This window comes from Mytilus californianus, unplaced genomic scaffold, assembly GCF_021869535.1.
Source record: "Mytilus californianus isolate M0D057914Y unplaced genomic scaffold, xbMytCali1.0.p SCAF_3, whole genome shotgun sequence".
In the NCBI taxonomy this organism is placed as follows: domain Eukaryota; kingdom Metazoa; phylum Mollusca; class Bivalvia; order Mytilida; family Mytilidae; genus Mytilus; species Mytilus californianus.
In genome coordinates, this window is record NW_026262679.1 from 74769410 (window position 1) to 74829758 (window position 60349).

Genomic DNA, 60349 nt, shown 5'->3' on the forward strand with positions numbered 1-60349 from the left:
CTGACAAAAAGAGTTCTCTGTTTTTCCCATAGGGTTCTATGTTAAACTGTGTTGCACAAGTGACAGCCTACCTGTACCAAACACTAAAAATTAGCAGTGTCGTTATCTAATACTTAGTTTTACATTACCTGGCATGACGCTTGGGGCTAGATGAATTAGAAAGTTCACTTCTGTGTTATTTTAGTTCTTTCTTTGAAAATGTCTTCTCCAAGGCTAGGTCGAAATTCAAAAAAATTAAAGTTAGAGAACGGAAACGAAAAATTCAGCAAATTTTTCCTTTGTAAAGGGGCATAACTCTAGAACGGTTAAAGTGACACCACAAAAATTCAAACTTGATTTGTATTGTGTGGTAATAAGCATTATGAATTAGTTTCATAGCATTTGGTTGAGGCAAACTAAAGTTAGAGAACGGAAACGAAAAATTCAGCAATTTTTCCATTTGTAAAGGGGCATAACTCTAGAACGGTTAAAGTGACGCCACCAAAATTCAAACTTGATTTGTATTGTGTGGTAATAAGCATTATGAATTAGTTTCATAGCATTTGGTTGAGGCAAACTAAAGTTAGAGAACGGAAACGAAAAATTCAGCAATTTTTCCATTTGTAAAGGGGCATAACTCTAGAACGGTTAAAGTGACGCCACCAAAATTCAAACTTGATCTGTGTTTTGTGGTAATAAGCATTATGTATAAGTTTCATAACATTTGGTTAAGGCAAACTAAAGTTCGAGAACAGAAACCAACTTTGGGACGTACGTACGGACGGACGGACGTACAGACGGACAAGGGTAAAACTTAATGCCCCCTCCGCTACAGCGGGGGCATAAAAAATTTGACCAGTATGAAAATGATGTCAATTAAAGAACCTTTATGAGCATGCTTCAAAGACTCATAACTTCTACAAAAGTCAACTGATAAAACTTCTTGTGGATATGAACATTTACATAAAATGTTCTCATTATCTACAAAGTTTCCTGAAATTCTGTTGTATGGTTTCAGAGGAGTTGCGATGAAGAGAACAGGACTGATGGACAAACAGACTGACGGGTCAATAACATTATACTTATTTACTTTGTTGTGTGGGGTATAATAACTTGGTAAATCCAATGAATTTGTTTATGATTCTTACTGTAATTTCTAGAAATAAATTATGACAAATAGTGTACACTTGAAGAAATATGAACTATGATTTTTTAGCATTTGAAATGAAAAAGGTATTGCAAAATTATTATTGGATTTTTGTTATATGGATAAAAATATAAGTGATACCGGTACAGTAAGATGCAGTTTTGTTGTGGTATAAAAGTGAAAAGGGCTGTACATTTACACAAATTCAGAAATTAACAAATTAATGATAAATGTTGAACAATGAAAGATAATTTTAGAAATCGATAAGGCCTTGTGAATTTTGTCCTTTTCTTTGACACAAATAAACATGATGTATAAGTGAATAACCATTTACACTCAGGACTCGTCAGTAGGCAGTACAGATGTTTGAAAAAAATGTTACAAAACCACCTAGCATCATATTGCTAGTAGCACAAGTAGCATTGTTTGGTAAATTTGTGCTTTTTTCTTATTTGTCTTCTGGACAAAAAATGTTTGGTTCAAATGTAAATAAAATGCTTTAGTCTCCCCTTACTACTTACATTGAATGGATGCTACTTCAACAATTCCTTGTGCTGACAGTTTTAATCATCTTACCTTACAGTTCGTGTGCAGATGCGAGTTGTCTGTCAAATCTTTATTTCACAAAGAAGGCATTTGCATAACAATGAACTGAGCTCAAAGCAAAGAACTGTAATAATACACTTAGACAAAGAGCTCAATCCAGTGATATACTTTGTAATAGAGGCCCTTCAAAACCACATCAATGATCTAACAAACATGCCAAACTACATAGATCAGAAAACCTGAAAAAGACATGTAAATTTTTTATATTATATGTGCGTACCCGGGTTAAAACTTATACAAAAATGTGGTAAAAACATTTGGTCCTTAGCAAGTAGTTATTGATTCATGCACAAATTAATATATGCTGAGTGCCCCTCTTTTTGAAATAAGAACATACTTCCACCTAATCATAGTAAACAGGTGAACAAATTTTCAAAACTAAAAAAATGTTATCAGACTTATCACAGTCTATTTACCACCACAACTGAATCAATATATATACACATGTAGGACTTAGATTGATGTCCAGTCTCTAATCGACCTCCATTCTTCAACTTGACATCCAAATCTGACATCAAAATAAAAGAAGATTCCAAATCTAGGACCAATTTAATATACCCCTGTAATAGGCGTCTTTTTTTGTTGTTCTCAAATCAATGTCCCAATAATATTGGCTTCTCTAATTGACATCCTTTTTAGAGACTAGCAACAATGAAATCAGTTTTATAAAATGGTAGGTTGAATCTAATACTCAAAAACTTGTGAAAGATATAATATTTAAATCTTGTTAAAAAATAAATAAAAATAAGAATACATTTTTTTTTCTGTAAATGAAATAAAATCTTTCATATATTCTATTTCAATGCAAGTAAGATCTTCTTTTCATGTCTGACTACTATTCCTATCTTGAGTTAACTAAAAGATCAGATCTAAAGAGGGTAGTTCTTGGTTAAAGAGAGGTAACTATTTTTTTTTTTAATTGACTGCTTCATTTTGTAATTTTTATTGAAGTATAAAAGCATTTACCAACACAATTTTGTATGAAGTGTTTACTAAAAATGTGTGCACAATCAACACTTTTACAACCCATTAAAATTACAAAAAGAAAAATCTAATTCTTATAACTGCATTTTTTTGTTGCAAACATGAAATTACCAGTTATATCAAGCTTTTTTTATATTCCCTATGCATTGTTGTGAAGTTGTCATAGAAAGCTCATGCAGTCATGAATGTTGCATTTTATTTGGAAATAAATTAATAATCTTACAATTCCTTAAGATTGCTATCTGTCAAATTAAAAAAAAAAAATGGATTCTTATGAACATATGTGTTAGAAATAGTCTCTTTCAGCTATGAGTTATAATTATTCATGACAAAAACAACTAAAATAATCTGTGTTTCTTGAAAGCTGGGAAGTAATCTGTTAAAATTATTGACAAAACAATTCAGTTGATTCTTAAAGAGTTATCTCCCTTGACATTGGTCAAACCGGAAAAGTTGATTACAAACGTGGTGAATTTAGCACACTACAGGTTAGTTGGTGATTGTCATTTCCATCCACCTGCAAGGTAAATGGGTAAAGTGAGCAAATTTTCTAGATGGTCATCTGTGCCCAACCTACAAATTGGACATTCAATTCTTTTTATTTCATTATGAAAATTGGGCAAGCAATAACATGAAAAATGAGTTAATATTTTAAATTCAATATCATTACAAAAATATCAGGTTAAGCATGAGGCCAGTAGCAGTTTGCCAAAAGATATAGGCAGATGGAAATGACTGTAGCGTAAATATTGGCGGTTTCCTGTCATGAACTGAAATAAAATCCTACCTGTAGCCTTTGTTTCCTCTATTCCTTTACAGCTGACAGCCTTCATTCAGAACAATTGCTGAGAATTTGGGAGATAACTTCAATTTGGACTTTTTCTTTGGTGCCCGTTCTTTCTCCTGTGAAGTTGCATCCTGTACTTCAGCTGTTTCATCCTAATCACTGACTTCATGTTCCTCTTCATTTTCTGGCACTGCATTTCCTACTGTGGCAAGTCTTTTACCCTAGACAGATATATAAATGTACTAATTTATAAGGGACTGGTCATTTTCTTTCATTGGGGGGAATGGGAGGAAACAGTAGAATTTCTCGAATTTTTTTCCTGTCCCCATTTTAGGAAGGAAAATAAATCCAAGACCCCCTTCCAAACACATTAAAATTTCACCAACCCCACCCCCCCCCCCCCCAAAAAAAAATAAAACCATTTCTCAATACTTTTATTCTTTATAACACAAAAATACACATGTATACAATTTCTTTTTACATTATTATCGTTCAATAAAATATTGCATCAGTAGTGGATCTAGAGCTTAAAAGTGAGAGAAGTTGTTTTAGAGTTCAGAAAACTTTATTTGGATATATATAAAAATGAGGAGATGTGGCATAATTGCCAATGAGACAGCTATCCAATAGAGTTAAAATGAAGTGGTAGTAAGCAATTATAGGTCACAGTACCACCTTCAACAGAGTAAAAATGAAGTGGTACTAGCAAGAAATTATAGGCCACTGTGATGCCTTCAACAATGAGAAAAACTAAACTCATACTGTATAGTCAGCTATAAAAGGGCTGACATGAAAAATGTTAAACAATTCAAACGAGAAAACTAACGGCCTAATTTACAACAAAACAATTTACGAAAAACAAATACTAGTACATGTATGACAGACCTGAACCAACAACAACCACTGTACTACAGTATTGGGACAGGCACATAAAGAATGAGGCAGGGTTAAACATGTTTGTGAGCACTCAACCCTCCCTTAACATGGAACAGGGGTGTTACAGCACAACATAAGACCAAACTGTAATAGTCAGTTGCAATTTGCAACTAAAAAAATAGGTAAGAGACACAAAGCACTGAAAAAAAGAGTACTTGTAGTTACTGAAAGCTAGTTTCTGAGGCCAATTACAACTAATAAATAAATCATGTTTTCATATTTTTTGGCCAAAATTATGAGTTAGTGAACCAACTCCTCTCCTGCTATTTGGCCAAAATTTGTCAGTTCCATGAGACTTTTATTTTACTTGAAGGGATTCTCTTGCCCCATTAACATTATCTATTCCTACCACCCCACCCTTCCTTCCCCTTTCCTACTTACTTCAACCAATCCTTTCCCATACATGTATTTGAATACTAAAGTACATTATTCTCAAAAGTTAAAGGAGGATTATCAATTCAAAATATAAAATTATCAAAATACCCCAAATTTGAACTTAACATTCAAAATCTGTTAAAACGAAGAAAACAAAATGGTGAAAAGGAAGCCATTTATAAATTTAATTATAATTATTTTTTTAAATCAGCTGAAAAGCTGTACTCTAAATGTTTTGTAATGATGTTACTAATTGATATGACTATTCCAAAATTGACCTGTTAGTTAACAACACCTCCTTTGGTATGAATATTTTTATCTATACCCTTTCCCAATCTGATTTAGATACAGATCCTGTGTCCAAGCTTCACTTACAATGCAAGGAACTGAAATATGGTGTTGTTTCACTTTCTGTTTAGAAGACCTTTAGGAATTTTCAAGTTTTGTCTTAATGATATATTCTTTCAAAAATTTGGGGGCAAAATTTTCCCTGGTTGAGGTAATAAAAATCACAGCATAAACTTGTAAACAAAAAATGGACAAAGAATCTGTATTTCAATCAAATTGACTCTTTCCTGACCTCTCTGGTAAAGTAAGCTAAAGTTAGCTTGTGGTTACTTTTAACAACAACAACAAAAAACTGCTTCATCAGTATGATTTCAATCAAGCTTTTTAAGGCTTGTACATTAAAACACTTCTTGGATAGGGGTGTACACCATGGTTTGAGTGGATTTTGACATCTCCATCAATCCATGATGGAAGTAAGCAGATGTGAGAAATCAGTGTATAGTAAAAGAGTATCTCTAGTAATGGAAATGATATGGATCAAACGTATTGTGCCATTCAGCACAAGTCAAATATACAATAAGAGTTATCTCTCTTTAACCATTCTAAGTCCTCAGACAGCCACACTAGTAGTTTACAAAATACTAAAAAAGTAAATTTTGCATGGAATTCTAACTTTTATAAATGTTTGTGCCACAGAAGACATAACCTTTTTTTAAGATGGCTCATGGTATATTTAACTGAACAAGACTAAGCTATTAAGGTCAATCAGCTGTGTCCATGCAAATATGAAGGATTAAAACTTGAATCGTGAATATAAAACTTTAAGGTTTGTACATTCAAACACTTCTTGGATAGGGGTGTACACTACAGTTTGAGTGGACTTTGACATCTCCATCAATCAATGATGGAAGTAAGCAGAGTAGGCAAAATTTCAAGGCGGTAGAATAAAATAAACTTTTTCATTCACTTCTAATAATAATTGAACATACATTACACATTTAGAATATCTTTTAAAAAATCTGAGGTTGAATGTAAGCGGCAGGAGTTAGCTTCCCAAGAGTTGGTGAACAAGTGGAAAAAACAACTTCCATTTTAGCAGTAGTGTATGTTGAACGAGACAAACAAGAATGTGTTTTAAAAAGTGCAATTTTTAATTTTCCTTTCCAGTTAAATTAAGAGAATTTTAAAAGCACTGTTTTATTTTGCAAGCAAACAAAGGTCAATGCAGGCACACAAAAAAAAAAAACAACAGAAAAACAGACACATCAAAAAGCAAACAAAAGATGTGCTACAAACGAATAAATAATTCTTATTCTATTCACCGTATTGTCACTGAGTTTTTCTCCCAGTAAAAGAAAAACAAATAAAGCAAATAATAGCAAGGCATAATATAAAATAAAGATTTATATACATTTTGTTGCAAAAGCCAAGTAAGTCAATGTCTAAATAATTCAGGATTTCAAAAGCATAATAAAAACAAATTTTAATTTGAATTATAAATTAAATATCCAAAACCAGATACAAATCAAATAAAACTTATCATTTTTTTTATTTTGCAATGGCAAGTATTATTTTCATAAAAGGGGAACTGACATCAAAAGTTAAAAAGTTGCTGCTATTAAGTCTTCTTCTTTAGAGTTTAAATAAAATAAATTCCTCATGAGACTAGCTTTTGGCTATCAACAAAGGTGCTTTATCCATTAATTTGAATTTCCAAGTTTGGCATGGTTTCACAATGCTGATATATGGCCCAAGAACAGTTATTTCATAGTGTATTTCTTTTAGACAAAAAACGCAAATAAAAAAAATCTCACCTGCTCTATCCAAAAAATTGTTTACAGTGTAGTATACTACTTTTGGAACAAATTATGTCAAAATTATAGAATAGTCTATCGGCTCAAAATATGGACAATTTTGGGTTACGGGGGGTCTGTAATTCAGTTTGACAGCTTCAGCCATACTATTTTTTTACCTTTTCAAACTGGACCAAATCACTACTTTACCAAAAAATTCATCCCCCTACTTACTATCTTATGCATAAAATATGAAGAAATAAATTTGAAAGGTGTATGAAAAAAATTTGCAAGTTATACACTGTCCACACTAAGGACAACGAAAATGTGTCCCTGGACCATATGTGAATTTATTTTGCAGCTAATTGTAAAAGTATCAGATACAAAATTAATTAACATGCAGCAAACTAGCAGATAAAAAGGCAACAACTGCAGCACTTGTTAGCCTGTATATTCTTCCTTAAAATGTAAATACTAATTGTGGGATCTAAAAGCCATTCAGCACAAGTCAAATATAAAATTAGAGTTATCTCTCTTCAACCATTCTAATTTAGAGTTATCTCTCTTCAACCATTCTAAGTCCTCAGACAGCCACATTAGTAGTATATAAAATACTAAAAAAAGTAAATTTTGCATGGAATTCTAGCTTTTATAAAAGTTTGTGCCACAGAAGACATAACCTTTTTTTAAGATGGCTCATGGCATATTCAACTGAACAAGACTAAGCTATTATGGTCAATCAGCTGTGTCCATGCAAATATGAAGGATTAATACTTCGTGAATATAAAACTTTAAATATAATAAACTTTTCCTTTATTCTTCTACACAACCCAGTTTTTACTCAATTCTTCTTTGTCTATATGCTTGTAAGTGAATAAAAAAAAAAAAGTATCTAATTTATATTTAAAAAAACATTTTCAAAGGAAACAGGGAAAAATTACAATATGCAATAACATATATATATGTTTACCTTGAGAATAATTTTGCCCATTAGATCACTTGGAGATGGGATGGTTGCAGGAGGCTCTTCAGGGGCATATGGGAGATCTGTAAACAAACAGGAGATAGATATAGTGTCACAAACAAAAGATTTGTAAAATTTGTTACTTTGTGAATCTTCTAAGTATAATTTTCATTCCTGTGTAGTAAACATCAACTTTTGAACAAAATTCATTTTAAAAAGTCAAAAATTATCAAAAAGATTTGTACAAAGTAAATAAAGTTAGAAAACGGAAACAAAAAATTTGTACTTAATCTTAGGTTTCATAATGTTTGGTTGGGGCAAACTTAAGTTACAGAATGGAAACTAAAAATTTTGCAATCTTTCGATTTATAAAGGGGCATAACTGAATAATGGTTAAAGTGACACTACCCAAATTCAACTTGATCTGTGTTTTATCAGTGGAAGTCAAAATTAAACATTGCATTGTTTAAAGCATTGATTGTATTGATTCAACTATAATCCTGGACAAAGGAAGTTAACTCCAATTTTAAAAATTACTTTGATATTTAGAAGAAAATAAAAATTTTGCAATTTTTCCATTTATTAAAGGACATAACTCTAGAACGGTTAAAGTGACGCCACCAAAATTCAAACTTGATCTGTGTTTTGTGGTAATAAGCATTGTGTATAAGTTTCATAACATTTGGTTGAGGCAAACTTAAGTTAGAGAACGGAAACTAAAAATTTTTGCAATTTTTCCATTTATAAAGGGGCATAACTCTAGAACGGTTAAAGTGACGCCACCAAAATTCAAACTTGATATGTGTTTTGTGATAATAAGCATTGTGTATAAGTTTCATAACATTAGGTTGAGGCAAACTCAAGTTAGAGAACGGAAACCAATTTTGGGACGTACAGACAGATAAGGGTAAAACTTAATGCCCCCACCGCTACGGCGGGGGCATAAAAAGTTATCAATTAGCTTTGTAAAAAGTAAAAAAGTTTTCAATAAGAATCAGTCTGTGAAGAATTAAACTTTCATTTTTTAATATGAAAATCTGTTCACCAAAATGTACATTAAATTATTCAACCCAGCACCAAGCAATAACTAAAAAAATATGTTATAGGAATACAACAACTAAAATACAGAAATTCAATCAACATTAATTCAAGTTATAGTGAACTGTTTAATGTTAATGTATACAGTCACAGTGACCTACTTACCTCCAAAGATGGCATTTACTTTGTTAACCATAACAGCTTGTTGTTTGACAGAACAATGATTATCTGTTGATAGAATGACAGAATACCTGTGAATATATGGAAAAACACAGATTATTTAATAAGATTAATTAAACAAAAAGAACCCCATTATAAACAAACTTGTTATAGATACAAGGATTAAAATTTTGTATGCCAGAGGAACATTTCATCTACAAAAGACACATCAGTGGCTCTTGAATCAAAAAATTTTAAAAGGCAAATTAAGGATGTTCGCTTGTTTTTGACTTTTTGTCAGATATTCGAAATCCTCTAGTTTTATACATGTAGTGCCAATAGAAATTTTGCCCACTGACCCCTACTTTTCTTTTCATAATTTTATTGCATATAGTTTTAAAAGTCCTTTTTGAAAATTTTATAAAATCCATGTTATTTTTTCATAGCTTTTGAAAGGAAAAAGGTGTCAATGTTAAATATATGAAAAATCTAGAGAGAACCATTTCCCGCCAAATTTTCAATTGATTATATCTCAAAAACTAGAACACTGACCTATCATTTTTTTCTAATTTTTAGGTTCCCTTATTCATATTCTATCAATCTATAACAGTCGTTTAAAAACCTTGTTATTTTGAAATAGAGGAGTGAACATCCTTAATGAACGAAGTTGAAGAGCATTAAGGACCAAAATTCTAATATACAACATTGTACTCAGTTACTCTGAAAGGATAAGAGGTATCAGCAACAATGGTGGCACTTTTCGTGATGCTCATGTCATTTGTAAGTCCAATGCTACGGCCCATTTAGTCATAATTCAATCATTACTGAGGTAAATGAGAATAAGATTACATTTACAATATATGGAACAAATCTATAATCATCTTTGACAGATACTACATAAGATCCCATCAAATCCTGATGATGCCTGTAAAACATTCAAGGAATTTACCTCAAATTTCCCATTAAGAACCCTAGTTAAGGTGTCATAGTAACTTTAATAAATAAAATTTGAAAGTTTTCTGCTATAATTCTGCATCTTTTTATACACACATTAAGATTCTGAAATTTCACCAAAAAATTCAACATCCTATGTCAATTTTGTTAATTTCTCTGTAAACATTGAATTGTAATTGACTTGTGGGGAAAAAGTTTATGATAAAAAAAAAATTTTTATAAGCTATATTTCACAAGAAGAAAATATAAGTTGTAGATGTGTTACCATGGAAACAAAGATACCATATATCGGCTTTTTTTCGAGATTTGATGGCAAAATGGGCAGGTTAAATTTTCACTGTGTATAATTTTTGCTGAATGGGAAAATACACGCGAAAAAATAACTGTATCGTATTGTTAAAGTTGTAAACAACATAAACTTAATTAACTAACAATTTATCGATATCAAATAAATATGAGTACTACAGACGAAAATACACTTTCAAGGAACGTAAAATATTTACATTGGAGTATGATAAAAGTTGAAGGTTTTGATCATTACAGGTATACAAATATCCGTGTAAATGTGATTTATTTTATTTTTACATTACATGCAAAATGTTCGGGTTATGACACTAATCAATGGAACGTCGCTAATTAACATTTTTAACAAGTCAATGATTGCTGTGTTGTCAAAAGGTGTGATCTTAACTAAGTATGCATATTCTTGTGATCTGTCGAACAACACAAAAGACTCGATAATTAACAGTCTTTCAAACAACCATAAATCTTGGAATATGTAGGGAAATTTACGCTGGGTTAAATTTTCACGTTTCTTTTGGTGCCGCGAATAAAGCGAAAATTAAAAAACATGCGAAAAAAACCTGATATACGGTATTCAACTTACGGTGAGGCTTGGAATGCATATTCTCAGATTGCTGTGATGACATCATGGAAGAGAATTTTAGATGTTAATGTGTAACCATGGTAAATAACAGGATCATAGTCAGGACCATCCTAAAAGTCCACTGAAAAAAGAATAAAATCATATATTTCTGTTGCCATAGTAATCAATAAATGTGTAACCATGGTAAATAACTGATTGTTCATAAGGACCATTTAAACATTTGCTGAAGAAGAATAATATCATATATTTATGTTGCCATTTAAGGTAACCAATAAATATATACTGGTAACCATGGTAATTAACAGGCTCTTCATGAGGACCAAACAGTCCACTGAAGAAGAATAAAATCATACATTTATGTTGCCATAGTAATAATTAAATGTGTTATCATAATAAAATACCTCATTATCAGTCTATAAACACTTCACTAAAAAAAGTATCTATGTTGCAATGATATTAAATTACTACTTTAATGAGCTGACACTTCACTAAAAAAAGATAATGCATCTATGTTGCAATAGTATTAAATTACATCTTAAATGAGCTGACACTTCTCATGTGACTTTATCATGGTAAATTACAAGCTCATCATACCTAGAAGCACATGGTCAGAATATGTCTTTTTTGTTAGGTTTTTTTTTGTGTTGTTTGGTTGCTGTTTCATTGACCTCAAACCAATGTTCCTTTTATTCAGATTAACTACTTACATTCTACACGTTTACATCCATTTGACAGAGCTGTTATGTATGCCTCTATTTTACTGGGACCTTTCAACTGATCCTCTTGTAAATATCTGGTTAAAAAATCATTTCTTCAATGTAATTTCATATTTTGCTCATTCATAACATGGATAATAAAGGTTGAATACGAGTTTATCTTGATCTTTCATTAAGACATAAATAAAGATTCTAAATTGTATCAAACATCACTCAAAAATGGAACAGTTTACCATCGCCCTTACGGGATGTAAATTCTTTAAATGTTTTTAAAAAAATAACTCAAGATTCACTGCTTTTAAGGATTTCTGGTATATTTTTTTTTTTTTTTTTTTTTTTATATATATATATATGCATTTGTACTTTTAACTGACTGCATTAATTTTAGACTGTTTTGTATATTTTAGGGTACATGCAATTTTTTTTTAACTGCTCGTTTGATTCATACAAATGTATTAGTTAGTGCTTTGTATTGTGTTTTATGTCTTTTTGTTCTTTTTTGTATTTGTATTTTATTTTTTGTGAAGTGCTGAGAGTAGTTGTTGTTATTCTATAATGTGCTCTATAAATATTGTATTTTATAATTATTATTATTATCACCCCTCTTTTATGGTGGGGTTTTAGTTGCTCAGTCTTTAGTTTTCTATGTTGTGATTTTTGTTTTGTGTATTGTTGTTCATCTTTTTGTTGCTTTTTGTTTTTAGCCATGGCATTTTAGTTAATTTTTCGACTTATGAGTTTGAATGTCCCTTTCATATCTTCCCCTCTCTTCTAGGGTAAAAAAGAACATCATCAGGCTGTTAGTTTATTCGTTTGAATTGTTTTACATTTGTCATTTTGGGGCTTTTTATATCTGACTATGCGGTATGGGTTTTACTCATTGTTGAAGACCGTACGGTGACCAATAGTTGTTAATTTCTGTGTCATTTGGTCTCTTGTGGAGAGTTGTCTCTTTGGCAATAATACCACATCTTCTTATTTTTATATCATGAATCATAAATTGCATCATGAATGTACCCACAGATAAAGCAGCTCAATTTTCAACAAGATCACAATGGTCCTGCTATATATGTCTGTGAAAATTCATATGTAAGAGTTCGATAAAAAATTGCATATTAAAATAGTCTTTCTTTAAATTCCAAAGAGAAAATCAGAAATACCAAATTACAAAATAATGTGTATGTGAAAACTAGGGATATCAACTCGGTGAAGATTTACTAATCGATTACTCGTTGGATTTATCGAGTGATACTCGAGTACTCGCTCGGTAAAAACATTTACATGTACAAAATGGAAACACAAAATTATACCATTTATGTATTGTGGGTTGTTGTCTTATGATCGTAAAACCCTCAACATTATTACCTAAAGCTAGATGACAGTCCAAGGAATTTTATACCATAATTAATAGCTCATTTGCTACATGCACTAATTATGTTAGCTGGTAATAATCTTATCAAGTAATTAATTAATATCTATAAAAAAATTATTACTCAAGCAACAGTATTTGTAAACCGTAAAAAAACACATTTAATGATCAACAAAGGGGTTGTGGTTAGAACTTACTGATGCCATTTATCATTTTCCTAGGGTCGACACAGGGTGCAACGAATTTGTTCTTATTTAAAAAATTTATCTTGTCAACCTTTTCTTGGATGTAGCGATTTCTCAGATTTGTTAGGTAATTAACAGTCATGCTGATTAAAATGCATGCTCTGACGTACAGAGGTGGGGGAGTGACTAAGATAAGCTAAACGTGTAAGCCTTTGAAAAATACTCTTGTTCATATATCATACATGTACCTCTGTTTGAAGGAATTTTTAATGACAGTTAAACGCAAACATTTGAATAGTATTTTAATTTTCATTAACTTTGATTAATATATAATTTCCCTGGAGGCGCTCTCAATAAAATATTTTTTTGTTTAAAATTAAGAAAGCAACATCATTCTAACAGGAAACCGATTAGTCGAGTATCATTTTGGTACTCGATACTCGGTACTACCGAGCGATACTCGAGTACTCGAGTACTCGTTGACATCCCTAGTGAAAACACATGGCTAAAATATAAAGATGTATAAAGAATTCTGCTCCTTATGGTGTATATAATTTTACCTTTAATTACAAAACAAAATAGGAACATTTTTTATTGCATAAAACGTCAAAACAACAAATTTGGAATGATGTTTTAAATCTCATGCTATGAGATAAAGCTTGTCAATCACCCTTCAAAGGTGGGTTTGTTCTTCATGTACTCCATTTATCTCCATAAGTGTATAGAATATAGGATCAAATCCCATGAAACAAACAACATATTTTGTTATTTCAAAATTACTTTATGTTATCAACTATGTTTCTACTTGCGTATTATTCGATGAAGTTACAAAATAATGTGTAACAGGTCTGTTCATATCTTGTTAAACTCTGGTATGAGCTGGTTTTAATATTTGTTGATCTTTAGAGCAAAGGAAACATCTAAAACCTACAATAGAAAAACAATTTAAAATTCAATTATTTTCCCTTGATTATACATTGTATGTGTAATCGGCACTTAGACTATGAATGAAATAATTCATCATAATGATAGATCAAGTAAGAAGACCTCTGGATGTCTTTGTGTTTTTGATGGGAACATTATATATTAGTCTAAGTTTTATGTGTTGTTAGGTGGTTGTCTCTTTGGCGTCTCCTGAACATTTCAATATTAATTCATATTGTTTCACAGTTTTCTACTTGAAGATTTGAGCACTCATAACACCTTACAAATTTCATTTTAATAAAATCATTCCTATTATCACTTTAAATTTATCTATCTCCAATTTTACTTGTCTTAGATATTTGAAACAATATAAGTAAATATAAATTCAATCTAATAAATCAACTTAAAAAATTACACTGTTTGGACAGGATTTTATTTCAATTTTGCTCACTGTTGTAAAATAATATGATTGAAACTACTGAGGGCTTTTCCAAAATTAGTTGAATTGGGGTTGGGGTGGGGCGATTTTGTAGGGCACTGTTTTAAAAATTTGATGGGTGGTGATTATTTTAGACAGATAGCCTTGCATAGGCCATGCTTAAATTACAATAAAAATAACTTCTTGGAAGTTTTTTTGTCGGTTAATATTGTCCTAGACATGTTTCTGGATAGAACATAAAAGAAATTTCTTACCAATAAGACTCATATGATCTTCAAACTGTATATTTGTTTGAGGTTCATAAGCTGCTATCCTTGATCTTCACTTACATTCTCCTGAATAACAAAATAAAACATACAGTTCAAGATTATGATGAAAAATTATAAGGTTCGTGATTACTCTTTCAAAAAGTGTCACATGTACACTCTTTAACAGAAAAACTTGTGGAGTTACAGATTATGATACAAATATTATTCTTTTATGTATATATAAAATAACAAATAAAATAAACAGATTTTAATATTTCAATTATCAAAATCAAAATCAAATATTTTTAAAAAGTTATTTGGCTCCGTGATTTAAGAAAATACGGGAATTTCTCGCTGCATTGAAGACCTGTTGGTGACCTTCTGCTGTTGTCTGTTCTATGGTCGGGTTGTTGTCTCTTTGACACATTCCCCATTTCCATTCTCAATTTTATGTTTTGTGCCTTGCTTTATATAAATTATATAGATATTTTTTTGTTCCTGGAAGTCCTAGTATTGGTTTTATTTTCTTTTCATGGTTACCGCACTAGTTTTAAACTCAGCTCAAAATAATAAAACACTTTTTTGGGGGACTTGATGAAATCCTTGAATCTTTGTCCTCTATATTTATTTATCTTATATTTGTAGATGTTTTATTACCTTTTGTTAATCCTTCATAAGCCTTAGATCATCAGCTGTAAAATAACCTTTACCTCCATCATACCTGAAAGAAAGTAAACAAAATACATCATTCATATTTTGATTAAGAAAAAAACATTTGCAGACTTTTTGAACAAGTGCATTAAATTTTCCTAAAATAATTCATAATATTCCATATAACTGAAAATAATTCACATTGAAAAATCAAAAGTGTAAATATATAGGTACATATGAATTTTTAAAACAACTTAACATGTAAATAAAAAAACATAATATTTTCAGCTTTTAATTTTTTGCTATTTTGTTAATCACAGCATATTGAAGGGTAGATAATCCCAACTCAAGAACAGTAAAAGCGACGTTACTTAAATTCGTTCTTGATCTGAGTTTTGTGGTTATAAGTATTGTGTATTAGTTTCATAATATTAAGTTGAGACAAACTTTACCTCAACTTAAGTTAGAGAACGGAAACGAAAAATTCTTCAATTTTTCAATTTGCAAATTAAAGGGGCATAACTCTAGATTCTAGAACGGTAAAAGTGATGCCACCTAAATTCAAATTGATCTGTGTTTTGTGGTAATAAGTATTGTGTATAAGTTTCATAACATTTAGTTGAGGCAAACTAAAGTTAGAGAACAGAAACCAATTTCGGGACATACGGACGGACGTACAGACGGACAAGGGTAAAACTTTTAAATGCCTATGGCGGGGGCATAAAAAAATCTGCTAAAGTGCCAAACAAGATTTTGTGAGGTAGACAAAATTGACCTCAAAACAATGGTATTGAATTTTGATGTCCAAAAATAGGCAGATCGGACATATTTTGACCTCATTTACTGACTACTTTTGTTTGGGTTTGATTGTAACATTATAATGAGACTGAAAAATGATTTTTTTTAAAAGTTAAATAATGATTTTAACTGGCGTAACCATGCATAAAATGTGTTTAGGCATTTCTCTTCGAAAAATGACTTGTTCAATGGAATAAAGCGTATAATTTGTAAATATTCCCTTTTTTCCTCAGGAATATGCTATTAAAAATAATTTATCTACTCTATATGTGGAAAATTTTGTGAAAATATAAGAAGTGGCAATTCTTACCTTTCATACTTTTAGTTCATTGATAAAAAAAATAATATGGACTCGTCCAGTGTCCAGTTTGAAGGCCAGTTAAGTTACTGTACAAGGACAGGGAACCAGTCTAAGTTTTAAGTGTTCTTCATAATATGTAATGTTTTGTTAGTGTCATTTGTCCTTTCACTTATATTTTGTCCAGGGTATTGTCTGTTTTTAATTATATTATGATTTTCACTTGCCCAGTTGGCAATGTCTTTTTTCTTATGTGCTTTTGATCATTGACTTTTTTTAATGCTAATGTCACTTTAATCTATTGGACAATTTTATCATTTTATGATTTCTACTAGCAGGTGTTTACAATTATTATGGTCTAGCAAAGATTATATGGGAATAATTCATGTATGTGCATTTTTTATGTGGTAATGGCTATTTATTATTCTGAACTGTATATCCTCAAGTCTGGCGAGTTTGTTCATTGTGTTAACCTAATGTTGAATTCAAAAACGATATATGTACATTACTCTTACGTCTGTAAATTATCAGAAACAAGGGGCAGTAAAGCATGATGCTAAATATATGTTAAACACATTCTACAGCTCAAATTATGGTTTTATAATGGTATTTACAATAGGTTGTATTTTTGTCTATTGTTTGGTGTTCTTTTGTAGTTCTTTTTAAAGTCAATCTTGAAAAATTTCTGTGTTCTAGGTCTAACAGCTGATCCAGCGTTCCACCTAATGATCTCATGACTACAATTCTTTGAAAAAAAAAGTTCAGACTTATTTCCCAGGAATCTAATAAAATTAGTAAGAGTTATCTACCTTATACCGATAACCATTGTAATCCAGCAATAAATGAAAACTGGTGAAAACTGGTAACAGCAAGGATTGATTGCTGAGTTTATGAGCTTTGGTCCTCGCTTAGAAGTTGAGAAGGAAGCATGTACAAAGGCTAGTAGAGATACATGAAAAAAATTATGGCTGATGCCAGATGACTTTTTATGATAAAGATTGGGATAAAGATTGGGGTTCCAGATCAACAGAAATTATGAAAAATTGTTGTTGTGTTTAACCACATTCTTCATGTGTCTGTCCCAAGTCAGGGGTCTGTAGTTCAGTGGTTGTTGTTGGTTTATGTCTGTCATATTTGTTTTTCTTAAATTGTTTTGTTATAAATTAGGCCGTTAGTTTTCAATTGAATTGTTTCATATTTTTCATGTCAGAGCCTTTTATAGCTAGCTAACTATACAGTTTGGGTTTTTCTCATTGGTGAAGGCTGTATGATTGCCTATAATTGCTTACATCCACTTCATTTGAACTTTGGTGGATATTTGTCTCATTGGTAATTATACCACATCTCCTTATTTTCATATTGAAGCATAACTGACCATTCCCTTCCATAGAAGCGAAGTTACATTTTATGATAATTTTCCTTGTACAGTGAGTGTTGTAAAATTTCAAACTATCGGCAAACAGGAAGTGGTTGCAAAGCTTTGTATAAATTGTTTACACTTGTCAAAGCAATATTATCAAGCTCCAGACCAAATATAACATCATTCCCTTCCATAGAATCCAATAAAAATAATAATTCACTTCAAACTATTTGCAAAAAAGTGGCTACACGGTTGATGTAAAAATTGTAACTCAACATTATAAAGCTCCAGACCAAATATAAAACCATTTTTTCTCATCGAAGCCAAGAAAAATTTGACAAAAGTTTTTTACCATGATCTTTCAGAAAGAGGGACAGTGTGGAGTGGTTACTAGACCTACTTTCACAGTTGGCAAAACATGTAGATGTAATACCACCAAATCATAGTACGTCACATCCGGTTACATACGAAAAAGGGTCTTAAAAAAATATTCCCTTGAATTTGACAGTTGTAGGAAATTAATCCTACATTTCATTGCAATAAAAAATTTCTGAGTCATAAAAATAAATCTTGGGTGTTTCAAAGCACCATTCTTTTTGTATTTTGTGTTTCTATAGAATATTTTGGAAACTTGAAGTTACATGGTTACTAAAGCTTGTATACAGGGGAAAAGGGGTGAAAATTTGATTGGTTAACTTCCAGTGATGGTTATTTTCTTATATGCAATGAAATATTATGTGAAATTTTGTCTATAGTACTGGACAGGATAAAACTTTACTCATGCCAAGTATTTCTTTATTTGAAACAAAGATAAATTCTGCACAATTTTTTGAAAATTGCAAATTTAACAAAGACTAATAGGGTAAAAACAAAGGTGGTATTACACCTAAAAAGAGAAATGTGAGTATGTTTTGATATATTGCATATTGCATGAACAGAATTAAATGAGTTTCATGCTATGATAAAAACTTTTTTGTGTTTCCTTGCACTTTTGTTTTTTTTATGGTTTGATTGGAAATGCATTTACCTTAACTCTATATTTGAAATCTTTGTTATTACTATCCATGTGTTCTTGATTTTATTGGCTTCTCCAGCTACCTCAGAATTCATTTCTACATGTGCAGCTTGACAGCCCATTACACCACCCAATGCATCTTCATGGGTTCTTCATGTCACCTGCTGTTTTAACATCATTTCCAGAAGAAACAAACTGTCTAATTTTACTTCTAAGATGGGCAATTTTTGCATCACAATAAGATTTACCATCCTGAGCCTCACTGAAGTCACATCTCTTTATCATGATTCCTAAAACAAATACGTCCACTTTTAAAGTAACTGTTTTGCAAGTCTGTCATAAAATTATACAGTGGTAAATAAACTACTTACCCTTATAATGTTTCTCTTACATGTATGACACAGATATTCCAAGTCAAATTGGGCAATAAATTTTTCAAAACTCTGTTAATAAACCAGATAAAACAATACTGCATATCTCCATATCATATATAGTAAGAATGCACACTGTACAAAAATGGTCTGATCAATCTGTCCTTATGTTATTTGGTTCTCCAAAAGGTAAAAGCAAGTGTAAGAGATAAATTAGTTCTTGTAAAATGTGTCCAAGCGGACACAAATTGCCAATTTTAAAAGTCCATGGTTACAGAATTTACTAGTATTTTCAGTCCGATGTCAGTAATTAATGTCATCAGACAATTTTCCTAGGTATTCATGTCTATGTCCATAATATTCCTAGGCCAAAATGTCCCTGTCCATAATATTTCTAGGCCAAAATGTCCCTGTCCATAATATTTCTAGGCCAAAATGTCCCTGTCCATAATATTCCTAGGCAAAAATGTCCCTGTCCTTTATTTTACTAGGACAATTCTTTGCACTGAAAGAAATCATTTACTTGTAAACATTGTAATGTTTAATTATTATGTTTCAATTTTGTTTTAACAGTTATACATTAATCTTTTATTGAAAAATGGAATTTTTTTTAAATATTACACGTCTGGACTTTTTTCCTTGGAAAATTGTGTCATAGACTTTTATCATGTTTCTAACTAAAAAAAAATTGTTTCTTTATTTTACTCTTTTGAAGTTTTAAGGATTGTCATATTGATAACACAGACTTTAATAAATAGGAAATAATATTTTTCATTATTCAAATATTTCATATTTTTATAATTTAGTCATTTTCTGAAGAGTTTGATACAAATTTGAAAATACAAAGTATTATTGAAATCCCATTTAAAATGTAAGAGTTGCATGTTATGTAATTATATGTTATGCATTTTGATATAAGCAGTTATTTTCTGTACATTGCTTTATAAATTTATAATTACATTACATGTATATTTAATTATAATACGTTATTTTGATTGGCTAACAGCAATCTCTCGTCATTCTGAAATTAACCTTCATTTCAAAATGAAATGTAACATTCATGATAACACGAGCTTCCAAAATAAAGTGCACAGGTAAACAAAAGAAAAACTTGATAGAAATCGTGTTTTCATGATCCTAGCAAAAAAATGTAATTATAAATATTGAATGCTTCTTTTAGTAATTTTATAGGGTTGTAAAAGTGTTGACCGTGCGCACATTTTTAGAATGAAGCCCTTACGCTTCTGCGCTTCATACAAAATGTACTTCGGTCAACGCTTTTACACCCCAATAAATTTACAAATAGAGGCATTCAATTCTTAAATACTTTGCAAAACAATATATAATCAGTATGAACATTTATTTGAAAAATGATCTACATTTCCTACAAATTCTACAGAAATATTATCATTAAAAGCTATGCATATCTTACCAGTTCTTTCTGAAATTCCATCAAGGGATAACCAGTTGTTTCCACAATGATAACAACCTGCATTATCACTTCTGAATTAAGCTGATGAAATACAAGGGAGTTGCTTCTTGCCAATGTGTTTTCCAAAACAGACAAAACTGCAAACTTATCTTGTTTCACCTGGTCAAAGATGTGTGTATAAGTCCTATGCTGTAAAATAAAAAGAAAATTAAACAAATGTTCTCCATCTCTTTTTCAAAAGTAATACAATTTCAACAAGTTTGGACACACACAAATGTCTTGCCAGAAGAGTATCCATGTAAAAAAACCGTAAGCATATAAGATTTACCAAAGTGTAATATTTGATGAGGGTGTAAAGGGTCAAAAAGAATTTCTACCTATTGATAATGAGAAATTTACCTAATGACTAAAACGAGACCATGACATTAAAATCAAGTTAAGTTGACATATGTCAGGTTGACACATCCACATTACAAGCAATACTGCTGACTTCTCATACCTAGTCAATTTATATCTCAAATATTGTTGATATACCATACTATTGAGAATATGACAAAATAATAAAATAAAATGCTCCGCTGGGCGCAGCTTGATACGACCGCAGAGGTCAAACCCTGAACAGTTGGGGCAAGTATGGACACAACATTCAAGCTTGATACAGCACTGAATTTGGATTGTGATTAAATATTTGACACAGCATAGGTTTCTGACACAGAATGAATGTGGTCTAAGAACTTAAAAAATTTTTAATTTACCTATTCAAACCATATCATTATTATTTGCTTTTATATATAAATCAGAAATAACCAATTTAAAATGGAAAATTTTAAAGAAAAAAAAAGGAAAAAAAGGGAAAAAAAATCCCTCCCCCAAATTTTTTGAACCCCCTTATGATTCATCAACCCTAAACATAATCCCAGCCTTCCCTTTGTGGTATGGTACCTTGCAGTACAATTTCAGAGAGATCCATACACTTGAACACAAGTTATTGTCTGGAAACTAGAAAAATGCTTGTTTTTAGGCCCCTTTTTGGCCCCAAATTCCTAAACGTTTAGGGCAATTACCCCCAAACTCAAACCCAGCTTTCCCTGTGTGATATGGAACCTTGTAGTACAATTTCATATAGATCCATACATTAACACACAAGTTATTGTCCTGAAACTAGTAAAATGCTTGTTTTTTGCCCCTTTTTGGCCCCTAATTCCTAAAATTTTGAGGCAATTACCCCCAAACCCAATCCCAGCCTTCCCTTTGTGGTATGGTACCTTGCAGTACAATTTCAGAGAGATCCATACACTTGAACACAAGTCATTGTCTGGAAACTAGAAAAATGCTTGTTTTTTGCCCCTTTTTTGGCCCCTAATTCCTAAAATTTTGAAGCAATTATCCCCAAAATCAATCACAGCATTCCATTTGTGATATGGAACCTTGTGGTACAATGTCAGAGAGATCCATTCACTAACACACAAGTTATGTCTGGAAGTTACAAAAATGCTTATTTTTGGCCCCTAATTCCTTAACTGTTGGTACCATAACCCCCAAAATCAATCCCAACCTTCCTTTTGTGGTATTGAACCTTATGGTAAAATTCCATAGAGATCCATTCACCTCAACTAAAGTTAGAGTGCGAAAACCAATGTGTCTTCGGACGACGACGACGCCAACGTCATACCAAAATACGAAATTTTGCGGTCATATAAAAACCTAACCACACATTTTTTTCTAAATCTACATAGTTAATGAATAAAGAATATAGGTCATGGTCAGCTTTGAGGTGCCTTACTAATAGGATCATACAATAAGCTATATAGGCATCGAATTGTGTAGTCCTAGGTGAACAGTTCTTGAAATATACAGCTTTCCAGTTTCAAAAGTTACCCTGCCACAAGAAAAGCAGTTGCTATGTCTTGTAATCAAATAATTGATATACCAGCTTGTAGAATTTACATTCGCAAAGTGTTATGTATATACTTGTCGGTGTAAAAGGGATATAATTCCTTTAAACTTTTCTCTAATCTAAATGGTGTAATTCTATAAGCATGAATATATCATAAACATGATTACATCCTAGAAAATTGTGATTTTAAGACTTTTTGTTGTTATGAATTTTAATGAAATGAGTCTACGATTCCAAAAGACCACTAATTTTATAAAAGAAAAAACTGTTACATAAAGATTGCATTAGAATACATTATATTTACCTGATGAAATAAAGGTTTAAAAAAGAAGTTAAAGGCATGAGCCACCTTTCACTGTGAAAGTCTTTGATGGTGTTGCTTTACTTGTTTTGGATCTTGTGAACCTTAAAAAGAAAGAATATGCAAATATTAAAACAGAATTAAAGAAACTATTGTACATTTCAGTATCTTTATAACTAATAAAATCAATATAAAAAGAAGCTTTTCTGATTTTTAGCTGCTATATAATACCAGGAAACTCACTTATAGTGGAAGCCTTTCAAGCATTTCCGTGTTCTGTACCTTTATCCCTATTATTGTTTGGTATTTTGCAATTAAATTTTTTTGGATTTATTTTTTAATATAAAATCTTGAACTGAAAATTGCTACTATGGTCAAACTACTAAGATTCCATAAATCGTCTGATGATTATCTAGATGAACTAACATTTTAATGATTAATAATAATAATTTGTCATATAAATAAAAGTCCAAATTGTGATGTTCAACATTTTGAACTGGTACAAGAGACTCAATGGGGGAAATGAAATGTGCCAAGTGTATATTAATTTCAAAAAAATGTAAACTGTTTAGAGAAATTAACAAAGGGCGTCCTGGTTGCAAGAGTGCTACATTTAACTATGGGTTTCAGACTGGCGTGATTAACTCTAATATTGGTAATGACAGCATGCAAGTATTTTTGACTAATTCATGTATTCCTCCTATGGCAAAAACAACAATGCAGAGAATAACAAATAATGTTTGTGACAAGGTTGTAACACTTGCTAAGAATGAAACCAAACAAGTGGTTGAGAATTTTAGAAGGAAACATCAAAACTTAGGTTTAAATAAAAATAGTCCTGTAAAATTACAAATGGATGGTACCTATCAGAGTACTTATATAAAAAGTAGACATAAAATGGGTAAAAATGCATCACAAGCAATTGGTATTGCCTGTGAAAATGAAACAAACAACCACGATATCATAGGTTATCATTCAATAAACAAACTATGCTGGGTTGGTGCATGTATACTAGATAGTTATGTTGTTGAATGTTGGTCATGAGTACTGCACAGCAAACACTAAAAGGTATGATCCTTTGAGTGAGAAGGATCTTGGGTATGAAAAAGGTAAAAAAAATTGTCAAACTTGATTTACTTGTGGACTATTGTACTACTGATAGGGATGCAAAAAGTGTACAAGGTTTACAAGAAGCAATGCAAGAAATATTTGATCATTTATGGTCAGTAAATACACTTGCAGATACTATACACAGGGGTCAAAGTCAGTTCCCTGAAGTGCTCAAATTTAGTGTCGGTATGTTCCATGGAGCTACAAAGGCCCAAATAATTTATATTAAAAATGAAATAGCTTTTGCCAATGATTTAAAATTACGGTAACACGGAATAATGAAATCATTATTTGCAAAATATAATGGTGACCGAACAAAATTTCCAAATGTTTGCCTCATATTGTTAAGTCTGTGGTAAATTGTTAAAGCGGTAGTTGCGGTGATACATGTAGATGGAGCATAACACTATGTAATGGTGGTAAAAAAACTAGCTGGTGGTACAAATCTATTAACAACAACAGTCATGGCATACAAAATGGGTCTTTGAGACTTTGTTGTCTTATTTTAATAATTATTGTATTTTGTTCATTTATTTTTCTCTATGTTTAACTTTCATTTAGTTCTTTCAGCATGTTTACTTCATTTGATTGACTGTTCCAATTTTCTGACATAGTGAAATGAAACTATCAAGAGTTACTCCCCTTGCACTGTAAATAATGGTAAACACTGGTAAAACAACACATAAATGTTTGTCCTTGAGCTTATAAATTTGAATAAACATGCTTGCATGTTGGTTTCAGTATCTTGGGGTGTGAGGGTGGGGTTTTCTCCCATTTTCATTTTTTACTTGTGTTAAAATCTCATATTTTCTCAAATGATTGATGTGGAGGTAAAAAGTGCAAGGCCTACTTGTACGTTCACTTAAACTTCTTAAATTAAAATCATGACAAACCACAATTTTAAATTCAGCATGCAGTTAGTATAGGTTTTGCCATACACAATATGTGTGGTGCATTGTTGTAAAGCTACACATTTTTTTGCTGGTTGTTAATTTCTGGAGGATCTAAAACAATATGGTCTGCATTCACACACAATGCACTGTGACAAGGGTGTGAGGCATCTAAATTTTGTCTAAATCGGTAGATTTCAACTGCAAATTTTTTGCTAAACATGCTACATTCATTTTTGTTCCTTTGGTATTTGGGTAAGTAACATTGATCATCCCTAAAATATAATTGTTTCTCCTCTGAGTGGCTCCTATCCAATTGGTATTGTCTGAAAATGAAACAGACAATCAGGATATCATAGGTTTCCATTTAATAAACAAACTATGATGGGCTGGTGCATGGTTATGCGATAAAGGTTATGCTGTTGAATGTCCTGATCATGAGTACTGCACAGCAAACACTAATAGGTATGATCCTTTGAGTGAGAAGGATCTTTTTTGGTCTTTGAGACCAACTAAGACAGACAAAATATGAATAGAATCATTGTCAAAAATGAAACTTTCTCAGACCGCTCTAAATCAGATGCAATTTTTCAGCAATACAAACAAGGTTGAGTCCATCAATAGAACAATTTCTACATACCTACCTAAACATAAGAATTTTCACACAATGCCATAGGTTGGCATCTGCAGCAGTCTTGAAAGTCAATAATAAAAGGGATGTTGCATTGGCTAAGACTCTGAAAGCTTTAGGCTGTGCTCTAGATAAAAAGTCTTATGCTGTAGTGGCTCTGAAAAAAATACGTAAACATGAAATACATGATTGTGCATATCAAAAAAGTTTACGAGTCAAATTTAACATGTTACAGGCTTGCAAAAAGTAGGCTATAAATTTCTTGTTAAACAAGAGAGTGCGAAAAAGAGGATATAAATAACATCAGTTAGAACCTAAGCTATGTCAGAATGCAAGTCTTAAAGAATTCATTCCACAGTCATGCAGGTTGTAGTTTTTGGCCATGTTAACATTCGTATTAAAAGGTTACTCAATTTGCTTTTTTCAGCCTTTCAGGAAGCTATTGCATTTATTCATTTATTTACAGTTATTAATATATCTTATCATAAAAAAAAAACCATTTTTTCAGGAATGTATGTGCATGTTTTGAGTTAGTTGTATTTTTTTATATCAAAAAGTTTGTTTCATTTAAACAATTATGAAAATGGGATAATGGTCCAAGACACTAGCTGAAATAAACCTTGTATCAGACACAAATATCATTTCGTATCTCCCAATGCATGCATGCATCCATCCACAATACATGCATCCATTCAAAAAGACATGAAATGAAATAAAATAAAATTTTAAATAAAATAAAACCATGTAAAATGAATATTACAACATTTAGTTAAGCTTTGTAACTTAATGTCATATTTGCAATTATTTTCATTCTGTTATTCTTTATTTTGTTTTTGTTGTCTTATTTTGATAATTATTGTTTTTAGTATTTAACTTTCATTTAGTTCTTTAAGCATGTTTATTTCATTTGATTGAATGTTCCAATTTTCTGACATAGTGAAATGAAACTATCAAGAGTTACTCCCCTTGCACTGTAAATAATGGTAAACATTGGTAAAATAACACATAAATGTTTGTCCTTAAGCTTATAAACTTGAATAAACATGCTTGCATGTTTGTTTCAGTGTCTTGGGGGTGTGAGGGTGGCCTTTTCTACATACCTACCTAAAAATAAGAATTTTCACACAATGCCATAGGCCGTGCATCTGCAGCAGTCTTGAAAGTCAATAATCAAAGGGATGTTGCATTGGCTAAGACTCTGAAAGTTGTAGGCTGTGCTCTAGATAAAAAGTCTTATGCTGTAGTGGCTCTGAAAAAAATACTAAACATGAAATATATGATTGTGCATATCAAAAAAGTTACAAGTCAAATTTAACATGTTACAGGTTTGCAAAAAGTAGGCTATCAATTTCTTGTTAAATAAGACAGTGCGAAAAAGCGGACATAAATAACATCAGTTAGAACCTAAGCTATGTCAGAATGCAAGTCCCAAAGAATTCATTCTACAGTCAGGTTGCAGTTTTTGGCCATGTTAACATTTGTATTGAAAGGTTACTCAATTTGCTTTTTTTAGCCTTTCAGGAAGCTACTGCATTTATTCATTTGTTTATCTATTTATTTACAGTGATTAATATATCTTATCATTAAAAAAAAAACACTTTTTCAGGAATGTATGTGCATGTTTTGAGTTAGTTGTATTTTTTATATTAAAAAATTTGTTTCATTTAAACAATTTATTTATGAAAATGGGATAATGGTCCAAGACACTGAAATAAACCTTGTATCAGACACAAACATCATTTCGTATCTCCCAATGCATGTGTGCATCCATCCACAATACATGCATTCATTGGAAATGCATGCAATGAAATAAAATAAAAATTTTAAATAAAATTAAACCATGTAAAATGAATATTACAACATTTAGTTAAGCTTTGTAACTTAATGTCATATTTGCAATTATTTTCATTCTGTTATTCTTTATTTTGTTTTTGTTGTCTTATTTTAATAATTATTGTATTTTGTTCATTTATTTGTCTCTATGTCTCTACTTTCATTTAGTTCTTTAAGCATGTTTACTTCATTTGATTGAATGTTCCAATTTTCTGACATAGTGAAATGAAACTATCAAGAGTTACTCCCCTTGCACTGTAACTAATGGTAAACACTGGTAAAACAACACATAAATGTTTGTCCTTGAGCTTATAAACTTGAATAAACATAATTGCATGTTTGTTTCAGTGTCTTGTGGGTGTGAGGGTGGGCTTTTCTACATACCTACCTAAAAATAAGAATTTTCACACAATGCCATAGGCCGTGCATCTGCAGCAGTCTTGAAAGTCAAAAATAAAAGGGATGTTGCATTGGCTAAGACTCTGAAAGCTGTAGGCTGTGCTCTAGATAAAAAGTCTTATGCTGTAGTGGCTCTGAAAATATACGTAAACATGAAATATATGATTGTGCATAAAAGTTTCAAGTCAAATTTAACATGTTACAGGCTTGCAAAAAGAAGGCTATCAATTTCTTGTTAAACAAGAGAGTGCGAAAAAGTGGATATAAATTATATCAGTTAGAACCTAAGGTATGTCAGAATGCAAGTCCCAAAGAATTCATTCCACAGTCAGGTTGTAGTTTTTGGCCATGTTAATATTTGTATTGAAAGGTTACTCAATTTGCTTTTTTTAGCCTTTCAGGAACCTACTGCATTTATTCATTCATTTATCTATTTATTTACAGTGATTAATATATATTATCATTAAAAAAACACATTTTTCAGGAATGTATGTGCATGTTTTGAGTTAGTTGTATTTTTTATGTCAAAAAGTTTGTTTCATTTAAACAATTATGAAAATGGGATAATGGTCCAAGACACTGAAATAAACCTTGTATCAGACACAAATATCATTTTGTATCTCCCTATGCATGCATGCATCCATCCAGAATACATGCATTCATTCGAAAAGACATGAAATGAAATAAAATAAAATTTTAAATAAAATAAAACCATGTAAAATGAATGTTACAACATTTAGTTAAGCTTTGTAACTTAATGTCATATTTGCAATTATTTTCATTCTGTTATTCTTTATTTTGTTTCTGTTGTCTTATTTTGATAATTATTGTATTTTGTGTTTAACTTTCATTTAGTTCTTTAAGCATGTTTACTTCATTTGATTGAATGTTCCTATTTTCTGACATAGTGAAATGAAACTATCAAGAGTTACTCCCCTTGCACTGTAAATAATGGTAAACATTGGTAAAACAACACATAAATGTTTTTCCTTGAGCTTATAAACTTGAATAAACATGCTTGGGGTTGTGAGGGTGGGCTTTTCTCCCATTTTCATTTTTCACTTGTGTTAAAAACTCGTATTTTTTCAAATGATTGATGTGGAGGTAAAAAGTGCAAGGCCTACTTGTATGTTCACTTAAATTTCTTAAATTAAAATCATGACAAACCACAATTTTAAGTATGCAGTTAGTATAGGTTTTGGTATGCACAATATGTGTGGTGCATTGTTGTGAAGCTACACATATTTTTCGCTGGTTGTTAATTTCCCTGAGGTTCTAAAACAATAATTAAGGTCTGCATTCACACACAATGCATTGTGACAAAGGTGTGAGGCATCTAAATTTTTGTCTAAATCGGTAGATATCAACTGAAAAATTTTTGCTAAATGTGCTACATTCATTTTTCTTCTTTTGCCATTTGGGAAAGTAGTATTGATTATCCCTAAAATATAATTGTTTCTCCTCTGAGTGGCCCCTGTCCAAATATTGCATGCCCCATTTTTTGCCTCTTCACTGTTTAAAAGCACAAAATTTGTATATTTTTGATAAAAATGAAATGTATTGGAAGCCATTTTGTATTGTTTTTAAATTAAATAGCTCACTTGCTTGACCTGGAGCCAAACAATCCATTAATGGCTAAATGCCTCAATGGCAGTTGTAGCTTTACGTTTAGGCATACATTGTGATGATGGATGTAGTAAGGCTATATCTGTTCAATGGACTTATGCTACCATTCCAGAATAACGACAGGGCACTATTGACATCCTTTAAAAGAATTTCCCCTTTCTTTTCATCAATACTGCAGCTAAAAGTTTGAGATAACTATACAAAGAACAAAAATTAAATACAACATCAAAGTACCATTTGTGAGTAAGCTAACATATACAATCTGCTTATAGTAAATATTTCAAATTGACTTGACCTTAGACCAAGCGACCTCTAAATCAATAAGGATTTTCCTCTTATTAACTGTTCACACAAATACCATGTTGGGTTACAGTCCCATATGAAATGTTTGAATGAACATCCTGAAACCATTTTACTGTACAAATTTCTAACTATTTTTTGAATCTTGACCTTGACTGACCTTACATATTGATTTCAAAATCAATAGGGATTGCTTTATTATTTCATTTGATCATATAACCAAGTACGGTTGTAATCTCCTATATATTATTTCATCTTTTTTAATAATAATCTGGAACCCCCTTTTTTTGCACAAGTTTTGGTCTATTTTTAGTAACTATGACCACGACATTCGATGTATTTACCTCAAATCAATTGGAATCATCTTTATATATTTATATACATATATATTCAAATGACTTGCCACTGTTCATAATGGATATAATTGCATTGCATTTGAAAAGTGTCTTGTTAAAATTAATATGTATTTAATGGTAGTTCAGTGGTTGTCCTTGATTCATGTCTGTCATATTAGTTTTTTCTTCAATTGTTATGTTATAAATCTCTCTTCTCTCTTAATTGAATTGTTTCACATTTTTCATATTGGGGCCTTTTATAGCCGACTTTATGGTATGGATTTTTCTCATTATCGAAGGCTGTACAATTGCCTTTAATTGCTAACATCCATTTCATTTGAATTTTGGTAGATAGTTATCTCATTGGCAATCATACCATATCTCCTTATTATTATACTTACATCTTGACTGAATGTCAGTGAATCAGTTTCAACTGTAATGGGTTGTTCAATTTGTCTTCGCAGAGGAATCATTATCCTGTAAGAAAATGTTCTATAAAACAAATAATCCTTAATACATTGATGTTGGTGTTTGCTTGCTTAATGACAAGTAGCAAATAATTCATGCATATTCGGGATGAGAAAAATCTAAATAATTAGTCAATATATAAAATAGGTAAGTTTGGCTTAGGGGATCAACTAGGGAATGTACAATGATTTCTATTATTTATCCACAGTGAAATTGCAAGTGATTTATTTTTGTGTGCACTCACAGAACATGTGTTACCCTATCACATTCTGTATGTGCAAGTACTAAGCCAGAATCATGCTATCCATTAGTTGTAGATCTCTGTCTACCATAATGTTTTTGTTTATTGTTGCCTTTAAATTGCTTACATTCTTTCATTTCAAGGCTTTTTTATAGCTTTAATACTATCTGATAAGGGTTTGCTTATTATCAAAGAAGGTAGCCCAAGATATTCAAAACTTTACACTTTTGGGCTTTAATGGATATTTTTCTTATTGACATTGTATTGTACCACCAGATCTCCTTATTTTCATATATTAAAGATAAATTTGCTATTGATTAATAATTTTTTTCACCCATCAGGATAAAAAGTATTGTGTGTTTCTACTTTTCTAAAATTCATTAATTTCAATAAAATTGTCATTAATACATTTCCATAAATCTTTTTAAAGTTTACCTTAAGGTGGTACCAAACACTACAGGGAGATAACTCTGTAAAAATCAGCTAAATGTTTTAATCACGTTGTTTTGTTGAGGAAATATTACGCTTCTCAATGATCAAAATTAGTGTTTGTCAAACTGCTATATAACCAACGAAATTTTTCTGATAAAGTGGTTGGTTCAAATTCTTTGAAATTTTTATATTTTTGTCAAAGGGTCAAAGTAAACATTATGTCAAAATTTTATGAAAATTAAACGAGCCAAATTAATTTTAGTCAAGGTGTTGGGTACCACCTTAATTTGGCTTTTAAAGTAGTTGGAACATAGACATATTTTACGAACACTATTTATTATGCTTAAACAGCTAGATGCTTCTAAATTTTCTTTTTCTGTTGTGTCCAAATTTGAATGCAGAAATACATGAGAAATAATCTTAAAGGAAATACAATTAGGAATCACACAATAGTAAAATACAAAATGAATAACAATTTAAAACATATCTATTCATTTTGTTAAAAAAAAATGATTTTGGCATCATGGTATTCAGTGGTTGCTCTATGTCTTGTGTGTGCAAAAATATGTCTTTTTTCATATGTAATTTGTATGTCTTGTAGTTGCAACGGTATTTTTTACAATAAGTAGCTGTGCCAAAAGGGCATGAGACAACGGGGAAACTGTTGACAAAATGACTATATTCTTCTCTGTATGAATATTGCCTTTATTATAATATGAATGTTAAAAAAAGTATGGAACAGCATACGAGAAAATGGTCAATATAAAGAAAGTCTGCATTAACTAATTCAACCAAGAGTCATTACATTGTAAAGTTTGTAGTAATTTTATCAAAGCTCTCTATAACAATCAACTTGTAAAAAAATGCCTTGAATAGGAGGTTAAAGTCCCAATATTTTTAATATTCACAAATTTACAAATTTATATAATAACTTTACCTTCTGTATCCTCAATTGTGGAAGGAGCTACATTTTTGCTGCAACTTCTGCATTATCCTGGAATATAATATTTTAAAATAATGCAAACTGCAGACAAGATCAAAACTTTAAAGCAATCTCAAGGTTCTTTTGCAAAACTCTCTATTGTTTCTACTATGTGTGATTTTCACCTAACTAAATGGGTCATATTGGAGTACCAACAGTGTGCTATCATTAAATGATTACTGCAGTAACTTATATTTCATTAAAACATTTTGGCATTGCACAAGGTCATGTTTTTCTCTGTTTATGACATCTTTACACTAAATCCATTGGATGTTGGATGTGTACTGCTTGATATTTTCGTCTTAGATGCATGATTTTTTTTATTAGTTGTTATTGGCTTTGAACTAGCTGTCAGCTTGGTGTCTTTTGATGTGGGGATGTATAAGTACCTGTCCACGTCCACTCTGTGTTTTTGTTAGATGTATTTCTATTTGTATCCACCTGATGAGTTAAGCCTTTTTCAACTGATTTTTATAGTTTGTTCTTATGTTGTACTCTTACACCAATGTCCCAGGTTAGGGGAGGGTTGGCGCCTTCAAACTAGTTTAACCCCGCCACATTCTGTATGTGCCTGTCCCAAGTCAGGAGCCTGTAATTTAGTGGTTGTCGTTTGTTGCTGTGTAACATATTCGTTTTTATAAGGCCGTCAGTTTTCTCGTTTGAATTGTTTTACATTTGTCATTTCATGCCTTTTATAGCTGACTATGCGGTATGGGCTTTGCTCATTGTTAAAGGCCGTATGATGACCTATAGTTTTCTGTGTCATTTGGTCTCTTGTGGAGAGCTGTCTCATTGGCAATCATAGCACATCTTCTTATTTCTATATGTAGACTAAAAATAATCCAGACTTTCTCGTTTTTTGTATAGATTAGACCAGTTTTCCCGTTTGAATGGTTTTACACTAGTAATTTTGGGGGCCCTATATAGCTTGCTGATTCGGTATGAGCCAAGGCTCCGTGTTGAAGACCGTACTGTGACCTATAATGGTTTACTTTTATAAATTTTGACTTGGATGGAGAGTTGTCTCATTGGCACTCATACCACATCTTCTTATATCTATTATGTCTGTCATATTTTTTTTTTCATAATTTGTTTTGTTATAAATCATGTTGTTGAAGTTTTCTCATTTGAATTGTTTCACATTATTCCTCACTTTTTTCTCATTGTTGAAGGCTGTACAGTGACCTATGATTGCTTACTACCACTTCACTTTAACTCTGGAAGATACATTGTAGTTGTCTCATATGTAATCATACCACATCTCCTCATTTGTATATCAAATATAATATAAAGTGAATTAAAAGTAAGGATGCAAGAACACAAAAATAAATATCTATCACACAATTCAGAAAATATAAAAGAACTATTTTTTCAGAGAGATGTGAAATAAATATTAAGGATCAGAAACAATTTCTTTCAACCCCCTATTTAGTTTACATACTAATGGCTACCAAGGGGTCTCTAGGTCTCAATATATGATTCTAGGTACAGTGAACTTGGGATTTCATAAAAACTCATAACATGTACAGAACTTAATAAACCTAGGATCAAAATGTTTAAAGAAATTTCTAATATTGTCCCCTGTTTTAATTCAATGAGTAATGAAAACAAATTTGATTATTATATTTTCTTGTGAAGAATGTGATTTCTCTAATTCTTACCCTGTTTATCCTTTTATTACATTGGTTGCAATGAATTACATTGATTTCCCAGTGAAATAAAAACCGATAATTTCACATGTGAAATAAACGTGGTTATTTCACTCCTCTGACGTCATACAACAATAGGCATTGTCATAACGTCGGATCAAAACAAATTCTGAATGCGTAGAAAAAGATATAGTTCCTTATGTTTTCTACTTTAATTTCATAAAAAAGCCATTTGCCAATGTAATAAAAAGAATAACTAATCAAAGAATTCAAATATCGAAAAATATTCAACTCGTGACCGAACAACACTGATAATTAACTCATGCGCTACGCGCATTCGTGAATTAATGTGTTGTTCGGTCACTCATTGAATATTTTTCTCTATTTGAATTCTTCAATTAGTTATTCTATAATTCCTGACCTGTTGATTATTTTTATTTCATCAACATATAGTCTCAGTTCTTCACTGGTCAAAATTTGATTATGACGTCAAATTTACTTGCTTTCCTCTGAATTTCCCAATGTAACGTCATGAAAAAAGACAACCATGCCTGACGACGTCACATAGAAAGAACACATCTTTTTGTAGATCATTCGAAAAGAAGGATTAAGATTAACTGTATATCGTCTAAAAATCATTAAAAAAAACAGATTCCACCACCAAATCTCGTGTAATAGGATATTTATCCACTCTCGACAGTTAAATTTTAAATATTTAAAACGCTTGGCGAGCCTTGGGTTTTAAATTTGAAAATTTAACTGCCTCAAGTGGATAAATATTGTATCACACTTGATGCAGTGGTAGAATCTTTATATGTATTGTAGTTATCATGTTTGTTTATCTTGGCCTGATTTGTGTTATGTGGCCTTGTAGTTGTTTACAAAATAATGTTTTAACTGTGCGATTTGGAAATCACTGGAACAATCATAGATACTGGTGGAATGATTAGAACTTTCTATTTGACTTGCATAACAATCTGGATGTAATTTAAACTTCTATAGATTTCTAGGAGTTTCCCTTCTACAGTGTTCTAGAAGTTTTCGTGACAACTATATATATATATATACAGACACCAAAGTTAGAATTTCAGTTCAGACATTAATATACTTGTATTCTCAGATTGACACTTTTATTTACGAACAACATCATTCTATCCTTTCTAGGAATTTTATTCTATTTCTAAGTTATGGTCACTAATTCTCAACTTAGTGAAGCATTTTCTTACACAAAAGTTATTGGAAGCTAAATAAAATTTTCTCTATCCAAGTTAAGTTTTATGTTTTTATAAAAGTAACAGTTTACTATTTTCATCATAACTATTTATTCTATTTTCAAAAATATTTTAAATTTTTCTTTAAATTCATTTTAATTAAGGGCTTCAAAGACTTTATTTCATTCAAGTCCTACAATTATTAACTTTATCTAAAAGGTCTGGGTTGGGTGAAATATTCTTTGCATATGTATACCAAGAATAAGTACCATGGGAGTCCAGCAGTTTTGACAATATAAATGCTTCCTTAATTAAGTGAAGGATTTATATTTTTAGAATTTAGTCTTGAGGTAAGATAGAGACTGTGAAAAAATAAAATGTTCAAGGGGGAGTCTTCCTAGTTCTGCTCAGACTGCTATATTTACCGTGGTTTTTCTGGTGCCCAGCAAAAATTTACAAAAATCAATGTGAATCTTTTCAAATGGAGTTTTATCAATAAATGAAATTTGATCCAAGTTTTTATTATTTCTATCAGCTCTTATCTCATGTATCTTAGCTGTGTATCATGTTAAATAGGTATCCATAGAGGATATCTCAGAGTTATAAGTTAAAACTGGTTGAACTAATTTATCAAAAAGATTACTAGAAATTTCTATTGGGAGATTTCCCAATAAAGCTACCTTGGCTTTAACCGTAAACATGACTTTTCTTGATTTTTTCGCTAGGTCTTCTTTACTTGAAATTAGGTTACCATTGCTCTTTATAAGAGTTCCTAGGAATTTATATTCTAATACATTTTTTATCATATAATTTTATTTCCATTGTAGTTAAGAAATGAAACTACACTTTTGGCAGGATATGGCTGTAAAATCATGGTTTTAGTTTTATTTATATTCAGAGTAAGTTGCCAATTTTCACAGAAACTATTAAATTTATTTATACTGTTCTGTAAACCTTCTTTACTTTCTGATATCAAAAGTACATCATCTGCAAAAGGTAGTGATCCGAGGGTTAAGTCTACTTGTTTTGGTGGCATGGAGTCTTCAGAACAGAAGATATTATCCAGGTAATTTATAAAAATATTAAAAAGAGTGGGACTAATGGAGTCCCCCTGTTTTACTCCTCGAAAGGTTTCAAAGAAATTGGAACAAGTATTGTTCCATTTCAAGGAAGTTTCAGTTTTCAAATAGCTGGTTCTTTATAATATTAAATATATTTTTGCCCACTCCAATTTTTGCTAATCTATACAGTAAACCTCTTCTCCACAATGCATTTTGAAGGTCAATAAAACAAATATATAACTTACTATTATTCTTATATAAATACTTATTTATCAATGTCTTAATAAAGTAATATAAAGAGACTATCAGTTGTCCTGTGGTTTTCTCTGAAACCAAACTGTGTGTTTTTGAGTATTTATCTTTCATTAGTGTTTTAATCTTTCATTTAAAGTACTGCACTAAATATTTTTGATATGCAATTAATAAGAGAAATCCCTCTATAATTTAATGGATCTGACTTGCTATGTGGGATTTATTCCACTGAACAGGATAGTGTCCAGTTTTTAAAATAAGGTTAAATAATTTTGCTAAAGAGTTTAATGTGAGCATACTACTATGTGTAAATGTTTCATTTAAGATGCCATCTGGTCCACTTGCTTTACCTTTCTTTAATTTATTCAAAATATGTTTTATTTCTTTTATCATTATAGGTTTATCTGTTACTTCATTAAAAGATAGATTATTTTCAATGTTTTGTAGGACATTGATAATATTATTTTCGAAGTTATAATTTACTTTATTACATTTTCCTTGGTTTTTATGCATCCATTTTTTTCTTTTTAACATTTTTTTTAAAGGATTTCAGTTGATAAAAATACCTTTATTCTAAATTATAATTATTAGGCTCTTTTCTAATCTGGCTTGCTTTGGAAGCTTAATTTTTTTCTTATATGGTAGGACAAGTCAGGGCTTCTATTATTTTATAGTTAGAATCACCTGTCCACTTATAACCTTTTATCTCTTCCCATGTCGAGGAATGTTAAAAAAAATGATGTCTGATTAAACTTACAATTCAATATCAATTTAAGTTGTGCATGGTCAGACAAATAATCGAAATAATTAGTCATAAAATATAGAACTGAGGACATAATCAAGACTTTCACTGATTATAGCATAATCAACAGTACTTAACCCATTAACAGTCAAACATGTATGATAAGTAACAATGCTATTGTTTGGATTTTAAACTAATAAAACTCTTATTCTTATTGAGTCTATTCTTATTCTTAAAAACCCTCGCATACAAATATATTCAAGTCTTGTAAAAATCCTGACCCATACAGATATATTTCATATCAAAGTCATATTTTTCTCAGTTATCACAGTCTACAATACCTTAAATTAATTAAAACATATTGTGATGGGAAATAACTGACCTACAGACATATAATACCAAGGTGAAATTTCAACCCTATGTGATATATTTGACACAAACAATCGACCCATTCAACCAGAAAAAAACCCTCCCCTCCATGATGATTACTTCCTTAATAATTACAACTGACAGCGGACTCATGATAGCCTCATTTGATGGGTAGTTGTGGATTTAACCCATGGCAGCATCAAACAAAAGAAAATAGGAAGGTTTATGTTTCATATCCGATATAAAGCATGCAGCACTTAGGACTTATAAAGTCCAAAGACTGGTTTAGCTCATAGTCACCATTTTCAAAGCAAAATAAAAAGGACCGTAACCTTGAAAACTAAAAGTTTTAATCTCTTAATATAAAAAAAATAAATTTCAAGGGAAGTAAGTTCAAGTACCCTTTTCCCAAAATACTATTTTTTACTATAATTAGGGGAAAATTGCAACACACTTATCCAAATTCTTCAATAACTTACCTCTACCTACTGGAAGAAGGATACCAAAAGACTGCAAAACACCACGACTGTCATCAACCATGTCAACTGTCATTAATAGTAAATACTCTGAATGCTTTTCCATTTCCTGAGCCCTAGCCCCCCCCCCTAAAAATCCAATGGTAGCTCCCTTAACCCTCTTACTGCGGCAGGGACATATATGTCTTCCCCTGGCTTACTGCGTGAAGGACATATATGTCCTTTGTGTAAAAAAAAATCGATTATTTTTTCACTTTTTAATATTTCTAAAAAATACCCTTTCCTTCATTTATTGAATACATTTTATATATTTTATTCATTATGTGGTTGTTATTTTTGTTGTTGTTTTCTTTTTATCCATCTTTTTCATAAAACGTCATCATTATGTCATAGTATTATTTGACGTCATTTTATGTCGTAATTGAGTTGAAGGCAAAATAGCGCTATCAAATTTTAGAATGAACCTGTTAAATGCTTCGTATTAAGATAACATAGAATGAGAAAACAAAATCAACATGAACAAATAATCATTGAAAAGTACAAACAAAAATATTTGCTATTTGGTTTTAATTCTTGTATCCAACAATTATAAATATTTCAAACAAATTTCCTCAACTCTTTTAGATTGGGAGGGATACTGATATATACTAAGTGTTGAACTTAGTGCTTGCCTTGGTTTTCTTACTTGTTTGAAAACAAATGAATTAAACAACAAAAAGTCTACGTTGGTATATAGATAAATAAGTCTACAATTAATTTATTGATACGAATTGTTAAATTGGCATAAAAAAGCATTCAGTATTCTGAATATTTTTTTATGTTTTATTAGCTATTATAGGCTTTAGTTTATGTGCAAAAATGAATAGATACTATGCAGTTATTCGAAACCCGTTAGTAGCAGGAATCAGCAAAACAATGAGAAAAGCCATTATACCGTATAGTCAGCTAAAGAAGGCCCCGACATGAAAAATGTAAAACAATTCTAACATGAAAACTAACGGCATAATTTATAACAATACAATTTATGAAAAACATTTGACAGGCATGAACCAACGACAACCACTGAATTACAGGCTCCGACTCCTGACTTCGGACGTGAACAAAAGAGTGTACTATCTTTAAAAACGGCAAATTTTGAAATTCCTTCACATTTATTCAATGAAGTAACACCTTAAGATGTTTAAATTTTAGACCAATATAATTTTTTAACTCATATCATGCTGATATTGAATACGATGCTTCAAACAAAGATCTATATTTTCCTTATACTTCATGTGTTATATATATTGAGTGTAAAATGCCAAGTTGGGGAAAAAAATAAAAGAAGGATGTAATAAAAGATCTTTTCTAAATATGTGTAAATATTACATTGATATACACATATAAATTAACACATACGGTATTATTTTGGAATAAGTTTTCGTGAGTTATATTTCCCCGTATAGCTATATAAATTCGGAAGGGCCCTGTTATTATTTATTCTGTAAATATATATATATAATGATAGTTACAAATAGTATAAATATACCATCGACCAGTAGTAATCAAAGAAATTAAGCAGTTATTAACGAAAATATTAGAACCGAACCTAAAAACCAAGAAACAGAAAAAAACAAACATGTAAATACATAGCTAGTAGCGCAACCCATCCACATTTTTGGCGGTAACTAGAAATCATGCAGGTAAAAAGGTGTGCTCGATTTGGATTTATCATTCGTCAAGCGTCAATGTGATATGATAATAAATTTGACATATGAAATAATATGATATGAATACATGTATAACATAGAAAATAATAACCATAATAAACACAAGAAATATTTCATGTGATGACACTAGCGTCGGTGCAACCATTGTCTACAAAGAAAATGGAACAAGACGATTACAATGCAGTGGCGGATCCAGAAATTTTCATAAGTGGGGGCCCACTGACTGCCTAAGAAGGGGCCCGCTCCATCATGCTTCAGTGATTCCTTATATAATCAACCAAATTTTTCCCACAAAAGGGGGGTGCCCCCCCCCCCCCTTGTTCCGCCTCTGCAATGTTTCACTGGGGGAGGATATTTCCGGAGAAAGATACATTTTACAGTATATATAGCAAAACATTTCACAGCATTGATATATTTTTGGCATCTTTAAACATTTCTATTAAAGTAAAGGATGTAAATTGTGCATGCTTGTGCTTGTGTGCATGTGTAAACACCATTAATCTTAAATGGGTCTTTGTTAAGAAATCAAGGCTTAAAATTAATTGCATCATAGTTAAACCAATAAAATGTTGGCCTTTTTTAGGTGTGACGATATTTATTTTAGGACACATGCATCCTTTAAATCTGAAAACTAGTAGACAATGGAAACGGGGAATGTGTCAAAAAGATACAACCCGACCAAAAGGCAGAAAACACCACAAGGCAACCAATGGGTCTCCAACGCAGCTGGCCCCTAAACCAATGATGTAAAAAATCTTATTTTGACAGTTCATATTAATTTTAATATAAGCGTGCTATGAAAATACATGTACAGGTGCATGTACATAGAAAACACAATTAAAACAAAAGAAACGTGTATTGTATAGGTTATAAAGGAGCTATCATTTGATTTTTATTGGCCGCGGGGGGGGGGGGGGGGGGAAATTTGAAAAAAAGCAGGACAGGAGTTTTGAGTTAAAAAAAAAGGCAGGATGAGCAACTTGGTAAAAAAAAGAAGGCAGGATGACAATTTGTGTAAAAAAAAGTCAGGATAAACTAATACAAAAAAGGCAGGACCAAACAGAGTGAAAAAATAAAAAAGGCAGAACAGAGATTACAACTAAAAAAAATACAGGACAAGATTTTTCATCCTAGCACCCATCCCCACCACCACCACCACCACCACAAAAATCACAAATGGTAGCTCCCTAATTATATACTGCGTTTGGAGAGTCATTTACAAACTTTTATAAATTATTAAATATTATATCAATTTGAGCACATTAAATCTAATAACACAACACTGTTAAACTCAGATTATATTGTAAAACTTGCTCATCGTTTGACTTAAAAGCTTTACTATGCTTTGATATTCCAAAATATGAGCGATCACTTCTACAAAAATAAGAATAAGTGCACAATCACTTGCTATTTAAACGGGGTTATCCAGTTTACCAAAAACTTTAGCAACTGAAAGTTTCTGCAAATTTTGCGGAGATAAAGCAGAATATGGTGTGCACTTCCTTTTATAATGTCCCCTATATAAAAAACCTTTGAGAGAATTTAAGTTTTCAAAAATTGGTTAAAGATGAGGTTATGAAATCAGTAACATTTAAGGAATGACTGTAATGTTTTCTGTCTATGAAGAAATAACATCAAAAATGTGACACACCCAATAACCAGCGTAGCGGGTTATTTTAAAGTGTGCACCACATTTTTCATGTTATTTCGAATAGACAGAAAAAAAATTAGTCATAACTTACAATTTAATTCTAATTTCCATTTTAAGCCGGAGTAAATAACGTTGATGACATCACGGTCATCACGGTCCAAGACAAAATTATGTCTATGAGCTGATAGACAAACATTGGCAGCCACTCAGGAGACGCGTTACATCCAAATTTAAATTATATTTAATTAATCAAAATAAGTTGGATGCCAACCAAATTTGTAAAAATATGAGATAAGCCTTTGAATATAAAAAAGGAGATGTGGTATGATTGCCAATGAGACAACTATCCACCAAGGTTCAAATGAAGTGGATGTAAACAATTACAGGCAATCGAACGGCCTTCAACAATGAGAAAAACCCCAATTTGAAGTTAAAACTATGCTTAGTGTCAGTTAGGCTAGCATAAGTAATGGAAGTACCGTACAAGAAAATAGACTTGTAGTTATATTTACAGCATATAGTTAATTTTTTCTTATTATGCATTATGTTTTATTTACATTTTTTGTCACATGTATGTTGTACACTTGGATTACGCAATGTCATATTTTATATATATACATGTGCTTTATCCAATAAAATATTTGATTTGATTTAAGATAACCAACCGAAAATATGTAAAACTGACATGAAATTTTGTAAAGTATAGTGCTGTTTTGCAATTTGAAACTGAACGTTTTCTTCCAACCACTGCAAAGTGCTTGACGTTAGCTAATTGAAAAGCGCGAAACTTGCTAAGAACGTGACGTGAACACCATTATGACGTTATGTAATGTCAAATAAATAACGTTATTTTTTGAAAAAATAAACATCTTGATTTTATATCTTAGTAATTATTCAATTATTTAAGTTAACATGTTGTGATTCAAGACTGAATAACAATTTACTGTTTGTGGCATTTTTTACTGAAATTGTCCCGTTTCTGGACAATGTTTTGAAATTTCGATACGCACTAAGAGGGTTAAGCAAAAAATAAAATAGCCTTTCAAGACGTCATAATTATTTGGACTATTTTCACCCTAACTAAAATGACGATATGAGCCTGGAGCAACACCAACACTCTTTAGGTTAAGGCAACTCTTAATTTTAATAACATCATTTTCATGATGAAACAAATAATAAATACCACATTCATCGGTTCGAAAGTCTGATATTCCACATCTGAGTGTATCGTCTGCCATTTTCAAAGCAAAAGTGAAAGTAGAGAATAGTCCCGCAGAAAATATATGAACTACTAACTTGTAGCAATTTAATATTTAATCATATATTTTCACACTGAAAAATATTTGTATTTAATTTGAGGTTAATTTGACCTTAAATTTCATTTTTAAACGACATTTACCTTGAAATATTCTTGTATGTTTTGATGAGTAGGAGATATAGCTCCAAGTTTGGAAAAAAGTTTGAGATGTTCCCCAATGTAATAAGTGAGTTGTTTAAATTGATATGGGCAATAGATACATGTACCTGCACAACAAAAGGCGATTTAAACAGTGTAATTGAGTGAACCGTATCAAATGAAATTCAGGATTTTTTTTATATTGGCACTCCTGAAACGAAAAAAAAACGGAATTTCAAAATCAAAGTAAGTTATTTCTTCCTATTATTGGGTATACGGGGATGTGCCAAAAATATGGGTTATAATGCATTTTGCGAATTTTATATAAGAGAACCAAATATAAGACCCTCATATGATATCAGTCTACTAAAAAATAGCCAAACCTTAAGGATGTACACCTCTGAGGAGCCAAACATTTCTAGAATTAAACTTTTTTTTCTTAACCAGATTTTTGGGTTTATATGACTGTAGGAAAGTAACTGATGAAGAAAAAAATCATATGGTGGTGCACTTCTTTTTTCGCTATGGCCATCTGAAAGTACCCATTTTTTCTGATTTTCCCATTTTTCATCAATGTTTACCAATTTTTGAGCTATCATCATGAAAAAAATCACAATTTCACAATTAAACTTTTTTTTCATATTTTCACTAAAGGTAAAGTGGACCAATCTAAAAAAAATTATGGTAGGTGTTAATATAAGCAAGTTTTATAAAATTGTATTGCTTTTTCGTGTCAAATTGACCCTGCTGTCAATTTTGTAAATTTGGGACTGTTCTCTTTTTTTTTTAGAACAAAAAGTATATTATTTCAAATTCTTTGTTATAAATGATTGAAGAAATACATATCTAAAAATTTTGAAAAGAAAAAATTGATATGGGATGTACATATTTTTGGTAAAATCATTTCTTTAAACCCTCACCTATTTCAACATTTTGGCTGATGACACTTACCATATGGGTTATAAAGTTTAAAAATTTTATTACTCAAAAACTATTTATTGTAAGTACACAATTTTTTCACAGAGTTTAGTTTGATTATAATTTTTTTTATATTCATTGATATTTTCCACTTGTATCACATCTTTTGGAAATAATTCCCGAACGAGATTTCAACGAGACTAAAACCTCAGAAGAATACATCTTTTAACAACAGAAGTAAATTTAGTATCATAATATAAAGGTTTTTCGGCCCTCTATCACATATCTCAAGTCTTGCAAAATAGGAGGTGCCAAATTCAACATTTTTGGGTCAGAAATACATGTTTTTATCCAAAAATCAAGAAAAACTGGAAATCTGTCTGAAAATTTTATTTTGCAATGGTATCATTGATGCAGTTTGTGATATATATAGTTTTAGCTGTCTTCAAAATATTCTGTACATTTAAGTGTATTTTTATGTAAAAATGTCATTTTGGGGTTAAAAAGTGAATAAATCACAAAAAGTTTAAAATGAATTTGGAAATCAATCAATGTTACAGTTTAATCTGTGATTTTTATTGATTATCTTTTTAATGTTTTATTCACATACAGCAATTGTTAAATTATGCTAGACCAATATTTTTGGGGTCAAAGTCCAAGTTTTCATTACAAATATATACAAAAAACTGGAAATATACTTTTAAACATTATAGGTTGCATTTCTGTAAATACTGACAATGCAATTTCCCATAGGAACTCCTTTTACGGCTAAAACTGTACCACTTTTACTATGAAGTTTTGAAAAAAATCATATCCTAGAATGGAAAGTTCATATGCACTACTATTTTTTTCAAAGGTCAAAATATAGGGCTGTGCAGCATATTTTCAACGTTTATATGCCCCGAACTTCTGAGAGTTTAAACTAACACTAAATTTCTTAACTACCCCTACCTTAACTGTAGGATTACCACAGATTTCAATATAAACAATATGCATATATGTATATTTACTGGTAACATTCCCAAGTTATGTCTCTTTGAGATGAAACATAGAGATCATAACTGGGAACCAGTATGTAAACAAAATTAATTATCTGAATATTATATATCTCCCCAAAAGAGGCGTGGTTTGAGAAACAGCTGTATTTACAAAGTGCAACCTTAAGCTGCAAGACAATCAATACTATAATTTGTACAGTGTTTGTAAACCCTAAGAACTTAAATTGTATTGCCTTTCTCTATAATGTTTGGGCACTTTAATGCTTTGTAGACCAAAAAGGGATTTGAATGGTAAATTTATATCCAAACACATCCTACAGCGCTCTAAAATACAAATTTTTCAAAAAATCTAAAAAAAATTGTTCGTTTAATTTGTAAAAATTCAATCTGAAAAAAGCTTCCAATTATACCGTGCATTTTAGTTAAGAATATATATGTATATATATATATATATATTTAGGAGTTATGATCAGCAAATAAATAATTGTATATTAACCTATTAACCTATAGCTGTACAATGGAACCTATGGGAATGCAACCAGAGTATAAATCTCAATAACCAAAAATTATACCATAGATATCTGGTATAATTTTCACAATTATACCATGGTTTTGTTGTATATGGTCTTCGAGAAAAAGAAAGATAGCAAATACCTGGCTGCCTGAATTTTTTGACATTTGAACAACAGTCAGTGTGGGGCCACTAAGCTAAACTGCCCACTTTGCACCAGCCAATATAAATGAATGCCTAGGGTGGGAATCGAACCCACGTACACCAACTCTGTTGTCCTATATTTTTAAATGAAAAAAAAAATCGCTCCTAGAACAAATAAACAAACAAATAAAGTTTAAAAAAATATATAAATGTGTATATATTATACTGGAAAATATAAGTTGATTTTCTGTTATTGAGATTTATACTTGGATTGTATTCCATAGGCTCCACTGTACAGCTACATGTATAGGTTTGAATTTGCCGAGGTGGCTTTTTGGGGGGAGGGGACAGGGAGCAAGCCCCTTTTAAGGAGCTTCATATATGGTAAATGCAGATTTTTTCATTGTATTACTCCAAATGTTGGCTTGCTAGATCCCCCATTCTGTATCCTGGATCCGCACCCGATTTGTTATACATTGCTGACATCTAGACTTTCACGAGGTTGCTCAAGTAGTTACAATAATGTTGAAATAGCGTCTGGTTTCTCTAAATAAAGTATAACTTTTTGTGTAAATTATTGCTAGACAACGTGTTTTAATATTGCTAGTCAACATGTGTTTTAATCATAAACATTTTGAAATCCCTTTTAATTAATGTACGACTTGGGCTTTAGGTACACATTAGAATGTGGAATGATTCATCCAAACTCTCAAAAAGATGCTTGTGAAATTAATTTCCTCAGAATTATAAATGAATATTAAAAAATTAAAACATTCGACCATTTTGATAAAATAAAAAAAATTAACCCTTTGCAGTTCAATTTTTAATTTGGGGTCTCTTGTGTCCATATCCAGAACATTTAATTCCTTTAACATTGTTCGCCTGTAACGTAATCTGTCACTAATGTAAATGTGCATCCATCGCTGTCGAAACATCTTGTCTAACTGAATTTCCCTCTGCTTCAGAAGCCAATGCTTATTCTAGAAAGTAGGCGGAGCTTTTTGTGTAAGGCCCGAAAAGGGTTATTTAACTGATTCTTATCAAAATTATTTTAAAAGTAAACAAACAAAAATATATGAAATATACAATTTTAAACAGCAAAAGATGCGATAGATTAAAACAGATATTCCATTTTTTTTGATAGTTTTGCGGTGTTTTTTTGTTAAACCCCTCTGCAACCTCACTTGACTTCGTCTCGTGAGGTTATTGCCGGGGGTCTCAAAAAAAGCTATGGTATAATTTACGAAACACTGCAAAACTATCCAAAAGATATGAAATATCTATAACTTATCTTATCAAATACTTTGATCTAATGATCTTTTGTTCTACTATTTTGCCATAACTGTACACTTGGGAAAATGAAAAAAAATTGTGAAAGGAGTAGGATCAGTTTCCTCTGAATTTATTTCTCACCAGGGCCATTTTTAAAATGTCTTTGAATCTTTACCATAATGCTCACAGCTCCATGCATGCATGTGCCTAATGAGGTCCTAACAATAGGTTGGCTTATTTATAAACAGAATGCCAATTTATAAATGCTGTAAGATAGATTAATTAAAACCACCATTTTGACAAATTTGGAGTATTTATTAAAAAAACAAAATGTACAAGAAAGACATTTTTAACCAAACCCCCCCCCCCCCCCAAAAAAAAATATTTAATATATTATTTATTGACTTTCAGATTAAAATCATTTCTTATTTTGTTAGTGCTGTCTGTCAATAAATTTTTTTACAAAAAACATGTAAATTTTGCTATTTGTCATCAAAATGCCTTCTCTATGCAGGAATAAATAGCACTGAATTACGTTTTGCTTTTGGAGAAATATATACAATTGTTGATGTATGTTTTAATTATATGATATGGACTCTTAAATATTTTATTTCCAGTGAAGTTTGACAACTGTTAAAGTTTCACCCTTGCTGAGAATGAAACAAATACACTCTATATGCCCAATATAATTGACCTGTTACTTATAGAAACTGAAAAACAAACCTCTCTATGAAAAACTAAACGTTGATCAATGACCTATGAAAATGAGAAAAAGGTTAGAATAATCCTGCCAGACATACATGTAGACTCTACATTCATTCTGTATACCGATTATATAGTTGACTTATTATTTATTATAGTGTCTTTGAAACAGACCTAGTCAGACAACTTAACGTTGATCAATGAACTGTGAAAATAAGGTCAAGGGCTGACAAATGAACCCTGTCATAAAAACATGTAGATCTTAAATTTATTATGTAAACCAAATAGAGTTCAGCTATGAATTAAAGTGTCTGAGAAATGTACTCAATCAGGAAAATTTAGAATTGATTACTAAAGGATGAATTGCATACAAAAAAACCCAGATGTGACATGATTGCAAGTGAGACATCTATTCTTAAACCAAAGGACACATGTGGGGTCACTATCAGGTGAGTCCTGTCGCACTGACATGTATACCTCCTTGCATTGATTATATATACCAAATATAGTTAAAAACTATAGCTCAATGACTGAAGAAATCACATGATAAAAAGCTAGGTTTTAAATCAGCTACTGAATATGGAAATAAGTTCAAGGACAACCAACAAATATCCCACGGAAGTTTTAGATAATAAGGCATCTGTAAACAAGATTTGGATTATGCAGCACATCTAGTCTTCTGATATATAAAGATTTATACAAACATTTTTTGCCCTTGCTTAAAATTCATTTGGCACTTGCACACAACATGCACAATGATTGTAAATGTTCTAGTGTTATAATATTTTTATCCTATTAAAATATATTTCTTCGTTGGTCAAGACATTTATGAAATATTCTTTATATTATCTTTTACTAGTATCTGAAAGGCTTTTAATTATTTTTTAATCATAGTTCCATTTTGTTCAATGTACATTTGCAAAATGGGAAAAAAGAAAATCACCAAACAAACCCTTAACTATTTGTAGTCGCTGAAACAAAACAAAACAACAATTTTAAAAAATGTGATAAGTTTTATGCCACGTCTGATTTGCAAAGGAGACATAAGTACACCAGTCATTAATGTTAATATAATTGCTTATCCAATTGAAGCTATTTACAGATTTGAGTTCTTTTCATCAAATAATATTTGTAAAATGTAAACATAAAGTCTCTGGTACTTATAAAAAAAATGAAACTAATAATGATACGTCCAATATCTATTTCCTCATTTTAAAAAGAGATTACACTGTTAACCAGTTTGGCATCAGTTTTGATAATGTGTTAGCAAATAAATACCAAACTAAATGGTTGGCAAAGTAAAATGAAGACACAACTTAGAATACCAGGTATTATTTCTTAACAGTAGGTTATGAACTTTGGGCTTGCCTTCAGTAGCTGTATGTAAGCATTCTATAATTTAATTGTTCTCTGCTTTGTACATGACCCATTAGCTGAGGCAAAATTTAATGTGCAAGTTCAAAATGTACCAGTAGTAGTCTGCTGAAAAAAGTTAGTCTTGTTGAGATTATTATTAAGTCTTTCAGCTACTTATAAGAATAGCTTTTGCTTCTACTGGTAAATACTTCATACTCAACAGAGAAGTATCAAAAATAAATGTTAACTCCTTTGTTTGACTTGGCACTGATCGCAATATATAACAGTATTGTCTACAATACTGGAATAAAATTTTGTTACAGTATTGTAACAAAAAATTAAAAGGCTACAAAACTGATAAGATATTATCCCCAGATGGTACAATACTCCCAGATATGAGTACTATTGAGATTATGATTTTTTTTAGCTTTTTTTGACACAGAATAGTTAAGATATATTGTAGTTTGAAATTGTACCACAAGGTTTCATACCTCAAAAAGAAGGCTGGGATTGATTTTGGGAGTTATGGCCCTAACCGTTTAGGAATTTGGGGCCAAAAAACTAGAATTTTCTGGTTTCTAGACATAAACTTGAGTATAAGTCAATGGATCTCTGCGAAATTGTACCACAAGGTTTTGTACCAAAAAAGGAAGGTTATGATTGATTTTGGGGGTTATGGCCATTACTGTTTAGAAAAAAGGGGCCAAAAACAACATTTTTCTAATACTTTATGTTATCAATTTCACTGGAGTTGAATTCAAAGTCTTGAATTCTGGGGGGTCTTTATAAATATGCTGAATCTAAGTGTTTTTTTTATTTTCTAAATTTTGGGCCCCAAATCCTACCATGTATTTAGATTTTTGATTTTGGTACTGGTTTTCAAATTGGTCCACATTATGGTCCAAAGGGTAAAAAATGAAACTTGGTTTGATTTAAAAAAAAAAAATTCAAGGGGGCCTTTGATATGCTGAATCAAAACATGTATCAAGCTTGAATGTAGTGTCCATACTTGCCCCAACTGTTTAGGGTTCAACCTCTGCAGTCATATCAAGCTGTGCCCCATGCAGCATTTTATTAAAGTTTATTTCAAATTTTATTTCAAAGACTATTGTGTTAGAATATTCTGTACAATGATTTAAAAAATGATTTTAATCTTCTACAACTGTATAATGGTATATCTGCAGATTTGGAGATGTCCTTTCATTGTTAGGAGACTTGCTTTTTAGGAGATCAACATAAGAACTACACTGACAATTGTCAAAATATCAGTAGAAATTAAGGTTTGAAATATTAATAATGTTTGAAATCTGAACTGAAGAGATGGCCCGTTCTTTAATCCTTTGTTCAGTACTAGAAGTTTATGTGTACAATTCTTGCCAGATATTTATGAAATTTATATTATAGGTTTATATCAACAATGTCTTTGACAAGTTAAAAAATTTGTGCTGATCTATTATTTTTATAAGCCGGTTTACCAAATGTACCATATGGTATACCGTTGACCGTCTGTCTGTCCGTCCGTCGTCAACATGTCGGACATTCACTCAAAAAAGCTTTAACCAATATGCATGAAACTTTGGTGAATTGTTTATATCTATTGACGTGAGCTCCCTTTCGTTTTTTTTAAATTTCAGATTTACCGTTTCTGAGTTTTGGGGTTTTATTCATTAAATAAAATGCTCCGCTGGGGTTCAGCTTGATATGACCACAGAGGTCGAACCCTGAACAGTTGGGGCAAGTATGGACACAACATTCAAGCTTGATACAGCACTGAATTTGGATTGTAATTAAATATTTGACACAGCATAGGTTTCTGACACAGAATGAAAGTGGTCTAAGAACTTAAAAATTTTTAATTTACCTATTCAAACCATATCATTATTATTTGCTTTTATATATAAATCAGAAATAAACAATTTAAAATGGAAAATTTTAAAGAAAAAAAAGGAAAAAAAAATCCCCCCCCCCCCAATTTTTTGAACCCCCTTATGATTCATCACCCCCAAACTCAATCCCAGCCTTCCCTTTGTGGTATGGTACCTTGCAGTACAATTTCAGAGAGATCCATACACTTGAACATAAGTTATTGTCTGGAAACTAGAAAAATGCTTGTTTTTTGGCCCCTTTTTGGCCCCAAATTCCTAAACGTTTAAGGCAATTACCCCAAAACTCAAACCCAGCTTTCCCTTTGTGATATGGAACCTTGCAGTACAATTTCATAAAGATCCATACACTTACACACAAGTTATTGTCATGAAACTAGAAAAATGCTTGTTTTTTGGCCCTTTTATGGCCCCTAATTACTAAAATTTTGAGGGAATATCCCAAAATCAATCCCAGCCTTCCCTTTGTGGTATGGTACCTTGCAGTACAATTTCAGAGAGATCCATGCACTTGAACACAAGTTAGTGTCTGGAAACTAGAAAAATGCTTGTTTTTTGCCCCTTTTTGGCCCCCAATTCCTAAAATTTGGAGGCAATTACCACCAAACTCAATTCCAGCTTTTCCTTTGTGATATGGAACCTTGTAGTACAATTTCATAAAGATCCATACACTTACACACAAGTTATTGTCATGAAACTAGAAAAAAGCTTGTTTTTGGCCCCTTTTTGGCCCCTAATTCCTAAAATTTGGAGGCAATCACCCCCAAAATCAATCCCAGCATTCCCTTTGTGATATGGAACCTTGTGATACAATGTCAGAGAGATCCATAGACTTACACACATGATATTGTCATGAAACTAGAAAAATGCTTGTTTTTTTCCCCTTTTTGGCCCCTAATTCCTAAAATTTGGAGGCAATTACCCCCAAAATCAATCCCAGCATTCCCTTTGTGATATGGAACCTTGTGGTACAATGTCAGAGAGATCCATACACTTACACACAAGTTATTGTCTGGAAGTTACAAAAATGCTTATTTTTGGCCCCTTTTTGGCCCCTAATTCCTTAACTGTTGGTACCATAACCCCAAAAATCAATCCCCACCTTCCTTTTGTGGTATTGAACCTTATGGTAAAATTTCATTGAGATCCATTCACTTAAACTAAAGTTAGAGTGCGAAAACCAATGTGTCTTCGGACGAAGACAACGCAGACGCCAACATCATACCAATATAAGACCACAAAAAATTTTTTGCGGTCGTATAAAAAGGGGGGATTTTCCAGTTTTCTGACAATAACTCAAGAATGCTTTCACCAACTTGCAAGAAATTTTGGTGAATTGTTTATATCTATTGACTTGAGCTCCCTTTTGGATTTTTATAAATTTTAGATTTAACGTTTCCGAGTTACAGGGTTATATTCATAAAAAAAAGGGGGATTTTCCAGTTTTCGGACAATAACTAAAAAATGCTTTCAGCAGTTCTTATGAAACTTTGGTGAATTGTTTATATCTGTTGATGTAAGTTCCCTTTAGAATTTTATAAATTTTAGATTTAACATATTTGAGTTATGGGGTTTTATTCATTAAAAAAGGGGGGATTTTCCAGTTTTTGGGCAACTCAAAAATGCTTTCAGCAGTTCTCATGAAACTTTGGTGAATTATTTATAGCTATTGATGTAATCTCCCTATTGATTTTCTTAAATTTCAAATATGACATTGAGAAGAAATTGAACTTTATTTGTTTATAGTCTGTCAACAGATTTACTAAGTATTGCGCAACAGCACAGTGTACTGCACAACAGCAAGAAATCTTTAATTGAATATAAATTCAATTCATATAACCAATTTCAAGTTCTTTGACTACATTTATTCAGAAACCTATAATATGTCAAATATTTAATTACAATCCAAATTCAGACCTGTATCAAGCTTGAATATTGTGTCCATTTTTGTCCCAACTGTTCAGGGTTAGACCTCTGCGGGCGTATCCAGCTGCGCTCAGCGAAGCAGTTTATTAAAAGAGTTATGCCCCATGGAAATACATTGTATTAATTATAATGGAAATCACATTGTGTTAATTATTATGGAAATCACATTGCATTTGCTCTGAAGCCTTCATTTCTCTTAGATATTGATAAAAAGTTTTAAAGAACAAAAGAGTGCTTTTTTTGTTATTGCCTTCTGGGACTATTATGCTATTAATATAATAGTCCCAGTTGCCTTTATGTACCTTGGATAGATAAAATATGTGCAAGGAGGGGAACATTGGAACTCTGTTCTTTTAGAATAATTCAAATTAAAAACAGTCAGGGGTAATACAGATGTCTTTTATATATTTGTTCAGGTAAATTAATTTGGACGTAGAAGCATATCCCTTACACATTCAGATTATTTTTACTTTTTCAAGGGAAAAAGTCTTTACATAGAATTTTCTTTTTCTTAATTTTTTCTTGACTTCATTGCTGTAATTGAGTGTTTTTAAAATTGTCTGTCATTAATAGTTGTCTTTACAATTCATAAAGTATAATTTCATGGACAATGAAAACTTCATATGTCTGTTATCTTCAAAACACTGTTCATTTACAAGCCTCAAGGGAAAAAATTTTGAATGATTTGCACAGTTACTTAAAACATCTGAGTACAGTAGATTTCTATGTTTAGTTCTTGAGATAAAAAGTTGAACTGTAATTACTGTGACTTGACTAGAGGAGTTGTGTTTACCTTTATACCTATTGTTCAACCAGATTGTAAAATTGACAATACAATTGGGACATTTAAATTGACCAGTTGTTATTGTTAGAGTTGAGTACCTTGATGCTATCTGTACTGTTTTTTTTTCTTCACCTAACCCAATCTTACAGCATGCTTATTCCTGAAGTTTTTCTTCACTTAAGGTTATTCTATTATAAAATTGATAGGGAAGAAAACGTTATTGGTTTTCATTGTTTTAAGTCCGCAATATAGTTGATTATTCTAATTTTGACAAAAAAATCTAAATCAGTCAAAGATTTTCTTAACTGCATGTTAATATGTTTGAAAATTAAATCTATTTTTACATAATAACTGAATCTTTAAATTTTTAACCCTTATACATAGTATTGTCCAGTTGTCAGTGAAACAAGAAATAGCTATTCAGGTATTTTCAGTCAGTTTTCAGAAGGATATGTTATGCATTTCTTTTATATCCCTTCAAATTTTCCATTTTGGATTATTATTCGCAGAATTTACTTCTTATATGCCATTTAATTTTTCTTCTTAAAATGTGACTTTGAATGGACTGACATGAATGTATCAAGGAGGAAATAATTCATTAAAAATGTCTTGTGTGGCTTTCACATGATCGATGTACATGTAAAAGCCAAAATAATTTTGGAGTATACAATATACATTGCAGTGTTTTTCTTTGAAATCTAATAGGATTTTTGTGCATATAAATACTGTGTTTACACATGTGAATTCACTTTTTATAAGATGGGATTTAGTTAATCTAAAAGGTAAAACAAATTCAAAACTGGAATGCAAGTAGGAGAAATAAGTTCAACCAACATGTTTGTGTGGTTTTAAATGTTTAAATGTGATTTTGAAAATAATTATTATAAAATTCTGGATCTAATATGAAGATGATGGAAATATATCATCATGGAAATCAAATAAAATGTGAATACAGTGGATATAGTCAAATCTAGTGATAAAGTGAATAATAAAAGTAAAATATTACAAAAAATTCATTAAGAGAGGATAGCAATTTTGAATGTGATATTGGAAATAATCATTTATATAAAATTACAAAATTCTGGATCTATTATAAAGACTCTGCATCTATTTAATTGGGATATATATCATGGGAAATTAAACAGAATACTATGGATATAGAAAAAAAATCTAGTGATATAGTGAAAAATGTAAGAAAATATTCCAAAATGTTAGCTAATAGCTGTTAAATTCATGTTCACTAATTTGACTCAAATTCTCACATTTGACTTATAACATACTAAAACGTATATCCAAGTTATAAAAAGTCTACAATAAACAATTTTCGATGCTAGAACTCGATATTATGTATCAGCATTTCTTGTGTATTTTAGTCTAGACGCCATCAAGGTGACCTGCAAAGACTGCCGACAGTCAAATAACCCGATATAAACATAAACATAGATATGAATAGATAGAGAACTCGTGCAATTGGATTTTTCTAGGTCTGATTGATTTCATATTTTGGTTAAAACAATATGTTAATAATCATTTTTACCTGTATAAGAACAAGTTTTTATAGACGTATTATTTTATACAAATGTCCGGGGTCCGTCCGTCTGTCTGTCTGTCCGCTGTCCGTCTGTCTGTCTGGCGTAAACATGTCGCACCGTAACTTGAGAATGACTTATCCAAATTTCATGAAACTTAAAATAGTTGTTTCTTATGATGGTCAAACGATCTGTATACTTTTTGGTGAAAATAAGATTAAAACTTTTTGAGTTACGGGACTTAGTAACTAAAACAGGTGTGTGTTTTTTTTCACATGTCGCGCTGTATCTCAAAAACAATTTATGATTATTGCTTAAAACTTTACACACTTCTTAGTTATATTAACCTGAAGATCTGTATACTTTTTGGTGATGATTCAAAATTTTATTTTTGAGTTATTGAGTATTTTGTAAAAAAAGGGGGAGGGGTTTTTCACATGTCACGCCGTATCTCAAAAACGATTTATGATTATTGCTTAAAATTTTACACACTTCTTAGTTATATTAATCTAAAGATCTGTATACTTTTTGATTTGATTCAAAATTTTATTTTTGAGATATATTGATTTTTTTTTTTTTTAAAAGGGGGGGTTTTCACATGTCGCGCCGTATCTCAAAAACGATTTATGATTATTGCTTAAAATTTTACACACTTCTTAGTTATATTAATCTAAAGATCTGTATACTTTTTGGTTTTGATTCAAAATTTTATTTTTGAGATATATTGATTTTTTTTTTTTTTAAAGGGGGGGGTTTTCACATGTCGCGCCGTATCTCAAAAACGATTTATGATTATTGCTTAAAATTTTACACACTTCTTAGTTATATTAATCTAAAGATCTGTATACTTTTTGGTTTTGATTCAAAATTTTATTTTAGAGATATTGAGTTTTTTGTAAAAAAAAAAGAGGGGTTTTCGCATGTCACGCCGTATGTCAGAAACTATTTATGCTTATTGCATAAAAATTCACACACAAGACGACGGGGGTATCATGCGCTCATGGCGCAGCTGTTTATTGTAGATCGAATCAGTCAACCAAATGGCTTAGAAATATAAGAAGATGTGGTATGAGTGCCAATGAGACAACTCAATATTTATAAAAGTAAAGCATTAGGGAGCTACCATTTGATTTTTATGGGGGGGGGGGGGGAGGAGCTAGGATGAAAAATGTTGTCCTGCATTTTTTTTTAGTTGTAATTTCTGTCCTGCCTTTTTATTTTTTCTCTATTCCGTTCAGCCTTTTTTTTAATAGTTTATCCTGACTTTCTTTACATAAATTGTCATCTTGCCTTTTCTTTTTTTGCCAAGTTGCTCATCCTGCCTTTTTTTTTACTCAAAACTCCTGTCCTGCCTTTTTTTTAGATTTCATCCTAGCCCCCCCCATAAAAATCAAATGGTAGCTCCCTTATAGGTCAAAGTACGGTCTTCAACCCTTGTTTCACTTCCAATGTTGACATTCTTTTCCTTTTAATAGCTGAACATGCCTAGTTCATGTGTAACCCATCTCGAGGGGTTCAATTGAAGTTCACATGAATATGGATTTAATGAGGTCGATTATTCACTTGCAAGTGAATAATTCATTAGCGATGTTTCTTTGCTTATTTTGACAAAACTGAACCAAACTGGCTGCTAAAAGCGAATTATTGTTTCACAATTTCCATTTCATTAATGATTGAACAAAAAAAAAATCATATATTTTATTTTTTCTATATCTCGTAGATAATGCCCCTTTAATAGATTTAGGAAAACATTTTAAATTACTTTAAATAGTGAAACTGGAATACTGGATGGAATATCAAATATCAGTGTCAATAAATAAATAAAACAGTTTATTCATAACTATTATTTTTGATATTTGACTATGCATAAACACTTTGTACAAAGCTCATTTCAATAAGTATTGAACAAATGTCTAAATGAAGGAATGCACACATCTATTTTGGTGTTTTATTTATCCTGGTATATAATGGAAATTATAAAATAATTAATATTTCCAAAAGAGAAAAAAAAATGTTTTGAGTTATCTCCCATTTGATAGAGCCAAAGAGATAAAGAGGTCTTTTCAACAATATAAAAGAAATCCAAGCACATATAGTCTTTGGCTATACAAACATTAAGAGGAAATGTAGTGCATTATATGACGTGTAATTAAATACCCTGCAAGAAAAAACATCCATTCTTGTTCAGGCTAATGCTCACTCATAAAATTTAAAAATAACAGTAAAAGAAAAATCTCTCCTTTTCATTCTAAATGTTGTGTTTCTTTGGCGATTGCATGGCCATCTACTTCAAGGAATACATTCATTTCAATGAAAAAAAGACTGTTTTTACAATGTCTATTTCCTTTATTTATTTTAGAATTCTCTAAAGAAAAACATGGGGAAATGAAATTAAAAAAAAATCAGCAGTTTTTATACGCCCGTTTACGGAACGTATTATAGTATACCTCTGTCCGTCTGTCCGCCCGTCCGTCGTCAACATCTCAGACATTAACTCAAAAACGCTTTAACCAATTTGCATAAAACTTTGGTGAATTGTTTATATCTATTGACGTGAGCTCCCTTTCGCTTTTTATAAATTTTAGATTTTAAGTTTCCGAGTTATGGGGTTTTATTCATTAATAAAATGGGGATTTTCCAGTTTTCGGACAAAAACTCAAGAATGCTTTCACCAACTTGCAAGAAATTGTGGTGAATTGTTTATATCTATTGACATGAACTCCCTTTCGATTTTTATATATTTTAGATTTTACGTTTCCGAGTTACAGGGTTTTATTCATAAAAAAGGGGAATTTTTCAGTTTTCTGACAAAAAATATTATATTTATTGATGTAAGCTCTGTTTAGAATTTTATAAACTTTTCATTTATCATTTCTGAGTTATGTGGTTTTATTCATTAAAAAAGGGGGGATTCTATGTCAAATACTTTGAACTTCAAGTTTGGATATGTGCTAACTATGCTTAGCTCGACATTGCGTGTATTATTTTTGCGTTTAGTAGTTGTACATGCATCATACAAATGTATGTAAGTACACATCCTTGTCCCTAGGTCTTTAGGGGATAGTTTTCTCAATGGTAATCATACAAAATATATATATATCTTTATTTTTTGTATCACTTATCTTGATGGTTGATCTACTTTACGTACTTGTACGAATTAAATGTATGTTATGGACTGTCATTTACTTACTATACCTCAAGGATGTTGAAGGGTCTATTGAAGAACCCTTTTCCCCTTACATTCATGTACACATGATTATCTGCAACCATTTCTCAGAAACAAATATATTATATGAATTTTTAAAAACTTTTTAAACAGACAACATTTTATCAAAATGCTCTTACAAATTATTAAAAAATAATGCTAACATATCAAGGTGATTTGAAATTATGCAAACACTTGCTTGGAGGACTTGATTATCAAGTGAAGGGTTCGACTCCCTTCTTGTGTCAATATTTTTATTCATGGCACTTTGATATTGCCTTCTTTTCATGAATTTGTCTGTAGGCATTAGTACATGTATTTTTTGAAATTTAAGTGTTTCTCAGGGCATTAAGGATGTTGGCTACTCTTGTTATTGACTTTGTCAGATATTCAGAATCCTCTAGTTTTATCCATGTAATACCAATACAAATTTTGCCTGCTAACCCCTACTTTTTTTTTCATAATTTTATTACATATAGTTTTAAAAGCCATTCTTATATAATCCTTGTTAATTTTTCTTGGTTTTTGAAAGAAAAAAGGTCCCAATGTTAAATGAACAAAAAATCTAGAGAAAATCACTTCCTTGCAAATTTTTAATGGCGTATATCTAAAAAAAACAAGGAGACAAACACAAAAAAAAAAAATCTAAATAGGAACAATGTTGAAAACTTTGTCAGAAATTAACTTTTATTAATGTTCGAATCACTGTTTTTATTCAACAGATTAAAAATATATTATTGATATTGAATAAATACAAAATCACATGCAGTTTTTTTAGAAGACATTTTTTTACTCAGGTAAATTAATCAATGAGTGATGGAATTCTCTTAGGGTAGAAGAAATTTAAATGTCCCAGTGAAAAAACTACACAGAGAATCAATAATAGCTATTGTATTTATTCAATGGGACAATAGAACTGACAAAAGTTTAAATAGATTGACCAATAGGAAATGACTCTGGAAAAGTTTTATTTGGTTGGCAATAAAAAAAAATAATGACAAAGTTATCTGTAGATGCACATGAAGTAGTCAAAACTCCTTAATTATCAGATGTCATTTGTACACTAGTCTATTCATCCTTAGTGAATGAAGTATAGGATAGAATTGTATGTACATTATATTCCACCTTATATAGAAACTAAAAACTAGAACTTTGGTTCAGATCATTTCACTTGTATCAACAAATACTTGAATAAAACTCAACATGTTCAAAACCTTGACTTTTATTCTTAGATACGTGAATTTTTTATTACGGTTGTTGTCGGCTTTCAACTAGCTTTCCACTTGGTCTTCATCCAACCTACAATAAAACCCTTGCCAAAGCGTAGAGAGAATGCCACGCTCTCTGCACATTAAGAACACTTACAACAAATCTTTGAGGGGTCCGTACGTGGGCTGCTGAAAGGCAAAATTTCTGTCTCTATCCAATAAACCCTCAATTTCCAATGGCATTTCCAAATTTCCAGACCTTCATCCTGGACGACCCCTATTACAGGACTTACATATTGTAAATTTGTTTTTGTCTTGGCTGAACATGCATGAACTATTTGCCACTGACATTTAGCAATCAATCAATCAATCAACCTAGGCATCGACTGTGTGCGTGTGTATGTGTTTGTGTGGCCGGGGGAGGGTGAAGGTTTAAATGGTCGATGCCTAGCCCAAAGGATAGTATTATTATATAGTAGTCTGTGTTTACGCGCAGATTTTTTAAATGAAGGATCATATCAATTATCCTTAACCAGAAAGGAATAGATATGAAAATACCTAACAGGATGTACTGCTTAATTACAGGGATACGCTGATCTAAGCTGGGCAATGCATATTGTAAAAAAATAGATTTTCTATTGTACTGCGTTAATTCATCAGTCATATGTTATTGTACAATTATTATTGTAAAATTATTTATAATTCTTCGAACTTTTCTTCATGTATATTATCATGATACAGTGACCAGTAAATTTTATGTTTTAGTACACAAAATTTTGCAACTAAAAATGCTGAAAACCGTTTTTCCTTCGGGGGGCTTAACCACCTACCAGGGCTCTGTCCTGGACCTGCCTGCCCCAATTTGTGCCTACAGTTTATTGGATACCTAGCTACGCCCATTTACAGTCCTATCTAATGCACAGGTGACATCTCTTGATAAATTTTGACAATTTCAAATTAAATGATATCAGAGACATATAATACATATTATGCTTTATTAGTCTCTGATGTTGTATACTGTAGAATTCTTTCAACATAAATGAATTTAAAAAAAAAAACAATTAGCTGATAATATACAATTTTATGCCTACTTCTCCGGTAAAGCGCCCAACATCCTAGTAAGAAATGATGAAATATATATTGCATCAAAACTTATAAATAAAGAACATGAAGCATCCTTATAGTATATGTACTATCCACCATATAAATCTCAGCATGCAATATTCTACCGTTAATTAGTATTGATCGTT

General features: G+C 31.1%; 2 long non-coding RNA genes across 2 annotated transcripts; both read right to left on the reverse strand.

Moving 5' to 3' along the window:
• Positions 1-3514: 3514 nt before the first annotated feature.
• Positions 3515-9088, reverse strand: LOC127735092 (uncharacterized). Its single transcript, XR_007998033.1, has 3 exons — positions 9063-9088; positions 7866-7942; positions 3515-3724 (listed from the first exon to the last, which is right to left on the reverse strand). It is a non-coding gene; the product is annotated as an uncharacterized LOC127735092 (long non-coding RNA).
• A 16494-nt stretch (positions 9089-25582) lies between these two features.
• On the reverse strand, positions 25583-32141 carry LOC127733283 (uncharacterized). Its single transcript, XR_007997067.1, has 5 exons — positions 32103-32141; positions 30426-30501; positions 27753-27897; positions 26636-26780; positions 25583-25688 (listed from the first exon to the last, which is right to left on the reverse strand). It is a non-coding gene; the product is annotated as an uncharacterized LOC127733283 (long non-coding RNA).
• Between the last annotated feature and the right edge of the window lie 28208 nt (positions 32142-60349).